The sequence below is a fragment of the Acinonyx jubatus genome, chromosome X (assembly GCF_027475565.1).
Source record: "Acinonyx jubatus isolate Ajub_Pintada_27869175 chromosome X, VMU_Ajub_asm_v1.0, whole genome shotgun sequence".
In the NCBI taxonomy this organism is placed as follows: Eukaryota; Metazoa; Chordata; class Mammalia; order Carnivora; family Felidae; genus Acinonyx; species Acinonyx jubatus.
This window is the reverse complement of record NC_069389.1, coordinates 1,651,191-1,723,279: the sequence shown is the minus strand read 5'-3', so window position 1 is coordinate 1,723,279 and position 72,089 is coordinate 1,651,191. Positions and strand designations below refer to the sequence as shown.

At 46.2% G+C, this 72,089-nt stretch overlaps 1 protein-coding gene across 1 annotated transcript; it reads right to left on the bottom strand.

Annotated features, from left to right (window-relative positions):
* Positions 1-41,291: 41,291 nt before the first annotated feature.
* On the bottom strand, positions 41,292-64,788 carry ARSF (arylsulfatase F). Its single transcript, XM_015080198.3, has 11 exons — positions 64,149-64,788; positions 63,205-63,268; positions 62,066-62,215; positions 60,542-60,663; positions 59,162-59,284; positions 55,990-56,413; positions 51,780-51,916; positions 47,934-48,068; positions 46,013-46,175; positions 42,333-42,454; positions 41,292-41,960 (listed from the first exon to the last, which is right to left on the bottom strand). The coding sequence occupies exons 2-11, from the start codon at positions 63,213-63,215 to the stop codon at positions 41,593-41,595; spliced, it is 1,755 nt and encodes a 584-aa protein (XP_014935684.1). The 5' UTR covers positions 63,216-63,268; positions 64,149-64,788; the 3' UTR covers positions 41,292-41,592.
* Between the last annotated feature and the right edge of the window lie 7,301 nt (positions 64,789-72,089).

Here is a 72,089-nt window from a genome sequence, read left to right as displayed (position 1 = left end):
CTCAGGGCACATGCTGTATGCTTTACGGGAAAAGGCTTATGGTCTCTGAGCACTGTGTGTGTGTGTGTGTGTGTGTGTGTGTGTGTGTGTAATTAAACTATTATGTACTCTGGCTACTGGATTTCATCGTTCATGCTTCAGATCCTCTGTCCCCCTCTCTCTCTGCGTCTCCCCTGCTCAAGCTCCTTCTCAAAATAAATAAATTAAATAAATAAATAAATAAAATGTGTGCTTATATGTACAACATTTTATGTACATATATGCATATGTGTGTATACATGGCTGGTTAAAATCATATCCATGTCTAGACATGTCTATATGCATTATATTGTATGCATATAGAATTTGATGCATGCACAATTATACATGTATATACGTATGTACATCCATATACTATATAGTTGTTTAAAAATTATATATACATAAAAATATGTCTACACATATGTAATATATTTTGATACAATCAGCAAGTTGTGGTTAATATAATATTCTAGATGTATTAAATTATACATGCACATATATGTTCATACATATATTCACTTTTAAACCAGCTGTGCTGCCCAGGGCAAGGCTATGGTAAGGCAAGTGGGCTCAATATTTCAGACACAAAATTTCAAGGGGCAACAAAAAATTCAACTCAATGCAATATTATAATAAAACACATGCTAAAAAAAAATCCATGATGAATAAACTACCGTGATTTTTCGCAAAGACACATTCCCTTTCTCTGAAAGAGGCTGTTTTCATGCCCACTCTTAAGGCTCAATAAACACTGAGGACAGCCGGGAAACTGACGTACCTTTCCCCTGTACTGCCTCAGGGTCGTCATTGGGAGGAAAAAAACCATGATTTGTCACCAGGAAACCATAATGGGATGAACACAGTGACATCTTAATTTAGCTTCAGTTGGGACAACTGCACAGAAACCAGGGAGAGATGACATTGAAATGACCACAAGGCAGGGCACCCAGGTGGCTCAGTCGGTGAAGCGTCCGACTTTGGTTCAGGCCATGATCTCATGGTTTGTGGTTTGAAGCCCCGCGTCAGGCTCTGCGCGGACAGCTCAGAGCCTGGAGCCTGCTTCCGATTCTGTGTCTCTCCTGTTCAGGCTCTGTCTCTGACTCTCTCTCCCTCTCAAAAATAAATATTAAAAAATGTTTTTCTAAAAAAAGATAAAAGAAATAACCACAAGGCTGTTCATGCACTGGACTGATACCAACAATGCTGTGTCTGAGGCTGACGTGTTGCACAAAGTCAGTTTCTAGGGTGCAATCTGTGGCAGCTGGTTGAGTCATGCCAACCCAGGAAGGGGTGATGTTTGGAGAGCAGAGTTTGCAGAGATAGGATCAGACAGCAGGAGCATGCATGTCTCATCAGGAGCACTGCAAAGAAGAACTCTCTCCAGGAGCTTCATAAATGAATACAGAGAAACAACCAACGGCCGCCATGTTGCCAAGAGAGCTTCCGGGAACACCAGAGGACTTACAAACCATGGGAAAAGCAGAACCGGGCAGACTGCCATTTGTGAGTCCTCAAAATTTAAGAAGATGGGGAAAACTGGACTGCTGTGGCAAGCACTATGTTAGGATTTTGCCATTTGGGTCCTCTGTTTAGAAACTTCAGACAGACCGCCACGTGCCCGTGGGGTGTATACAAATGTATAGTCTCCACGCTGTCATTTACTTGGGAGTGCGTGACGTGGTTGTGCATGGCCTGTGACAGGAACCCATCACAGAGACCCTTCATGTGCAGCAGAAGGATATGACCACAATGAGATGCCTGCAGTGACCCCTAAAGATGGCCTCATGACAAGACCCCATACTTTGTCCATTGACCGTTTTCATGGAAACTAGGGAAGGAGGAAGGACAGAAGGAAGGCACCCCAGGCAGAAGAGAGAGGATCCTGCTGTCAGGTGGCCTAAATACGGAGGGCTGACCCCATATTTTCTATACCCAATTGGGACGGCTCTTCCTCACGGAGCTATAGAAGGGCAATTGTGCTGTGAGCCTAAGTCCACAATGTGGCTGACACCGTCCAAAGCAAACTCTACCGCCTTTACAGAAACAACAATTTCTTGCTTACTGCGAAGTACCTTGGCAATAACTCTGAGTTTGAAGAATTAATTCCCCAAAAGAATCCTAAAAAAGAGCACAGCACAGTATCTGTCCTCCAATACCCTTTCCAGTAAATTCTTCCAGCCTACTGGGCTTTTCAGTTGGCAAATAGCAACCACATGGAAATTTCTCTGCCAAAGAGAACTCTCTTTGAGAATATGTATTTACTTATTTGTGGGTTTTTTATTTAATAAACTATGAGAAAGCCAACTTTTCCCCCTAACCGCAACCTAATGCACTCTAAATAGCCGTGTTAGATTATGGACACCATTTGTAAAGGTACCTCATTAACCTCTTCCCTTTAAAAAAAAATGAACTGAAAGCCAATATTTACAGAAATCTGATGCATCTCTTTGAGTTTGTTCAAAAGCTTTAGCTCCCAATGATACCCAGGAGCAATTCTTAAGCAATTCTTCAAAATGTATAGTGGCTCGTCTTTGGGTGTGATGTGATTTTGCTTGTAAGGCTGAGTCACTGACTGCATTGTTGGGCTGAATACGGAAAAGACGGGTTACACCCATGAAGACAAGGGTTCTGTTTCATGACGATGTGGCCTAGGAGGAGCTGATCTTCAGGAAGACAGATGTCTCAGGCTCCCAGGACAACAAGAAGGCACCCAGGTGAGGAAATCAGAGATGTGTCCTTTACCATCCGAGTGTATAAACAGTAGAATTTCTTGGGCATCTGTTCGCAGCCAAGGGACAATCCTGCAGCTTTGAAGCCACATCCTTGCTTATTTTCAGAAAGTGAACAGACTCTTTTGTTTAAAAAGTATTGGTGGGGAGAAAAAACATTTCTGGCCAGTTTGGTTACTTTGTTCTGAAACGCTCCCCCGAGCCATCAGCCACCAATAAATAAAGTCCCCACAAACAATTGATCCAATGGAAGACTCATTCTGAGTTCAGAGCTCTCGGGGGAGAAACATGTGTCGTGTGCATGTGAGTGGCTATGTGGAAATGGAGGTTTCTTTGCATCTGCTGGATCAGGGAGATTAAAAATGAAGGGGTAGGCACCCATAGCTACCTTATAACCCAAACTCTCTTTGTTAACGCACAAAGGGGAGGAATTTCGAATCATGGGCTCTTATCATCTGGAAACAAAACAAAATGGCATCAGGTTTGGACATCTGGTTTCAATTGACCTGAATATAAGTTTTTGTGCTGACTTTTTTTTTTTTTTGATCCACTGCAAGACCAAGGCCCCTGTAAAAATAACCACCAGGAAGTGGTTATGGCTCGTTCCCCCAAATATGTATTTAAAATCTTTATTTAGAATCGATGTGAACCCCAAAATAAGCATGAGGTCTGTAGTGTGGATCTGAGGGAGTCTACTCAAATAGCCACTAATAATTATCTAAATGCAGAAGGGAAAAATCAATGAATGCATTGACCAACTGTTGCCAGTGACTGGCATCTTATGTTGAGTCTTTTGTCTTCCCTGTTTTCCTTTCTTTCATTGGGCAGCAAGTGTGAAAAGGGTAACCACGAAGATACTTCTAACAGTTCCGTGGAAGCCATGTTTGCTGAGAACCAACTGTTTCCTGCTTGGCACTTCCCAGATCACAGCATGAGCCCCCTTTGTAGCAGAGTGGGGGCCACAATGCTAATTCTGACCCATCTGTTGTGAGCCAAGAGGACAAAGGCCACAAGTGCTGGTGTGAGACAGCCATGAGCTTCTTTTCCTCTCTGGTGAGGTGGCTGCCAAAGACGAAGAAGGAGATGCCGTATCAGGTGGGGCTGGAAGGGACTCCAGTGAGTAGAACCCCTGGAGATGCTCCAGGGGCACAGGGTGACATGGAGGAAATGATTCTTTGCTGGCTTCGATGTTGACATCGGGGGGACTTGGCCACCTAACCCTTCTAGGTGGACATAGCTGGTCAGGAGACAGGTGTCTCCATCATGACCTGTGAAGATATTGGCGCTCAAAGAACTAAAATGACTTTTCCTAGGTCATGAACCTAGCATTGGTAGAGACAGAAACTGAACCCTGTTTTCTGATACAACCTTTACATGACTGTGTAGTTCTGTCTTCCGTGACAAGGAGCTGTCATTAGGGCAGCGTCAGACCGAGGTAAGGGTTTTGTTTGCGCTCTCCAATGTGCCTGTCCTGCCCACGGGGCTAAGCAGCAATTGAACATAAATGCAAATCACCCTGGCAGTAGAAACACATTGGCTCAAGTTCAGACAGAAGAAATGGCGGTCACCTCACCCTTGTTGAAAAGCAGAGTCTCCACCAGGGAGGTGCGAAGGGCAGCATGTGATTGGCGTGGAGGCAAGAGTTCCTGGAGATAAGGCTGGGAGTGGGATGGAGTGAGTGTAGTGGGTAGAGAGAGAGCCTAGAAGCACACCGCCATATCAATCCATGCCAGAAGAATTCAATCTTGAGCGAGTTGTCGTAGGAAAATACAAAGGCTTTGGGTACCAACCGTGTTTGCTCTGCTTCAGACAAAGCCGTCATGCTCTTACTTGCCTTTGGCAGGGCGTGTTGAGTGAGATGAGTAGAACATTCGTTCCAGACTGCCGTTCCATGTGGAAGGCGCTTGAGGGTGAGCAAGGACTGTAAATGTACATCATGGCATCAGCCAAAGGCCTCTCTCCTCTGTCTCCATGCAGACTACTTTTCCTTAATCGATTGGATGCACAAGAAGACATACCTCAACAATGGCTAGCGGGATGCAGAAAAGTTCATATGTCCAAATGAGGAACAATTTTAAGTGTTTAATTTAGGATATCATTCAATACATTATCCATCTATCTATCAGTCAATTGATCAGCTGATCTATTGATCTATCTCTCCATTCATCCATCCATCCATCATCTATCCATTCATCCATCCATCCATCCATCCATCCACCCACCCACCTATCATCTCTCTACATACCTATCTGCTTATCTATCTATCCATCATCCACCCATCATCTATGTATCTTCTCTTTATCATCTATCTATCTCTCTATGATGTATCTATCAATCCATTTTTCATCTGAGACAACCTTCTCTGTGTACCTTTTTGAAACAGCTAAATTTTGAAAGCTGAGATGCGCATCATTGTATAGAATCACCCAAAGATTATGGATATCTAAATATATATATTTAGATAAATAATATAAAAATATATATTTACATAAATAAATACATATTATTTACCTAAATATATATTTACATATCTAAATATATAAAGATCATATATATAAAGATTATATAGACAGACGGATAGATAGATAGATGATAGATATGATGGATGGATAGATAGATCAATAGATCGATAGATCGATAGATAGATGACAGATAGATAGATATGATGGATGGATAGATAGATTGATAGGTAGATAGGTAGATATTGCTTATACATTGTTTGGCATTCAATGGACTCCAACTATATTGCCGATTTTTTCCACTTAGAGAGTTTATTCCCCAAAGTGAGAGAGGCAAAAATAGATTATCACTCCTTCACCAAGTTATTTAACCATTTGCTTCCCCAAACTTCCTCTTTATAACCAGTTTTGAAAGTCTGTATGATTGTATACTTTCCAAAACCCACCTCCCTCAACTACATCAAACTGCCATCTTGAAATTTTGGAGCAAATTCTCTATGGTTGAAACAAAAGATTAAGTGCTTAAAAAGAATCCATATGTCTTTATATTTAAAGTTCATCTGTAAACACCATGCTCCTCAGACAACAGAGAACCAGGGCAGAACATATCTATGCTCAATTACAAAAAAATAATATTAACCACAGTAAGTGCAGGGTTTTTATGAGTCTGCTAGAGTTTGGCAACACGTTTCACACATGCAATGGTCATCCTTGCCCCTGAGATATAAGTATTCTTACACCTGGTCCCCCGTGAGGAATCCGCTCCCAACAGGTAAACCACACTCAGTGCAAAGCTGTGTTGCAAACCCGTGTCTGAAAGTTCTGAACCGACAGCTTCATAGATTTGAATCCAGGCTCAGGCTATCTTGGAGAGGAGCTCCTTAATTGCGCTGCAAATAAGAAGTCAGATCCAGAGTTCAGTCCTGAAACGCCAGAACCCAGGCTCTGTAAAAGGGTTCAGCATGCCACATTCAGAACCTCGTCATTCCTACGGGACGCTTAATCGTTTCATCAATCCCAGCGGGACACTGGCCGTCCAGCCCCCGCCTTCATTGTCCCCCACAAGACGTTAGGCGTACGAGCTCATGATTTTTAGTAAGGTTACCGAGCTCTGCGATCCCATCGTTAACCAATCTTACGACATTTCCATCGTGCCCATAAATGCCTAAGAGTTATTCACAGTTAACCCCATGCCCCCTGCTCCGGTCCCAGGCAATGTGTATCTCTATGGGCGTGCCTTTTCTGAGCATTTCACATAAATGGCATCTACGATGTGTGGCCTGTGGCTTCTCGCGGCGCATGAGGGTTTGGAGATCACGAATCGCACATCGTGTGTCAATAGTTGTATTGCTTCCTTCCTTCCTTCCTTCCTTTCTTTCTTTTTTTTTTGTAAGATGTTTTTAGGGCACTTTTAGGTTCACGGCGACACCAAGGGGTGGTGTAGAGATTCCCACACACCCCCTGCCTGTCCCTGCTCATGCACAGCCTCCCCCATGACCGGCATCCCCCCCCCCCCGGAGGGTGCTTTGGTACAAGTGATGAATGTGGACAGACCAGCCAGAGCCCAGAGTTTAATTTACGTGGGGCTTTATTCTCGGTGGTGCACATCCTACTGGTTTGGGCAAAGGTACAGTGACCTTTAAGCACCATTACGGTCCCATACGCAATAGATTCACAGCCCGAAAGACCCCGTGTGCCCCTCCTGTCCAGCCCTGCCTCCTCCCCAACCCCAGGCCACCACCGATCTTTCTACTGTCTGCATAGTTTTGCCTTTTCCAGAATGTCCTACAGCTGGAATCACAGAGATGAAACCTCTTCAGACCAGCTTCTACCCCTTAAGGAATCTGCATTGAAGTTTCCTCCACATCTTCTCGTGGTCTGGTAGCCGTGTCTTAATTGAATATTTCATTCTCTGAATCAGTCTCTTTGCACGTCAGGAACCACGTTTATGCCCGTGGCCTCTTTACTCCAGGACCATCTTTCCAGCCGCCCTCTGGCCGCTTGCAGTCAAAGCATCACAACAGATCTGGTGTCGCAAAAACCCTGGGCACGTCCTGGTTTCTTCCTCCTTCCTCCTTCAGGGCATCTGGTGCACAGCATGGAAGGGGCCTGCCCTCTCACCAAAGCCCCTGCAGCAGGTGTAAATCCCGTGCCCCCTGCCTCTGCGGGTCCCCACTCTCTGTGCTCCCCTCAGCATGGCCTTCTCTACAGATCAGTCCTCGTCAAGTGCCTGCAACTCCCCCCGGGCATGCACAAAGCAGCTGTCATCACCCGACCCGCCCCGCGTGAGATCGGCCGCATGCTGGGCCCCCTGGGCCCCGTGAGCTATGAGATTCCTGGCTCTCAGGGGGCCAGGCCCACATGTGGGATTTTAAGGCCGTGCACAGGAAACTCCGACTCTAAACATTCTTCATGGATCCTGCAGGCCAGGAGGGGAAGGCTTGCTTCCACAGGCAATGAGGGCGGAGATTTAGGTCTCCAGGGGCCACCTCTGGTTTGCCTCTCTCTACGGGGCCAGCAAGGGGCTCCTTGTGCTGGTAAAGGTGCAGTCACATCAAGCCCACACTCCTTGTGAGCTGCCCTGCAAGAATGGGCATGCACGGTCCGCTCTCTGTGAGTCCCCTTCCCCACCGGCTGCAGGGCCTCACAAGGCAGCCATCCACCGGCCCGACCTGCATACAGGAACTATCATAGTAATTGTCCCCTTCTCCGGTGGGCGAGATAAGACAGACAGAAAGCCCTTAAGGATACCCACTCGGCTAAGAACGCTCCCCTTCTCTGTAAAGGAGCCAAAATGCTAAGCAGATGTGTATTTATGGGGATTTCCTCCAATGGTAACTTCCGTCCATGTTCTGTGTCCAAACGTTCAGCCGAAGGAACAAGATGGAACGATAGGCTGCATTTCGTCACAGGCGGGATCTCTACAGTTCTTGATAAACCCTACTGACCATCTGGAGAGTTCCCCCAGGGATTTCCTCTGGTCCCATTCTACTCAAGCTCTGGTCTCTGCTGCATGATGGCCACTATATCTTCTTCTCCTGCCTGGACTCTTACCCCGAAGCCGTGTTCCATGTACTCATGGAGACAACTTTATGACCATTTCCAGTGACTCCACCACCAAAGAGCCTCACTGGGTCCCCCAAATTTCCTGCACCATCCCGCCTGTGCTTCCTGACCATTCGCCAAGACCCCACCTCCGCTCTGCAAACCCCAAGTCCTTCCTGCCGAAATGGGAAAACTGTCTTGCCCGCACGCTCAGTCCTGGCCTGCGTCTGTCTAGTTCACATGGCATGATTCCATTGCAGGCAATACAACTCTTGTTTCTATAAAGAGAGAGAGAAGTGAATGTAATGTCTTCACCCAACTTGGAGGGCAGAAGTTCTACCCAACCATGGAGGGCAGAAGTTCCCGCCTCACTGCACCTCACAAGGCATCGGGAATGGGATCTCCAGCATCGTCATGGCAGGGTTGACTTCTGACGGGTCCCCAAAGGCCAAGGACCTCCAGAAAGGAATCAGTGGGCCACGTGCTGTTTGACCCGAGGATGGAAAGGAAACACGTCTAGAACATGGCAGTCCATCTGGGCCATGTAGACACAGGGAGCATTACAGGTGGATAGGGAGACACCCCAAGGGTGTGTTTTGGATGCTCCAAGCTTGCAGGAGCTGGGGATACAGGACACCCAGGACAAGCCACACCTACTCTGTACTCAAGCTTTTGCAAAGAGCCCATCCCGCCAGGAAATTTTGAGCATCTTAACCAGCAAAGTGTTCTGCTCAAGGACACACATTGACCCCCAGAGCACAGACTTGAAGGCAGGTATGAGCACGTCCAGGAAGAGAGAACGTGTCATCCAAAGGGTCTAGTGAAAGGGACCAAAGAGGAAGAGACTCGTCAAGGACGGGTTGGTGGTTCCCCCATAACCCTGACCAAAGCAGGGTGCACCCTGCCCAGCTGAGGTCAAGCCCACGCCTCCCAGGGCGTGCACCCCATGCTTATAGAGATGGGCTCTGTTCCTGTTACGTCCTGCTTCAGGAAACACTCTTGCCTTGAACTCTGACCGTAGGCGTTGTCGCCAAGACCTGGGAATGCTTCCATTCACAAGTCATTATTGAGGCAAGATGGGTAAATGCAGATGTGGATATTTCCTATCCCAGCCTGGAATTTTCTTTTTCAAGGAAAGAATGGAATTATGGAATCCCTTGGAATATTTCTCATTCCTTTTGTTCGTTAATGGAGATCAGGTCACGCCAGCGATGGAGGCATCACCGTGACTTATTTCTTTACGGCCGGGAGGCTCGGTTCTGGGGAGGACCGTCTTGAAGTGACCCGTGTCTGAAGCTCCTGGCCCTTCACGTGTGAGTCACTGTGGGTCATGAGCCATTTAACGTGCCGTGCCTGAGCCTGGGGCTTGAAAGGTCACCCAACTTCCCGAACTGGATTTCGGAGTTCCATTAGACCGTGACCCAAGGTGACTTCTGTCACTCGAGGACAGCACAGATGAGGGATTCCGCTGGGTCAAACCTCCCTCCAGCTTCTACGGCTTCCTTAAAAGGTGGTGACTACCCAGTTACCCAACATTTCCCAAAAGTGAATCACACTTCCTGGCGTTGGAGCAAAGATTCACCTCGAACCACCCATGCGCGCACAGCATCGCCTTCCCGACGTTTTATCGGAGGCAAAGAATACGGGGGGGGGGGGGGGGGGAGGGGTCAATCTGCCTGCACTACGCACACGCAAACGAGAAAAGGTTTGGGAACAATATCTTGGTCTTGGTGTCACATACGATGCTGCACCATCATATACTCGAACTATCGTAAGTGAAGCTATCGTACGTCAGGTGCTTTCTGAAAGACTCCCAGGGGACCCTCCCCCATGAATTTACCGGCTCCTGGACCCCCTCCTCGGCTTCCTCCTCCACTTGACTCAGAGCTGAAGAATTCACCCTCCATCAGGGATGAAGCATCAAACCTCCCGGCCTCACCCCCCACCCCTGGGCCTCCTCGTCTAACCCTGCTGCTTCCCTTCCCTTGCGTCTGGCCTTGATTCCACTGCTGCAGCCATGGGAGGCAGCCTCCCTCCCAAGTGCACGGGATGGTTTGCGGGAGGCGGGGAGGTGGCAGGGTCACATCATAGGCACACAGTAATTCCTGTCCCGCAAATGCAGTCCACACAACTCTCCTCCAACACAGGCACAGGGCAGATCCGCTCCAGGCTGTGGGGCAGATGGTTCCATGGTTGGAAAGGGAATCACACCAAGGACCTAATGAAACTTGAAACGGTCTAAAAATGAAATGTGTTCAGTAAAGGCATGGAAGGAAGGAAGGGAGGAAGGAAGGGGGGAGGGAGGGAAGGAAGGAAGAAGGAAAGTAAGAATGAGGGAAGTAAGGAAGTAAGGAAAGAAGGAAGGAAGGAAGGAAGAAGGAAGGAGGAAGGGAGGGAGGGAGGGAGGAAGGAAGGAAAGAGGGAGGGAAGGATGGAGGGAGGGAAAGAAGGAGGGGAGGAAGGAAGAAGGAAAGAAGGAATGAGGGAAGGAAGGAGGAAGGAAGGAAGGAAGGAAGGAAGGAAGGAAGGAAGGAAGAAGGAAGGAGGAAGGAAGGGAGGGAGGGAGGGAAGGAACGAGGGAAGGAAGGAATAAGGAAAGAAGGAATGAGGGAAGGAAGGAAGAAGGAAGGAGGAAGGAAGGAAGGGAGGGAGGGAGGGAAGGAAGGAGGGAAGGAAGGAATAAGGAAAGAAGGAATGAGGGAAGGAAGGAGGAAGGAAGGAAGGAAGGAAGGAAGGAAGGAAGGAAGGAAGGAAGAAGGAAGGAGGAAGGAAGGGAGGGAGGGAGGGAAGGAAGGAGGGAAGGAAGGAATAAGGAAAGAAGGAATGAGGGAAGGAAGGAAGAAGGAAGGAGGAAGGAAGGAAGGGAGAGAGGGAGGGAAGGAAGGAGGGAAGGAAGGAATAAGGAAAGAAGGAATGAGGGAAGGAAGGAAGAAGGCAAGAAGGAACAAGGGAAGGAAGGAAGAAGGAAAGAAGGAAGGAAGGAAGGAAGCAAGGAAGGAGGGAAGGAAGGAACGAGGGAAGGAAGGATAGAAGGAGGGAGGGAGGGAAGGACGGAAGGAAGGAATGGAGGCAGGGAAGGAAGGAAGGAAGGAAGGAAGGAAGGAAGGAAGGAAGGACAGAAGGAGGGAGGGGGAAGGGAGGGAGGAAGGAAGGAAGGAAGAAGGAAGGAAGGAAGGAAGGGAGGGAGAGAAGGAAGGAAGAAAGGAAGGGACAGAGGCAGGGAGGAAGGAAGGAAGGACAGAAGGAGGGAGGGGGGAAGGGAGGGAGGAAGAAGGAAGGAAAAAGGCAGGAGGAAGGAAGGAAGGAAGGGAGGGAGCAAGGAAGGAGGGAAGGAAGGAACAAGGGAAGGAAGGACAGAAGGAGGGAGGGAGGGAAGGAAGAAAGGAATGGAGGGAAGGAAGGAAGGAAGGAAGGAAGGAAGGAAGGAAGGACAGAAGGAGGGTGGGGGAAGGGAGGGAGGAAGAAGGAAGGAAGGAGGAAGGAAGGAAGGGAGGGAGGGAGGGAAGGAAGGAAGGGAGGGAGGGAAGGAAGAAGGGAGGAGAGACACCGTAAGGGTGGGGGAGACGTTCCTAAGCACAGTTACAGAAGAAATTGCAGCCAGCTGACCGCTGGCTGCCTAGCTCTCGGCCCCAAGAGCGAACGTGGCGAGGGAACTCGCAGACTGGCCACCTTCCCAGGGTCTGAGCGACAAGGACAAGCAGGGTTCCTCGACGAGTGTTTCCTACTGTGTCTTCCCTGATGCTGACACCTGCAGCGTTGGAAAGCCCAACACCGAGGGGCACGAACGTGTGCACGCGAAGCCTTGAACTCCGCTAAGAGATCCCAGCCGGCATGGTCGTGCACATGTGTAAACACCTACTTTTTTGTCTGTTTGCTTGTTTGTTTCCACGCATGGAACTTTCCAGAACTCCCGTATGGCCCAGGTCCGCCTACCTGCTGCAGGACGAGATCGCTACAGTCAATAAAGCCTGGAAAATATCTCCTGAATAGGTTCCCCACCAACTTTTTCCTCGGGTTTTCCATGGTGAAGCCATCAAGGTCCCCGTGATGGCATTTCGGGGCACATGTGCGTGCACACCGACTTGTATTCAGGGACAGACGTGCAAACGTGCAAAGGATCGCCTGGACACGTCAGCACATAAACAGGGCTTTATTGTACACACGGGCTTTTTTCCTTTTGCTTTAGTTTTTCACTTAAGGAACCAAGCGGCCAATAACTTTTTTAAGACTGTAGAACAAAATAGGGGCGTCTGGGTGGCTCAGTCGGTCAAGCATCCAACTTCGGCTCAGGTCATGATCTCGAAGTCTGTAAGTTTGAGCCCCGCATCAGGCTCTGTGCTGATGGCTCAGGGTCTGGAGCCTGTTTCGGATTCTGTGTCTCCCTCTCTCTCTGACCCTCCCCTGCTCATGCTCCGTCTCACTCTGTCTCTCAAAAATAAATAAATGTAAAGGAAAAAAAAATTTTTAAAAAGACTGTAGAACAAAATAAATAAAATAAAACAAAATGAAGTAAAATAAAATTAAATGAAGTTAAATTAAATTAAATTTAAATTAAATTAAATTAAATAGGGATGCCTGGCTGGCTCAGTAAGTTGAGCATCTGACTTCAGCTCAGGTCATGATCTCAAGGTTTATGGGTTCAAGCCCCATGTGAGTCTCTGTGCTGTCAGCTCAGGGCCTGGAGCCTGCTTCAGATTCTGTGTCTCCCTCTCTGTCTGCCCGTCCCCTGCTCACGCTCTGTCTCTCAAGAATAAACATTGGAAAAAAAAATTAAAATAAATAACATAAAATAAAATAAAGTAATAAAATAAAAAAATGAAGTCAAATTAAATTAAAATTTAATAAAGTAAATAAATACAATAAAGTAAATAAAATAATGAAATAAAATGAAGTCAAATAAAATAAAATAAAATGAAGTAATACTAAATTTAATTTAACGTAAACAAGATAAAATAAAATACAATAAAATAATAAAATAAAGTGAAGTTAAATTAAAACAACCGAAGTTAAATAAAGTAAAATGAATATTAAATTACATTAAATTTAATTTAATTTAAACAAGATAAAATAAAATAGAGTAAAATAATAAAATAAAGTTAAAAAATAAAATAATAAAATAAACTAAAATAAGTAAAATAAAATAAAACAAAGGAATTCTTAATTAAATTAAATTAAATTTAAATTACACAAGATAAAATAAAATACAGTACCATAATAAAATAAAGTGAAGTTTAATTAAAATAAGATAAAATAATAAAATAAAATGAAGTAACGTAAAATGAAGTAATACTGAATTTAATTTAATTTAAACAAGATAAAATAAAATACAAATAAAATAATAAATAAAGCAAGGTTAAAATAAAATAACATAACAAAAAAAGCGAGGTTAAAATAAAGTAATAAAATAAAGGGAGGTTAAAATAACATAAAATAATAAAATAAAGCGAGGTTAAAATAAAGTAATAAAATAAAGGGAGGTTAAAATAACATAAAATAATAAAATAAAGCGAGGTTAAAATAAAACAATAAAATAAAGTGAGGTTAAAATAAAATAATAAAATAAAGGGAGGTTAAAATAAAATAATAATAAAAGAAAAGAAAAGAAAAGAAAAGAAAAGAAAAGAAGATACAATAATAACATAGTGGTAAAATCCATACGGCACCACTTTCCGTGTGCGGGCCAGTGGTAAGAAGTTTATTCACACTGCTGTGCCGTCCGTTTCCAGAAACATTTCATCTTGCAAAACTGAAACTCTGTGCCCACTACACCCCAAAGTCCCAACTCGCCCTCCCTCCACCTCCAAGCGACCTTAATTTTTTTTTTAAACAGCAAGGCGTTACTCTGTAACATAAAGGAACCAAGCTGTGCTAAGGTTCCCCCACTACGGAGCGCCCCCCACTGTCTGCAATTCTTCCGCCTCCCGCATTATTGTGGAAACTATCCCTGGCATCCGGCCTGGGATGACAATTGATTTAATGACTGTTTTGAGCTGGGAGCCACTCAGCAGACACCGGGGCAGAAGGAGGCGTCGGGGGCCAAGCGGGGCCTTAGCTGAGCGCCAGCAGAAAGTCCTGCAAAGCGATCACGGCCGTGAGGCCCTCTCGTGGGCAGAGTCTGATGGGCACGGAGCGGGCACACAGCCGGCGCCCAGAGGCACCTGCCAGAGGGCGCACCTATTCCACTGGCTTCTCCCACGACCCTTGGCCGACCTCGGAAGCCACAACCCCGTCCTCCGCCCTGTGCATCTCGGTGCACCTGCCCTGCTCTGTGCAGACGCGTCACACCCACGTGGGAACCACGACTTTTTTGAGATGAGATCCGCGCTCTCCCTGTGGGTGCAGGACGCACCCTGTGCCGGATCCCCTGTGTCTGTTTCCCTCTTCCTCCTCTAGGCTCAAGGAGGCCAGCGCTGGTGAAAGTCCGTCTTTGCAACTTTTCTGCAAATCTAAAACTGCTTCAAAATAAATTGCGTGCTCGGGGCGCCTGGGGGGGCTCAGTCGGTGAAGCCTCTGACTTCGGCTAAGGTCATGATCTCACAGTCTGTGGGTTCCAGCCCCACGTCGGGCTCTGTGCGGACAGCTCGGAGCCTGGAGCCTGCTTCGGATTCTCTGTCTCCCTCTCTCTCTGCCCCTCCCCTGTTTGCTCGCTGTCTCTCAAAAATAAGTAAAGATTTGAAAATTTTTTACAATAAATTGTATTTAAAAAACCACATATAATTAATTAAATTTACGAAGATCTGGTAGCTTTAGGGATAAAGCGGACTCAGTGGGGTGTGGAAAGGGATGCGGACTGTCGCAGAAACTTTAGGGGGCCTGGGGGCAGCCACCTGTGTTTTATCTCTGCGTGGACATTGAGTCCCCAGGGTTCAGGACCAGAAACAAACCCCCGTGTTGCAGGGATAAAATCAGCCAGAGCGCTGACTAAGGTTATAAATCCTGCATTTGCTCTTGCTTTTACACTAAGAGGTAATGATGTTCGAGAGCCGGGAGACATGATGAGGAGGGTGCCGTGGTCAGGTTGAAATCTGAAGGTCAGCTGGACTAAAGGGGTCAATGAGGTGACTTCTAGTGGTATTCTTGCTATGAATCAAAGAACAATGTCGGGGTACATGAGGGATGGTCAGTAATTGCCAACAAGCTTTTGGGAAGTAAATGTCTCAATTTCAACATCCCCAGCATTTAAACATTGACTGGTGTTCAGATCAAATACTTCCTCTACCCTCTTAGATGTGGTTCCCGGGAGGTGTGAATTAAACTCTTAGAGGACAGTTTGAAGGCAGGGGGTAAAAAGCATAGAATTTTATTAATATTTTACGGGCACCAACATTTGCAGAAAAGAAGTAAAAACTCAAGTAAGTGGCTACATTCAGGGGCATCTATACCATTTTAAGGAAAGGGGGTTAGGCTTTGAGAGGTGGCAAATTGTGGGAAAGTGACTAGGATTGATGGGGGAAATTAATGGAAGACGGGGGGAGGGTTGATAAGGTTTTTTCTTTTTTTTACAAGTTTTTTTGCTAAGTTTTCTTTAGGTAGACTCTTGCCACGTGCAGTGATAACAGTCACCTTCCCAAGGGACAACTTATGCCCTGCTTTTTGGGCAGATAGGGCAAGGCCCAGAACTCCTCAGCTGCCTTCAGTTCAGAACAATTTTCTCTGACAAGGCAGGTTGTGAAAATCCATCCGGATGTGATGAAGGAGCCCTTTCCATGAACGGAGGTCTGTTTGCATGTTTATTATCCCTGCTCAAGCTTGCCCGTTGCCCTGTTCCGCTGCCTTGGTCTGACCCACTCACCCTTTCCTCAAGCTAAAGTGTGACAGGTTGCCTGTAGAAAATTGGATGTGAAGTTCACGTTTATGTCGGGTTTGTTCTTAGTGTGCTTGCTAGATAAGAGTCTCAGAAAAACATTAAAAACAGGAAGAACTTAAGAATGGGACAAGAGGATCAGAAAACGCACCGTGTTGTATTTTTCCTGGGTAGAAACGTGGCCAACACCTTCCGTGTCCCCGCAAACGCACGCCTTGAACAGAAGCTGCTTTTTCAAAAATCCTTTACCTCATTACATTCTTTGCACAAATCCCATCACGCGGCTCGTTCGTCCTAGAGGAAAAGAGTAGAGAAATGTCCTTCCCAGAAGGGAATTTCTGGGTCAGCCATAGTTGGTGCAGATTTGACTCATTTTCATGCCACCCTGGCAGCTTTATATTAAACCTTCCTTGCCATCCTGCAGATGGCCGTGCGTTCACAGATAGCGACTCCCTTACACAGAGCACCACCGCCTCCCTTCTCATTGTCCTGTGTTCACAGAGAGGAAATGTCAGACCTGAAAAAAGAAAAGTTAGCCTTATTTCATTTCATTTTATTTTATTTGGCTTTATTTTATTTGGTTTTATTATTTTATTATTTTATTTTATTTCATTTTATTTGGTAAGTTTTTTGAAAAAAGAAAAGATGATTTATTTTATTTTGTTTATTTTTGTTTGCTTTCTGGAGAAAAGAAAAAGCTGTTTTTTATTTTATTATTTTATTTTATTTATTTTTGGCAACTTCTTTGAAAGAAAGAAGAAGCCGTTTATTTGATTTGGTTTTATTATTTTATTATTTTATTTTATTTGGTAAGGTTTTTGAAAAAAGAAAAAGTGATTTAATTTATTTTGTTTACTTTTGTTTACTTTTTTGAGAAAAGAAGAAGCTGTTTATTTTATTTTATTATTTTATTTTACTTGTTTTTGGTAAGCTTTTTGAAAAAAGAAAAATTAGTTTATTTGACTTTGTTTCTTGTTGATAACTTCTTTGAAAAAAGAAATGAAAAAAAAGAAGAAATGGTTTATTTTATTTATTTCTGGTGACTTTTTTGAAAAAAAGAGAAAGCTGTTTATTTTCTAATTTATTTTATTCTATCATTTTATAATTTTATTTATTTTTGTTAACTATTTGCAGAAAAGAAAAAGCAGATAATTTTATTTTGTTTTCTTGGTAACTTTTTTGAAAAAAGAAAAAGTCATTCATTTTATTTCATTTTTGTTTTTATGTCGTTTTATTTTGTTTCTATTTCAGTTTAATTTACTTTTACTGTATTTTATTTCCTTTCATTTCATTTTACACTTTTCGGTAGCTCGGTGGGGAGGGGCCCTAACATACTAGAGAAAGAACACGATACCCTAATAGAAATGCCCACCACAGCCAGCGTGCAGGTGAGATATTCTGCCTAAACATATTGCTTTTATAATATTTTTTCCGTGTGTCCCTTACCCGTCCTGGAAATTCACTTCTCATTCACAAATCCAACACTCTACAAATCAAGTCAGCAAATTATGCTCCCCTCCCCCACCCCTTCTGCTGCCTTTCTTTGCACAGCCCTTGGAGAACAGTTTTTCTATTTTTTAATAGTTGGGAGTGGGGGGGGGAAAATCAAAAGGAAAACCGTATCGTGCACCTATCACGATTACAGGAAACTCCGATTTCTGTGCCTATAAGGTTTTATTGGAACACGCGCATTCATTGGGCACTGTCTGTATACAGGTCAGCAGACCTCCAAACAGAAGATGAGCTTTTGTCCAAAGGGAAATTGAAAACACACAGAGTCTGGATCCAATAACCCGCATGTCAATAATTTTAGTGGAATAGTTATTATTAGCTCAACAGTATAATCAGTTAAAACAGCACCAGAAAAAAAAAACACGGCTTTTCTGAATTATGCGATCCGTATGGCCGCATGGCTGTGTGATATCACACACACATGCTATCTGTCTACACCCCTATATGTCCACGAGCATTTATATGTGCAGGTACACGCGCATGTGTGTATATGCAATTGTATAAACGTACAAATATACACACAAAAGCGTGTGCATCCGTGGATATGGTACATACCTCCACAAAAAAAAAAAAAAAAAAAAAGGAGTCAAATACCCAAAGTTTATGACTTCCTTCAAATGGGAAGGGACCCAATTGCTCAACAACCATAAAATGAATTAATATTCCACGGTAATGGAGAGAAACACGCTAGAAACACAGGCTCCAGGAAGGACAGATTTCACAGGCATTACAGTGCCCGCCAGGAGCCCGACACAGAGAAGCCTGTGCCTCATGGCCGTTTGCAAAGCCCCCAGCCACCAGCCCGGCTGCCCATGGCCACATGGGACCCTCAGAGACTGGGTCCTGGGTCCCCTCTGTGTTATTTCCTGACGTGGATGCTGGTAATTTAAAAAAAAAATTTTTTAATGTTTACTTTTGAGAGAGAGAGAACGGGGTGGGGACTGGAGGGGCAGAGAGAGAGGGAGACTCAGAATCCGAAGCGGGCTCCAGGCTCCGAGCTGTCAGCACAGAGCCCGACGTGGGGCTCGAACTCACGACCCGTGAGATCATGACCTGAGCCAAAGTCTGACCCTTAACCAACTGAGCCACCCAGGAGCCCCTCGATTTTCCGAAAGCACATTTGTCTGACCCTGTGCACGTCCCCAGTCAATCCTAAATGTGTGATGCTTATCAATTTACGTTCTTAATAAACAACAGGGCCCCTACGCATGGAGCTCATCTCCTTATTTGGCTTTGCATCGTCTACACGGCTTTTCTAACACCTTTACTCGCGTGCAGATATCCTGCTGCCCAAAGCCATCAGGAGCTCAGAGCGCATTAAAAGGAGGGAGAACATAGGGGCGCCTGGGTGGCTCAGTCCATTAAGCCTCTGACTCTTGATTTTTTAAAAAGGCAGAAGGAACGCCTTCTGTTTGGATACTTGAATTTGTTTTTGTTTTTGTTGTTTTTTCTTTTTTTTTGGATACTTGTATTTTTGCTAGGAAGTGTAGCTGATCTTGGAAGTGAAACTTCAGTTTCCTTATTCTCTGCACCTAGCAAATGTGTATTCTATGATGAAATATAGGTTTTTAAAAAAATTTTTAATGCTTATTTATTTTTGAGAGATGGGGAGAGAGAGAGGGAGACACAGAATCCGAAGCAGGCTCCAGGCTCCGAGCACAGAGCCCGATGCAGGGCTTAAACCCTCGAATCGCAAGATCATAACCTGAGCTGAAGTCGGATGCTTAAGTGACTGAGCCACCCAGGCGCCCCAAGATGAACTTTTAAATGCAACTCATTTCGGTCCCGCGTGTGCAAATAACTGGCTTCCTTCTCCCCGGCTGTAGGATGTCGGCTGTAGAATTAAGGTTGATGCTTTCCTCCCTGGTGCCGGAATGCAGCCCCCAAATTCAGTGCCTTCCTGCACTTTCTCCCCCATCCCGGGGTGATCACCTACATTCCTAGGGAAGACGGCTGTCTGGGGGACAGGTTGGCTCAGGTTTGTTGCTACAGAGAAATCCTTCCAGAGCGACATTTTACTCGTCACAAAAAGACCAAAAGACGTGACCCTCCCTCTGGCTCTCATTCCCCGTCATAAAAGCAGAGCCACTGTGAATAATAAAACAGGCCAGTATTTGTGGAAAAAGGGAACAGAGGGGTTCACCCCGTATCCAGCGTCCTGGTGCCCAAGCACCTGAGAGTTGACGGATTCCCCTCTGTGACTCCAGTTCGGGATGGGGGCCTCAGGCTTTTTCTCTTGCAAAAAGGGGGTGATAAGAGGGGACCCCCCCTCCCGCCTTGCTGGTGTCGTGTGGCCTATGTGAGCTGAAACGTGGATACGGTTTGTCTGGGCAGACTCCCCAGCAGGCGGGAAGAAGTTAACTAATGTTACTTCACCTTCCCAGTAGGGTTCTTTGCAAAGGGGTGTGCACGGGGATTAACACGCGGTCACCTTCCCTTCCCAGTAATAACTCATCAGTTTTAGACAGAGTTTGTTTTGTAAAGGGCTCAGCACCAGGATTAATGCCATGTAACCTTCCACTGGAAGTAACAATTTATCATTTTTACATAGATTTTTTTGTAAAGGGGTCAGCACAAGGATTAATGCAACCTAACTTTTCATTGGAAGTGATTTTTCATTCTTTTTAGGTAGGGAGATAGAGAAACAGATATATTGCACTGGTCTTCATTGCTTGTATACACATTGAATACATCCTGTGGGGTTTAATTCTATGTAGAGCTATTTAGTGTTTATAACTAATAATATAGATACGATAGTTTTCCACGTAACTTTATATGTACGTACATACATAAATGCACACACATAGATGGTCTATTAGTTATACTGAATGTTTATAACTAATATACATAGTATAGTGACACATATAAGTTTATATATGTACATATACTAAGCCCACACATATACACCCTATCAGTTATATTAAATATTTATAACTCTATATATATATATACATAGTATAACCACACATGTAAGTTTATGCATGTACATATATATATATAAACACCCATGTACATCCTATTAGTTATATTTCATGTTTATAACTTTATATACATAGTATAGTTACACATGTAAGTTTATGCATGTACATACATAAACACACTGATATACAGCCTGTTAGTTATATTTACTGTTTATGACTATATATATACATAGAATAGTTACACATATAAGCTTATGCATGTACATATATATATAAACACACGCCTGTGTGTGTTATATATATATATATATTTAATATATTTATATTTATATATATAAATACAAGCCTGTTAGTTGTATTTAATGTTTACAACTATATATATGTGTATATATATATGTATAGTCAAACATATAAGTTTATGCATGTACATATATATAAACACACTGATATAAGCCCTATTATATTTACTGTTTATGACTATATACATAGTATAGTTACACATACAAGTTATGTATGTATATGTAAACACACACATATACATCCTATTACTTATATTTACTGTTTATGACTATATATATACATAGTATAGTGACACATATAAGTTTATATATGTACATATATATATGTAAGCACACACATATACAGCCTGTTAGTTGTATTTAATGTTTACAACTATATATATGTATATATATATATGTATAGTCACACATATAAGTTTATGCATGTACACATATATAAAAATACACTGATATACACCCTATTAGTTATATTTAGTTTATGACTATATACATAGTATAGTTACACATATAAATTATGTATGTATATATAAACACACACATATGCACCCTGTTAGTTGTACTTAATGTTTATAACTAATACGCAAACTATATACAGTTACACATATACATTTATATACATATACATAAACACACACACATATAACAGAGAGATGTATTATAAGAAATTGACTGATGCATGATGGAGGCTCACACGACCCAAGATCTGTAGGCTAATTTGGCAAACTGGGGCCCCAACCTACCCGATGGTGTGAGTTCTCACCCAAACGCCAGCTGGCTCGAGACCCGGGAAGAGCCCGCGTTCCAGACACTCCAAAAGCAGGAGAGTGCACCTGTCCTGCTTCGACAGCACTCAGCAGGTGAAATTCTCTCTTCTGCCCCACACGTCTGCCTTTTTGATGTAGTCGGGCCTTCAACTGATGGCACAGGGCCCACCCACACTGGGGAAGGCCATGTGCTCTACTCCGTGCATGCATTCAGTGCTCATCTATTCCTGAAACACCCTCACGGACACACACAGGATCATGTTTCCCCACACGTCTGGCACCCCCACGGCCCAGCCAAGCTCGCACGTGCAGTTAACTGTGACTCTCCATCAATGTGCTCTTTTCAGCAAAGCGGTGATGGCTCCAAGGACGGACCTTCCCTTCCCCCACTCCGTTCCAGCCCTCAAGCTCCATGCATATGCGGATTAATTGTACCTGGACTTGGACCACTGAGGTGCCCAGCTGTTTGGTCAAACGCTGGGCGAGGTGTTGCTGGGAAGGTGCTTTGCCAAAGGGATGAGCACCCACCATCAGCTCATTTTAACAAAGTACATTTTTTCCATACGAGGTGGGTGGGCCTGGTCCAATCAGTCGAAGGCATGGCACAAAGGAACAAAAACCAAAGTGGACTCTCCCGACAAAAGGGGGCGGTGGTGCCAGACCTTCCAGCCCGCTGCCCTGTGGAATTGGGACTCCAGATAGCCAGGTCGATGCCGGCCCGTGTCTCCAGCCCGCTGGCTTGCCCCACAGATTTCGTCCTCACCGGCCCCTACAATGCTTCGAGCCCACTCCTTAAAATACACCTGCACATGCACACGCATCCTGTTGGCTCTCTCTGGAGAACCCTGAGGAACACCACGGTAAAAGGGGCAACCCAGTCATCACCCCGATTCCCGGAGCATGTCCCCTCCAAGGAACAGGGGCCGTCTGCAGGAAAATGCATCTCAAAACAACTTCCAAGGAAATGCCCCAAAGCAGGAGGCATGCATTTGGAATTGTGGGATCCGCGCTGGGTGCCCAGCTCTCCCTGGGGGTGTCTTTCACTGCAGGGGGGGCAGGGGCTTTCGAGCCTGTGAGTGCATCCCCGGGATGTTGGGACGTCCTTGACCACACCCACAGGCGGTGACACGTCTGGGGCAAAGGCCCCTGGGTGGCATCAGGGTGTCAGTAACACGGGGGTCGATTACTACCCCGGGTAGGACAGCACCTGAGCTGGCCCCAGTGCCCCAGGGGAGGTGGGCTCTACCGTACACATGATGTATATGGGTTTATTGTGTTCTCCATGGTGAAACAATCATACCGAAGGATTGTCTGCTTCACCCACACCCCCCAAAACGAGGTAACTTTTTTGGTAATTATCTGGTTAACTCAGTCAGTGAAATTTGCCAAAGTGATCCATCATCCCTAAAAGTTTTGTTTCTTGTTCTTTTGCTCTTTGATAGCACCCTTGAGATTTCTAACAATTAAATGTGACAGCCTTTCTTTGCAATAGCATCAGCACGTTTTGCAATCTCTGCTGAGCGTGGCTTTTTCCTAATCTCAGTTGAATTTCCTTGTAAGTCATTTATCTTCCTGATTCACTTTTGAAGGACCCACGTCTCCCTGTGGGATGTCACGTCAGTGGATGTTTAGAGCTCCAACTCCTTCTGGCTTTGATGTTGACACCGTAAGCATCTTTCACAAATTCCTGTGTCCATATTTTCGCCCCATTTATTGAAAAACCGATTCTGGGGAAACCGCACATTACCTCACGATGTGTCAAAATTTCTTGTCCTGCAAAGAAACGCTGGGGAGTCACAGCATGGCTGAGCTCGCTGTGTCTGGCCTTTATCTGGCGCGGACAAGAACTGGGTGAGTTTCTAATTCTTCAGACCCGATTATGTGACTGACGAGCATTCGACAGGACAGAGCACATGGAACCATAATTTCCCCCATCTTATCAAGACTGCTTTGTCCTACTTACTCCTTTCATGCTCATGGATCTTCCTTGCTTACAAATTCTATACATGGTGTTAGGAAACTCCACAAAAGGTGCGGAAAGGAGACCTCTTTAACCTGTATGCACATCGCGTTCCGTGATTTTCTTGTCACCTCATTACTTGTAAAAAAGGTACAGTTGCTATGGGATGTGGTTGACCCAAAGGAGCCCAGCCAGCGAGGAGGGCATCGATCCAGTCTTGGAACTCTGTTTTTATTCTGTCTATCTTATTCTGAAATCTCTCTGGTTCCCCCTCCCCCCCAAAAAGCATTTGACTGGCAAGCCTCAGGATGACTCAGTAAGTCGTGAATCCTCCCTGAAATAAGCCACCTTGGATTCAAACCTAATTATATTCTGAATCAATATTCTCTTCGAGGACCAGTACATGATTGATGGTTGACGAAGGCACGTACACGCACACGAGTGCACCAGTGAATTCAGCCCCGTGAGCCCTGCCGTAATATTCCCACCCCTCTCCACCCCTCTCCATTCCTATTTTCCTTTCCCCCTTTCCCTGGGTCTGAGCTCTAGCTGGATCGGGTCGAACAATTTGCACGTGCTGGCCAGCGCTAAACGAATTTCCTAATTCCATTTATGTCTGATGCTCCTTAAAATGCACCTCCCTCTCTCTCTCCGTCTCTCTCTCTCTCTCTCTCTCTCTCTCTGTCATGCTCACAATGCACGTCTTTGTTCTGTCCATCCTGAGCAAAATGCCAGTTCACAATGAACTATAGCAAGCTTCCAAAAACACCCAGGCTTTCAAGCCTATAGAAGGGGTAAAAAACCCACACCACCGGGACACATGGTTTTCATCTAAAGGACTAAAATAATTCAAAAGAGGTCAGCATTTTTAAAATTAATTAGTGCTCTGCCTCTTGGTGAAAAACCAAAGAATCGTCTGTTGTACAGCAAAATGAGGTCATGGATTTCTTTTTTTTTTTTCTTTCTATGCAAGCAGATGGTTTGCATTAAAAATGATACGGGCTAAGGGAATTTCAGCCTTTGGGGAGATTCCTGCACGCAGTTTCTTGAGATGCCCCTCTAGTCTCAAGGGGCGTGTAGACGATAACCCCACAGGACCGGGCACGCGGGCAGTGAGTTTCTGTCTTTCCTGCATCATCCTGGGTGACAATATGCCTGAAGTCACTGAGAGCCAGCTTCCACCCCCGCATAGACTCAGACAAACCCCAGGGGAACCTGCATGCTGGTGGGTTTGAACACACAGCCACTCCCTGGAGCCAGAACACTCATTACAGACCCAGCTGATTTTCTGGATACAGTAGACAGGCGGACTCCACAGGTAACGGAAACGGCAAGATAACAGAATAGAAGGAAATCTCCCTGAGCTCGGACGCTTAAGTGGCCGCCATTCCCAACAAATGCTCCCAGATCCTCCCTGCGGAGAGACGGAATACAGAACCGGCCGTGGCCAGACCAGCTGTGCAAACAGAAGTCTGACCCGGGAGCTGAAGCGAGCTGGCCTCAAAACCCCTGACAGCAATGGCCCCAAATGTCCGGGACCTGATCACCACCCGCCAAGATCCCTCACTCTTGCTCCTGGTTTTCTTCCCACCTTAGGACCCGCCCAACAAGGCTTGGGTCAGGCTCCCCCTGACCGATCCCATAGGACGCCCTGCTTCTGGTCAGCCGCCACCAGCTCCTTCCCGGAGCCCCCAGCCCCCAGCCACGTGCACACCTGCCCTTTCCCATTTTTGTCCGCAAGGCAGGTGGGCCCCACCTGTGCCTGCCTCGGAGCCTCCACTGACACATCTGTGCTCAGCGGCCGACTCCTTCCCAAGCTCTGAATAAACCGCTCGCTCAGGTGGTCTCCGGCATTCCCCAGCATCACGTCCACATCCTGCATTAAGTGTCCCCTGCTCCCTATTTGCCGTCCCCGAGCTGCTCTGCGACTCACTCCCCTCCCCTCTCCCCTCCAGCTCACGGCCACCTGCCCCCATCCTGCACACCCCAGGCAGGTGCTCACCCTGAGGAAGCCTGCTGGGACCCCTGTGCTCCCACCACCCCTACGCCACGTAGCCACTCGTGGTGCGACATTTGAAGGAGCCACTGATTGTCTGCAGGCCTTCAGTGTCCTCCGCTCGGGTAAAGAGGGGCGTGTTGCTGAGATCCGTTGAATCTTGTCTCCTGGCTGAAAGCACGGCAGCCTGACTCATCCCCCGGGAGGCTGGAGCCAACCTGTCTATTCATCTCTTTCCTGTAAGACAGAGAGAAGCAAACTCACTTGGCTCGTACATCGAATATGTTTATTCTCATTGACTTGCCCAATCTCCCCTTGATAGGCATTTACATCGCTTTGTTTTTGTAAACGTTTATTTATTTATTAGTTTGAGAGAGAGAGAGAGAGAGAGAGAGAGAGAGAGAGAGAGAGACTGAACAGAGGAGGGGCAGATAGAGAGAGAAAGAGGGGCCCTCAGCACAGAGCCCAGCGCGGGGCTCGAACCCACGAACCGCGAGATCATGACCTGAGCGGAAGTCAGATGCTTAACCGACTGAGCCACCCAGGCGCCCCTATATCGATTTATTTGGATTCACTGCACAACATCACAATAAATACTATGATGCCTGCAATGTACCCTCTGCCCTTGCTTGTATTCCTGGATGGTTTCCTTCGCCCAAGGGTCTGCACATGAGAAACTTACTTTCCGCGGTAGACCAGAGATCCCAGATGTTGCTACTATGAATCCCCCAAACTGCCTTCTTTTTCACGGGCGTTGGGAAAAGCGGGTCTGGACGGACCCCTGCCAGATTCTTGGAGGCAATGGATCTCAGCCTCAGCCCCACAGATGGTGCCAGCTTTCCGGGGCGAGCCTTCCGTTCGCAGACACACGGCTGTGGATCCGACGAGCGAGACGTTTCCCGACCCCAGCTCTCCGCTCTTATCAAAGCCTGAGCTTCCCGATGCTTTGGGCTTGACGTGCAACTAAGTGAGTCAAGGCTGGCTGTACAATACTCGTGCACCTGTAAAAAACCTCTTTCAAGAACCAGCAGCCTCATATGGGATGAGTGAAGATATCCCTGATTTCCGCAAACTTGTCAAAGATGTGATCGTGTGTTTTCACAGAAGGTGCACACGTCAGGCTTCCCACTGGTTTCTTTGTCTGTCTGTGTCAATGTGTGCGTGCTTGCATAGAGTTTTTAAAAATTAATCTCGGGGCACCTGGGTGGCTCAGTCGGTGAAGCGACCGACTTCGGCTCAGGTCCTGATCCCACGGTTCGTGGCTTCGAGTCCCGCGTCGGGCTCTGTGCTGACAGCTCAGAGCCTGGAACCTGCTTTGGATTCTGTGTCTCCCTCTCTCTCTCTCTCTGACACTCCCCAACTCGCACTCTGTACTCTCCTTCTCTCTCAAAAATAAATAAACAGTGATTTCTGACATAGCCTTTGCAGGCCACATGAGGACCACAGCCACTGGTCGTGGACGTTAACAGAGATACCAACGCCATTGAGTATAGATAGACTGTATGAAATATGGTTTTTTTTAGTTTGTTTATTTATTAAGAGACAGAGAGAGAGTGAGCAGGGGAGGGGCAGAGAGAGGGAGAGACAATCCCAAGCAGACTCAACACAATCAGTGCAGAGACCAACATGGGGCTCGAACTCACCAACCATGAGATCATGACCTGAGCTGAAATCACGAGTCAGATGCTTAACCGAGGGATGAGCAGCGAGGGATGACCTCACAGCTATTAGGGAGGGACCACGGACAAGGCAATGACACCACGTGTTGGCGAGAATGTGCCCGTAACACAGCCTGAGCGACAAAGTCCGTTCTTCTGAGAATCCTTGACTGCCCCATGCCGTCCTCACGTTGGGGACGTAGCATCCCGTGCTAGAGAGTGACAGTGCTGATTCAATCTAGTCAGGGAAGTCATACGCCCCCGACAGAGCGGAGAAAAATACACCCACATCTGGAAAGATCACTCTCCGATGCCTGGCCTCCCGGCTCAGATCCACCTTTATTAGGACCCCTTTCCCCTTACCCTGTCCGTGCACCTTAAATCCCAGGGCCCAGCATTTCCACAATTCTCCCCAATTTGTAACTCTGTGACTCAAGAGACTGAGTCTTGTAGAGACTTGAAGAGTGTCCCCCTCTCCCAAAATGCACATCCATCTGGAACTTCAGAATGTGACTTTATTTGAAAATAGGACCATTGCCATTGCAGGTTAGGATGATGTCATGTCCTGATGGCAGTGACAGGTGTCCTTTGAAGAAGAAGAGACACAGATCTAAAAAAAAAAACAAGCTCATGTCAAGACAGAGGCAGAGATTGGGGTGATGGTTCTACAAGCCAACAGTAGGGGAGGGAAAGTCATTTTCCTCTACCCTGCTAATTCTGTAACGGAGGGCTGCGAATTAAACGGACGATAAATTCACAAGAAAATAACTAGCTTTAATTACGTACATTTGTAACCATGGGAGCTCACAAAGAAAGCTGTATCTCAAGGAGGCAGCCGGATGATTAGAGTTTGTGTAGCGGCTTAGAGTAAACAGAGGAAGAGGGGTTTGTGCTTCCCATAGGAGGAGGTAAGTTTGGAGAAAGGGAAAGGTAAATTGTGTTGTAAATGGCATTGTCTTCTTATGTGCATAGAAAAGTCTCTCGGATAGTAAGAAATGTCTCCAGGAGTCACTGTCTTTCTGGTAAGAGGTGTTTCTGCAAATGTGGACTTCTTTTAGGAAAAGGGGAAATTCACACACTCTGTTTTTAGGCAGTCAGGGAAAAGTAAAGAACTTTTCCTGCGTCTGCTGGCTTGCAAACACCTGTAGCTCAAAATCGTCCATATCACCAAAAATCTATAGTTCAGGATAGCACACTGTGGTCCCCTTTGGAGGGAACGTCGAAGGTTAGCAGAAGCCCCCATGGTGGGGGTGGAGGGAGATGTAGGGGACAGACCTGGGAGAGGACACACCTGTTGTTGTAAGTCCCCGAAAGTGTGGTCATTTGTGAGGGCCACCCCAGGAAAGTCCTACCTGTGCCACCCTGGGATTATCCGATTCACAAGCTGTGCACCCTGACAACTGGACCTTCCCCTGCTTGGTCCCCATGGCGGCCTCCACATCAGCAGCCTAAGGGACCTGATGCATCACCAGGCAGATGCCGGGCATCCTAGAAACAAACAAAACGGAACAAAACAAATGCCTTGACCCACCCACACCTCCCCCAAAAGGGGGAGAAATCGCATTTCTTATTTAAATTTGTAAATTTTAATTTTTTAACTGTTTATTTATTTTTGAGAGAGAGAGAGAGAGAGAGAGAGAGAGACAGAGTACGAGCAGGGGAGGGGCAGAGAGAGAGGGAGACACAGAATTCGAAACAGGCTCCAGGCTCAGCCGTCAGCACAGAGCCCGACGTGAGGCTCGAACTCGTGAACCATGAGATCACGACCTGAGCCGAAGTCAGACACTCAACCAACGGAGCCACCAAGGTGCCCTGAGAAATTGCATTTCTAATGTGAAGCAAAGTAAATGAGCCAGCACAGACAAACAACAACAACAACAACAGACAAACAAAAAAACAAAACTCACAATTTTACATTCTGCTGGGTTTACTGGGTCAGCGGTGAGGGCGGATACATGAGAGGTAGCAGCAAAAAGCAACAGTGTTCAGAAGCATAAAAAACACTAGTGAAAAGTCCTCTCCTCCCCGCCTCATCCACGACGTCAAATGAAAACTCAGGGAAATACCGCTTGGCCCTTTTTCGATTGCCATTCCGAACGACCATTTCTGAAATCCTGGGCAAAATCAGCGTATGCATTCGTTGGGGTTTCTGCACCTTGAAAGAGGAGGTCCTGATACCCCGTTACCGTCCCTGGACCCCCCTGTCTTTCTCCAGATGGCTAGATCCTGTGTACAGAATGCTTGATTCCCCTGCATTCTGCACCGAGCATGAAACACCCACCGAAATTTCTTTTTCTCATTCTGCAAGGTATAGACCATTGTTTTTTAGGAAGACAGCACTGTGTACAATGACAATTTTAAATAAATTTCAATCTGCGTGGAGTCCACCTGATTGCAAAAATAATCCCCGTTGCGTTTTCTTACCAGGCGTACAACTGTTTTATATCATATATGTTCTCCTTACATATATCATATGCATGTATATGATATATGCATATATCCATTATATCCACACATGTATCTGAGATGCTTACTTACATACATTTCATGCGGTGCTGACCTAGTTATGCATTTTCAGGCCAAACACCTTCATCCAGGCCTGGGAGCTGGGTACGTCCAGTGGTGCCTGTGGACCACACCCAACGTCAACGACCTTCCCAATTCCAGTCGTCTCTGACCCAACAACATGCCCCAGGAAACACCGGCCTGCCCCCCCTCCCCCACAGAGGACACCAGCCCTTCGCCAAACTGTAAAAATAGACAAAGTTGGGATTCACACCCTGAGGCCACAGGTTTTGAGTAACACGTGACGTTGTCGCAGTTATGGCTTCCATGCTCCCACTTTGGAGGATGTAAGAAAAGTAAATCCCAACTCTGCACCAGGCCCTGTGCTTTCGCGATAAACACGGATGCTCAGCTGGCGGGGGGAGGGGGGAGGCCAGCGTTTGCGATGGGGCGACAGGTGCACAGCGAGAGTGAAACGCAGTGGGTGGGGGAGGGGAGGTGTGTGCCCAGAGCCCCGCCCCCGCGTCCAGGCCGCAGCCCCGGGCACTGTCCCCTTCCCTGTGGGCCCCTGGCTGGTCTCTAATCACAGGGACACCAGGTCAGCAGGAAAAACAGGGGAGGGAAGTCCGTTCCGGAATGAACGTTGAGGGTCAGCATCTGTGTGGTTGTGTGTGCATCTATCTGTTCGCGGTGTGTGTGGCTGTGTCTGTGCACGGCATGGGCACCCTCCCTCCCGTCCCTCTCGCTCAGGCTCTTTCTTAACCCATTTTAATTCGAAAATCGCACATTTGGGGGCGCCCTGCCCTGAACCGGCAGCCTCTCAACCTGGACTGAGAAAACCAAACAGCCCAGCATCTTTGTTCTTTCCAGACTAGTGAGAAGAAAACTCGGCAGTAAACCCCAAAAGGGCCCTCCGTCACCCCTAGCTGAGAGGTTTACATGCTGGAGGACCGTGAACCCTCCAGAAGGGACAGGAAGGGACGGACAAGGCAGGCGTCCCCGGTCCCCTGAAATTACGCAAAGTCCTCTAAAGCGTGTCCGCTGGCCTCCATGCTGGGTCCCCCAGAAGGTTCTGCACTGTGTCAGCACCCATCCTTGCAAAGGGGAACCAGCAGGTCTAAACATCACAGGGACAAACAGGCTCGTCGTCTTTCCAGCCTCATTTTCAAAGGCTGGCTGTCCACAAAATGAAAATCCTCGGATCAACACATTCTTTGCCCTTGGAAAACTCCCCCTCGGAGCTCACCCCGCCCACACCATCCCCGAGTTGGGAGCAGAAGGCAGCCTGGCCCCGAGTCAGATGGAATCCAGGAGGGAAAATCCGCAAGCCGGGATCCAGGGTGCTGATCCCGCGGGACAGGAGTGGGCAGCCCCTCTCGCAGCCGGGTTCGGGGGTCCTGGAGGTCTGGGCACCTCCGTGCACGGGGACCGGGGCTCCTGGGTAGGAAAAGAGGATGCAAAACGCAGCTGTGTGGACACACGGGGCAGACGGCACACAGCCAGGCACAGCCCCCTTCCTCCTGCACCCTCCGCAGGGCTTCCACAGGGTGCAGAGAATACCGCCCGCTCTGCTGTGCACCTGGCCCCAAATGGGTGGGGGTCCCACCCCAGGCCAGGTGTAACCACCCTGCCGAGCTGCAGACACAAAGCGTCCGCAGGAGTAATTGGCAGAGAAGAGACAGAGACGGAGACAGGAGAGAAGGCGAGACAGGGAGGGAGGTCCCACCCTGGGGGAACCCACCGCTGGGGCAGCTACGTTTAAAAAGCCAACAGACCCCAGGCCCCGGAGAAAGACAATGAGAGACAAAATAAATCCCCCGATGCAGATAACTCAGCACATTTTCTCTCCTCCCCAGGAGAGCACATGGAAAGTCCGGGATGACTTTCCTCCGGTTCTGACTCATCGGGGAAATTCCTCCTGCAATGTGGCAGTGATAGGCGTGTCTGTCCTCCTTTAGGGCCCAGGAGAATTCTGGGGCTTCCTCCTCCCTCATGTGCCGGTAGACAGGACGGGAGGCATTGGGTGGGGGGGAGGGGTGATGCAGACGACCTGCTCGTGAACGGGAGTCCCCCTGATGAAGGCGGAGCTTGCGCTCAGCTGGACGCCGCGTTTTACGCTCCTTCGTTTTCATTTCCATACGTTTGCGCAAAGAGGACAAGGTCACCTTAGCAATGATGCGTGTTAGATACAAAGGTTAGCTGATGCTTGGAGCTCTCCACGTCACTTAACGGCGATAAAATATTTCCTCCCCCACCTCACCCTGCCTGAAAGAAATGCAACATCGCAACAAAGTCTCGAGTTCCCTCGGGCAAGCTAGCAAATGACAGTCTGAATCCGTATCCAAAAACTGTCAGTGAAAGCTCTACAAGTCAACGCGTGCTGTTTTCTGGGGTATTAATGAGGTCAAGAGGGCGGCCTTGCATGACAGACTTTTCTATGCCGTAGGACAGAGCAGGTCTCCAGAAAAAATGGGTCTCGGACATTTGCTCACGATTTCACACGTCTGTATAGTACTTCACTCAACTAAGTAACAAAATTGAATGATGAACCAGGAAGATACCTTCATATGCGTGGATATGACTTATCCGTCATCTATCTAGTGTCTATCAATCATATGTCTCATGTATCTATGTATCTATCTAGCCATCTATCTTATTTATCTATCATCTAGCCACCATATCCATCCATACGTATGTATGTATGTATGTAACATCCATCGATCAATCTATCTTCTATCAATGATACTTCTATGTATATATTTGTCTATGTATCCACCCATCATATCTATCCATCCTTCTATCTATCTATCTATCTATCTATCTATCTATCACCTATGTATCCACCCATCATATGTATGTATGTATCTATTTATTCATCCATCTATCCATCCACCCATCTAATCATCTATTATCTATCTACCTATTATCTATCCATGTATACATCTATCTGTCACCTATCATCTATCTATATACCTACCCATCATCTATCTATCCATCCACCCATCTATTCATCCAGCTACCTATGTATGTTTCATCTATGTATTAATCCATCTATTAATATATTAACCCATCTATTATCTATCTATCAATCATCTATATCTATCCACCCATCACCGACCTAGGCATTTCTACGGAGTCATCCCTTTCCCCCGTGACCATGCACACACATCATGATGTGAAACCAAGCAGCCACCACATTTCAACAGCATGTGCTGTGTAGGAGGGGTTTGCAAAGAGTCCACATTCCTTTGTCTTCAGGAAGTGATCAGAGCCCTTTGGTGGTGCGGCCGGCTAAGCTGTGATTCCATTTGGATTTAATAAATCATTCCATGTAACCCTGCAAAAACAACAACCAGCTCTAGATTTCATGCATGGTGACAAGATCTGGGATTCGCATTAACGAGAGAGGGGCAGCGATGAACTTAACATTTGTCTGGTACAAATAAGATTTGCCGTGGATTTTTGTGCGCGCGTGTGTATGACCCAATTATAGTTTCAACATCGATTTTTAAAATTACTCTCTCTGCTTTTGCTAAGGGTCACTGACGCCTTATGGTTTATGGTATATCCATCTGTTCAGAATTTTTCCAACATTTTAACAATTTCCGTTAATATTTCAACTCCACGAGTGATGTTTAGAAAGCTAAAGCGTTTGGACTCCGGGTTGATCCTGCTGTTTCAAAAGCACGAGTTGGGTTTATACTATCTGAAGTGGAAGATTTTTTTTTTCAGGGGAGTGGAATTTCCACATGGCTTTGATCATTTTTTTTTTAATATTTATCTATGTTTTAGACAGAGAGAGAGAGTAGGTGGGGCAGGGACAGAGGGAGACGCAGGATGTGAAGCAGACTCCAGGCTCTGAGCTGTCCGCATAGAGCCCGACGCGGGGCTCGAACTCACGGACCGTTGAGACCATGACCTGAGCCGAAGTCGGACGCTGAACCGACTGAGCCACCCAGGCGCCCCTCAACTGCGTATTCCCGGGGCGATCCTGGCTGGCATTGGATGGCGTCTGTTACATTCTTCCAGGGCACCCGAAGCCTGTGCGAAGCATGGGCCCCCATGCTCGCACACGGCACCGCTCGGGTTAACGTAACACCTAAGACAAGGCGCTCCGAAGAACTTTCCCCTGCTAGCGGATACGCGTCCTCTACTGCCGATGTCAATCAATTTTCTCCAATTCTTAGAATTCTTTCCTCTACAAAACAAATAAGTCAATAAAAGCGCTTTCCTTGATCTCCACACCAGCAAGCTTTGGTTTTAATGAAACGAAATCTTGAGAATTACCGTGCCTGCATTCTGCTGGCTGTTTCCAAACCAGCTACTTTTTCCACTGACGTCGACGTGTACGTGGAAACCTTGCTCCTTTGGAAATTATATTTCTTTTGCTGCTTCTGCAGCATAAAAGGTGTCTGGTGAGCTGGGAGGAGGCTTTAACAACTTTTGACTTTTCCTCAAATGCATCCAAGACTCAAAGCAAACCGGTAACTGTCGATTCCCCGCTGTGTATTATAAAGGTTCATTAAAGCAAATGTAGAGAATTTTTTAAATTTTGCCGAAATCCCAAGGGGCAGGTCAGGAATAACACTTGGCGATGGCTTCCTTTTCAGCCTCCAGAAACACACAGAAACCCAGGATAATCCACTGGCCGCTGGGCAGTTACCTAATACGGAAACTCTTGTGGGTTAAATGGTGACTCCCAAAATATATGTCCAAGTCTTAACCCCAGAACCTTCCAAAGTGACCATATTTGGACAAAAAAAGATAGTGTCATTGGAAGAGACAGAAGAGGAGAGACACAGACACAGACGAGAAGCCACGTGAAGACAGAGGCAGAGACGGGAGGGACGCGGCCACAGGCCCAGGGACGCCTGGAGCCCCAGAAGCTGGAAGAGGCAGGAAGGACCTTTCCCCAGAGTCTCAGGAGGGAGCACAGCCCTGCCCCGCCTGGATCTCAGACCCTCGTGTCTACAGCTGGTGGAGGAGGGATTCCTGTGGTTTTTCAGAGTTCTGGGGAAGGGTCTATAGGATCCTCTGGGGGCAGATCTAACAAGTGACCTGGTCTGTGGTCACTTGTTAGATCTGCCCCCAGAGGATCCTATAGACCCTTCCCCAGAACTCTTGGCCTCTAACTTTTTGGCCACGTCCCTTCCCCTTTTTTATGCAGCAATCACTCCTGGATAAAGAAAGCCTGGACACCTTTGCAAGTGTGGCTGTGTGAACCCGTGTGTCTTCATCTGCATCACAATACTGCCTCTCAAAGGTGTGTGGGTGTCGGGCTGAGTCTTGGTTTCCTGGCATAAGAAAATTGTTCCCCATGACTGTTCCTGTCTCTGCCACATCCTGCCTTTCTTGCCATCTCCGGCTCCGGGGAAAAACCGTAAGGTTGCGCACAGACAGGAACGGAGAGGCTACACCTGCCAGAGACGCTTTGTCTGCAGAATTGAACAGGCAGGTTGGAACGTCTTCCTCTATCGGAAACAAGGGACAATAGATGCACAGGGAAAAGGGAGTTCAGAGGGAGTCAGGACGATTTGTTCCGTGCAAGAGTCCTTCCCAAGCCGGCACGGTTTTGTAAACTTACAGATTCAAATCACTGTCCTCATGATAATGGAAAGACTGGCCTTCAATCTGGGGCGGGGGGTGGGGGGCAAGTGTGATTTTGAATGACATGGTAAGACATTACATGAAGACTGGAGGTCAAAAAATCAACAGGTAACTTTTGGGGGCTCCTGGGTGGCCCAGTCGGTTGAGTGTCCTGTTCTGGTTTTTTTTTTTTTTTTATGTTTATTTTTGAGAGAGAGACAGAGAGAGAAAGAGAGAGGGCACAAACAACGGAGGGGCAGAGACAGACACACACAGAATCCCAAGCAGGCTCCAGGCTCCGAGCTGTCAGCACAGAGCCCGACATGGGGCTCGAACCCACAAACTATGATATCATGACCTGAGCCAAAGTCGGACACTTAACCGACTGAGCCACCCGGGCGCCCCGAGTGTCCCTTTCTTGATTTCGGCTCAGGTCACGATCTCACAGTTTGTGATTTTGAGTCCCACGTCAGGGCTCTGCACTGACAGTGTGGAGCCTGCTTAGGATTCTCTCTGTCCTATCTCTCTGTTCCTAACACACTCAAACTCTCTCTCTCTCTCTCTCTCTCTCAAAATAAATACATAAACTTAAAAAAATTATAAAAAATCAACAGAGAACTTTTATAACCCCCTCAGTTCCTGGTAGACTTCTATTCAATTTCTGGTCAAGCATGGATGCTTACTTTGAAGAAATAGCCCAGTTGGGAAATGGTAGAGTGGGCAGGAAAGGTAATGAGGCGGGGAACACCAGCGTGCACAAAGAATTCAACCCCGTGAGTGGTTTTCTGTACCTGAAAAGTGAGGTCCAGACATGTGACGGGGTCATGGCTTTCACGTGCGGGCCCCTAAAACACAGCACTGGGGCCATCACGACCTCTCTGCAAAGACGTTCAAGGCTGCAGTGAGGGGAATCTGTTATATTATAAGCACAGAACAGACTATGGAGGAGCGTGGGTGATTTCTTCCGTCACAGGAGATCAGCGCCTGATCCGCAGAGAACTTCCCACCAGACATTTCCATACAGTTGCCTCAAGTCAGGAAAACAGTTACAGACAGAACCAGAACTGTAGGATGCCATCCCGCAGAACCCTGTTAGCCGAGCATCATGGGAACCAACACCAGTCCTTTTCTCCGTATTTGGAAAATATGGCCCGAATGATACAGACCGCTAGTCTGTGTTGCTGCGAACCCACGTGCCCCAAGACCAGTTCCCTCTTTGTCCCTACAGTAGATTGTAAGATGGAGACAGGGACTGTGTCTACATCCCTGACAGACACCCCCACCTGTATTGTTCCCTCATGATGTGCTTGCCGAATAATGTAAGGAGCATTCACAATTCTGCCTGAAAGCAGATTCTAACTCATGAGAGAAAATAAATACATCAAAAGCAATGTGGGTGGTTCTCGATTTTCCTTGGCTGTGAAATATCTCCTCGTAGGTAATAATTTACTGGCACAGACAACATGACATTTAACTCTTCCACTCCTAAAAGGAGTATCTGTTGGCATTCTTGGGGCATCAGACGAGAAAGAAAGAACAAATTGGTTGAAATCATGGCTCTTTGAAGGCAAGAACCCATTCGAAGCATCAGGGGATGTACATTGATGAGATCAAGGAAACCACCCGCATGGCTGGAGCCGGTGTCCCCAAACGCCCACTTGTCGTCTCCAGACCAATGGTACCCTCTCACCCAGTCCTCACCATCTCCTGCCTCCTTGGTATTTCCACTTGGATACTTGTCAGCCATATCTCAAATTCGGGCTTTCCACTTGTGGGATCCACCCCTTCCAACTGCCATCTTTGCAAATGGCACCCGTGTCCCTGCAACGGCTGACACGAAACAGCAAGAAGCCATCTGTCGTGAACATTTTTTCCTCTTCCTTTGCACCCCTTCCCCACAACCAATTAGCAGCACGTCCAATTACTTCTACTGGCGATGCGTGTCCAGAATCCAGGCGTCCTTTGCCATTTCTAATGCCCGTGTTGTGGGGCAGGCCATCACCGCCCACACAACCTGGGGCAACCACCCTCTCTTCTCCTGTCCCTGTGTCCTGTGCTGTTTTAGCCACCCAGCTTTGATCGCCACCCCTAGTCCTATGTTTTTCCTCCACGCCTGGGTCCTTTCAAAGCCAGGTCCTCCCCATCCTTCAACGTCAACCTAAAGATAGCTCTTATCTTAAACATGCAGAGAGTAGGGACAGGTTTACACTCATCCAATACTACCTAAAATTTCAGAGATGCCTTTGATAAGCGCTGAAGCTTGTCCCAGAAGAGACTCTCAGGGAAATCACCAGCAATCAGGGCCAGCTTCCTGATGCCTGACCCATATTGTCACACGCTAGTCTCTCCCCCAAGGAATGGCCCGCCTGGCTGAATGCCCTGCCCTCCCCGTCCCCACATCCTTAAGGATTTCCAAAGAAGGAGCCCAGGGTTTTAATTCTGCAGTGTGCCCCTCAACTGACATGGCACATCCTGACCCCAAAGGAGGAGGCCCCCCAGGCTGATTGTGGTTATGGCATTATTACTCAGACTGAGAACCTACAGAGGTAGGTTTAGATGCACAAACCCTGTCTTTGCAAATATGCCAATTATACGTGTTTGTTGCAACTGGGTTTTGGGAACGGTCCCTCAGGGTGACAGGGCGTCTGGATCGCTGAGTAAAATTCTGCTAAAAGGAAACAAACATTTCTTTACAGTTAAGAAAGGACACAGGGGAGAGACACATGAGGGGATATTTGCATTTTCTTGGTGGAAGCTTTGCTTGCCTTTTGTCTAACTGCAGTGGGAAAGGGGGGAACCTGGGTGGCTCAGTCGGTGAAGCATCCAACTCTGGATCCCAGCTCAGGGTCTTGAGTCATGAGTTCAAACCCCAGGTTGGGCTCCACATTGGGGGTGTGATGGCTGGACAACTGTCCCTCACACCAAATCCTTGTCCCCGAGGAATCCAGATGTCCCACAGACGTTGTCCTTCCGGGATACTTGGGCTGAGTCTACCTCCCACCATGTTCTGGACACTCACTCTGGCCAGAGGCTGGGGTGGAGCCCCAGACACCACATAATGCTAGCCCTACAGGTCTTCACTGTCTATCAATCCTTCCAGGTTGGGATTTCCTCCTGAAACCCCAGGGCATCCAGAGTCACATTCCACGAGAGATTTTGAGTCTAAAATGCCGTTGGAGGTAGGTCCACCGTTTCCTTAGACACGCTATGTGCAAGACTGGAAGAGTAGATGGTGAGGGCAACAAAACATCAGAATCACTTGCATGCATATCCCACCTCAAATTATCATTTTCGCCCCATCCCTGGAACAGGAGGGTCTCAAGACAAGAGAAACGATGCATCTTTGGTCCACATTTGTCTGGATTCTTCCAGGTGTCTGATGAATGCATCACCATACTCAGGATGGATGAACAAAAACACATCACAAATAGTAGTTGTAATCAACGTGTGATTGCTTAGAAAATTCCAGATGGTGAAGTATGCATGCTGAGTATTGTCTCTAGGTCTGACTGTGTTTCTTTAATTTTTTGCTTTCTGCTATTCTTACCAGAAAATGTGTGGTCATAACCACACACACCACCCCCCATCTTACCTTGTAACATAATTACCTCTTAACATGAACAAAGCAGGTGGGGTGAATTTCTTGACCCAATCAGAGGGGAAACATTGAAAACGGGGTCCATGCCTTGCAAATTCCTTTTTCTGGAATGGAGTTGAAACTTATGCTTTTTGTTTTTTTTAAATGAAAGATGTGTATACATTTAAAAAGTTGTTTCTTAGGAATTTTGAGTCAGGGATGCACACAGCTATATTAGTGTGCCCCCTTGTGGTTAAATTAATCTAATGATTAAAAGCATCTAACACTCAAGAAAGCTTAAATTATTATTGAGGATGGGGGAAAAAAGAATTTTTTTATGTATAAAATAATTTTTATAGCATTTTAGGTTCCCGGAAATATTGAAAAGAAGGTGTAGCTTCCACAATACCAAGTTAGGAAAAAACACTTTTAAGTCAGTATATATGTGGAGACAATTTTATGATTTATAACTCTATCTGGGACAATGGTTAACCAATGGCCCTTTTGACAAGTGGCCAAGACATGCACCATTTTGATCTATGACACGCCTTACATTCTAACCCACATATTTTTAGGTATCTTCAAAACAGTTCATCAAAAAGGAACTATTTACCTAGCATTCTGTGTGGGACCGGGTGCTAAGTCCTTTATAGGAATTATCTCCAGGAATCTCCACGCAAGTCCTGTGATGTGAGTGTGGTTGTTACCTGCATCTTTTAATTAACATTCTTTTTTTCTGAAGTTTATTTATTAATTTTATTTTTTTTTAACGTTCATTTATTTTTGAGACAGAGAGAGACAGAGCATGAACAGGGGAGGGGCAGAGAGAGAGGGAGACACAGACTCGGAAACAGGCTCCAGGCTCTGAGCTGTCAGCACAGAGCCCGACGTGGGGCTCGAACTCACGGACCGCGAGATCATGACCTGAGCCGAAGTCGGACGCTCAACCAACTGAGCCACTCAGGCGCCCCGGTTTATTAATTTTCGAGAGAGAAAAAGACAGACAGTGAGTGGGGCAGGGGAAGAGAGAGAGGGAGTCACAGAATCCAAAGCAGGCTGCAGACTCCGAGCTGTCACCAGCACAGAGCCCAATGCCGGGCTCAAACCCACAAGCCATGAGATCATGACCTGAGCCAAAGTCGGACACTTAACCCAACTGAGCCACCCAGGCATCCTTATTATTGACATTTTATACACAGAGACACTGAAGCCGTAAGTGGGCCAAAGACACATGGCTGGGGACAAGGTCAGCTGCTATTGAATTCCGTACACCATTTGTCTCGACTCTACAGATGTCAAGAAATCCAAGGAATCCAATGCAGGATGGGAAGGTGTCCTTGACTATACATGGCTTGCTTTTTCCTGCAGCCTTCACTTCAGTGTGTGACTTGGGGACGTAGAAGGAACAGAGCTGGGACCTAAGAGCACTCCTGAATCATGTGTCACCAACCTGCAGTCTGGAGTGGGTCACCCTGGTCAGTGTGGGACGTGGCCTTTCTTGGTCATTCCCTTTAACCACCCCCCACTCTGTCTCCTTCACCCATAAAATAAGGGGGCTTGGTGAGAAGGTCTCAGAAGATCCTTCTCAGGCTAAAGTGCTCCGATTCTCCTCTGTGACATCCTAAATTCAAAATGAATCTTCTCGTAAGATGTGTCATAAAATCAGGATGCGTTGGAAGTGTTAGGACAAGCGGTGTTAGAGAGATGATGCAGCCTGTGTAACTAATCCTTTCGTGAACTAATAAAGTCCAAGAAGGCTGCCTGAGATCACTCAGGAGACAAACAATACCTGACATTAACACGGTTATTTGTGTTTGATAGTTGTGTATGGGGTCTTGGGGTGTGTTCTCCTGAGCATGTGACTCAACAATTTCCAAGCCCCGGTTGGTTATTTATTGGTTTATTATTGGTTATGTGAACGTCATAACCCCTGGTACCTGTGAATGTTCCCTTCTTTGGAAATAGGATCTATGCAGATGTTAAGATGACGTCTTACGAATCCAATGACAGGTGTCCTTTTAAAGAGAGGGGGGCTTGGGGACAGGCACACAGAAAGGGAAGGAGACCGCAGGAACACGTTGACGGGAACCAGAGCGATGTGTCTATAAGCTGAAGGACCTTGAGGATTGTGGCCACCACCAGAAGCTGGGACAGATCCAAGCAGTGAAGGATTCCACCCATAGCTTCAGAGGGAGCACAGCCGTGCAGATGTCTTGATTGTGGTGATCTATCAAGGCAGCCCAAGCAAACTCGTGCAAGGACTCCTACCCAAATCATGGAGGGGAAGTTAGACTCCATCAAATCTCTGGCACATCCTCAGGGGGAAATCCACGCACCTGTCCCTCCCAAGCCTTGGATGGACTACTCCCCATTCAGTTTCTGTGGATGAAGATAAATCCGTTGGCTCAGCAGCCTACGGGTACTTTAGACTAGTTCCTTTCAACGCATTATTATTTAATCCATATTATTTCTCAACTACCCAATTATTTCAATGACTCAAGACAAATTCAATCATAATTTCAATGAGTATTCTTTAATGGCTGATTTTTTTTTTGTTTCCCCATCAATGGTGCACACAGGACCTAGATACACATTTATCCCCAAGAACAGAGAAGAAGTTGACAGATAGCATCACCACCAATGGGCATTTAGTAATTTGGAACAGAAGACGAACCCATGGGCTCTCCAATTCCTTCCTTGAAATTTTGCAGGTGCCACGATCAGTTGACTTTGTCTGCCTGTGCTCCATCTTTTCCTCATGCCCCCACGGCAGATGTGTTCCCTTCTGTGTCGCACAGACAAAATGGGAACACCCCACAGCAAGGCTTTAGCCATATGTTGCCCTGATTCAATTCGGAAATCTGGTGCCGGACAGGAATGATGCTTTTCTTGTGTTCCTTCACAGCGTTGGCCACCGTCTGGATCACCACATTGTAAGAGGGCTCCGTGTCTGGCGTCAGAGGTGTGGACTCAGAGGGGTCCCTTGTGAGGTCAAAGAGCAGAGGAGGGTCATGGTAGGTGACCAGTTTTCCCGAACATCGGCAATATTGGGTCTCATAGCAGCCCTGAGCTCCTGGCGGCTGGAACACAGGTGTCACGTAATGAACCTTCCACACTGCCTCACCTGGACGAGAAAAGACACGTCAGCGACATCCAACCCATGTGCCAACCCATCTTGTGTTCTACCTTCTCAGGCATTTTCCCTGTTCTTCCTCCTTGCCCACAGGTTAAGGCTAAATGTCATTCCCTCCTTAGAACAACACTAAGAAATCAGACTCCCCTGGTATCATTTTATATATCCTTGGAATCTGTCACACGTTTCGCATCTCAAAACATATTATTTCTTATAGATGACCCCCATTCTTAGAATGATTTCAAAGAAGGTGTTTTCAGTGGCCACCCTAGAATAAATGGACTTGTCTCAACAAAGTGTTGAGAATGGACTTGAGTGGCTATAATCTTGGCGTCCATAGCAAGCAGGGGCTCATGTACTCACTGTCCTTTGGATGCCAGCGTGCTGCGTGGAGAAAGGCACCACAGTAGTGGAACAAGAACTCGTGCTCTGAGCGCTCGACATCTCCCTGAAGCAAAGGCATGAGGTCCTGGCCATCGATCACCCTGCAAACACACGCAAAGGGCATCAGGCAAGGGGAGGCTGACCACTGGGCTGTTTGAAGGATGACATTCATGGGACGCCTGGATGCCTCCATCAGTTAAGCATCTGACTCTTGATGTCGACTCCGGTCATGATCTCGCGGTTCATGAGTTCGAGATCAGGTTCTGCAATAGCCTGTTTGGGATTCTGTCTCTCTCTTTCTCTCTCTCTCTCTCTGACTCTCTCCTGCCCTTTCTCTCTTTCTCTAGCTCTCTGCCCCTCCCCTGCTGTCTCTCTCTCTCTCAAAAATAAACATTCAAAGAAGCAAACAAACAAAATACAACCAAATCACAATTTCATGTGCAATTGCCTTTCTACTTTTACAGGAAATCTTATAGGACCTCTAAAAAATCTTATACTTTTTCTCTTATATTAGAAAAAAGGATCTTCTACCTCATGTTAGAAAACAGTGATAATAAAACCTACCTTGTCATAAGAAATGCAATAATAAGTGTCAGATAATCCTAAAAATGATCATGAAAGAATGAACACTCTCTTTATTCTCAGATACAATGGTTGCCTGTGTTGATAATCCCTTAAGAGTTACTGTGCGCTAATTCAGTTTAACAAGGTCACAAGTATAGAATTTTATCTCTATATCTTAGCAACGAACACCTAGGAAATCCATTTTTTTAAACTAGCATTCACTACAGCATCACAAAACACGGTTTCCAATGTTAAAATTTTGTGTCCCAAAGCCACAAAACATCTGGTAAGAGAACTGAATGTCCAAGAGATGTACAATGTCCATAGACTGGAAGATGCAGAATTGTTAAGATGTCAGTTTTCAACAAGCTGATCTATAGATTTAATGCAAACTCAACCAAAATCCCTAAAGGGTCCTTTGCACAAAGTGAGCAACATGTTCTAAAATTTATGTGGGAGAACGAGCAAATAATTGTTAAAAAGAAGGAACGAGTTTGAGGATTCCTACTAAATCATTCCAAAATTTAGTACAAAGAAAGACTAATCAAGCCAGTGTAGTAAGGTCATAAGGGTGAGCATATGAATCAGTGGAACAGGAGACAATCCAAGAAACAGACCAATACATATGTCGGTCAGTTGATTCTCAACAAATGTCCAAGGTTATCTAGTCAAGGAAGAACTGTCTTTCCATAAATGTCACTAGAACGATTAAATATGTAAATGCAGGAAAAATAAATCTCAACCCATACCTCACACTATATAAAAAATCATCTCAATATGGACCATAAGCCTAAATGTAAAACCTGAAACTGAAAAAAAAAAAAAAAAAAAACAAACACAAGAAGAAATCATAGCAGGAAGTCTTTGTGACCTTTGAATAGAAAAATGCGATTTAGATATATTACAAAAATTACAATCTGTAAAAGAACAAAAGAGGTGCCTGCATGGCCAGTTGGTTAAGCACCCAACTCTTGGTTTCAGCTCAGGTCATGATCTCACAATTGGGGGGATCAAGCCCAGCTTCGAGCATGGAGCCTGCTTGGGATTCTCTCTCTCTTCTCTGCCCTTCCCCTGCTTGAGTGCATGAAATATCTCTCAAAAAGAAAAAAAAACAAATAAACATTTACAAAAAATTTTTTAAAAGTTTAAAAAATTTAAAAAAAGTAAATTGACCCTTATCAAAATTGAAAACTGCTTTTAAAATAACAAGCTAAGAGAATGAACAGAAGCCACAGAACGGAAGATAGGACTGGCAAAATGCAGATCTGATGAAAAACTTGTGTTCCGAATATATAAAGAACTCTTACAATTCAACAAGAAGAAAATAAAATGCCCAGTTTAACAAAACAAAAATGGACAAATGATTGGAACAGACACTTGGCAAAGAATGGACACGGATGGACCAATAAGCACATGGAGATGTGTCCAACACCATTAGTCCTTAGGGAAACACAAATTAATAGCATGATCAGATTCAACTGCATAGTTATTATATAAGATGGAAAAGACTGGCCATAGCAAGTGTGGCCAAGAATGTGGAGCCACTGGAAATCATACATATTGCTGGTGGGAATGCCAAATGGGGCTGCCATCTTGAAAGTCCATCTGAGAGTTTCTCATAAACATTTATTGATACTATGACCCAGATTTCCTGCTCTTGGTCATTTACTCCAAAGAACTAAAAATTGATGTCTACCCAAAGGCCTCTGTGCAAACATCCAATGCAACTTTCATCATAAAAGCCAAGTTTCTTTCTCCAAAGCTCACATGCCTCTCATGGAGCCTCTCAGCTCAGTTTTCCACTGAAGAGTAAAAAAAGTACTGGGAATAAAGATAAGATGTTTTTAGAACTAATTCTGCAAAAAATAAAAAGCAAATCAATTCTAGGAAGGAAATCCTAATCAGAGATCAGAGGACAATATTTTTTGGGGTTGTAATTCTGCAGAACACTTTGAGTTCAATATATAGATTATACCAATGTCCCAAAGTCAGTGCACCCCACTGATGTCTTAGAAAATTATTTTTATGACTGTGATCAGCTCAATTAAATAAAAAGGTACAGGGGCACCTGGGTGGCTCAGTCAGTTACATGTCCGACTCTTGATCTCAGCTCAGGAGCTCTTGATCTCATGGTTTTTGAGTTCAAAACCCCGTGTTGGACTCCTCACTGGTCATGAAGCCTACTTTAAAAAAAACACTGCTTCTTCACTAATATTACTATGGTTTAAAAAAAAATGGATCATTTAGGGGAGCCTGGATGGCTCAGTTGGTTAAGCACCCAACTTCGGCTCAGGTCATGATCTCGTGGTTCGTGAGTTCAAGCCCCACATAAGGCTCTGTGCTGACAGCTCAGAGCCCCTGAAGCCTGCTTTGAATTCTGTGTCTCCCTCTCTCTCTCTCTCTCTCTCTCTCTCTAAATATAATGGATCATTTAGCTCAAATCAATCAATATATTTCTTAGGAGACCAGAATTGTATTCTGTTCCTATTTTATATAAATTCTCAATAAGTCCTATTATTCCCCAAAATGAAGGTTAAAAAAAAAAATAAGTTGGTCTTTCTTTGCTGCTGTTTCTAATTTGCTTTGGGATTTATTTTACTTTCCTTCAGAACTAGGTGAATATGGAAACATTACAATCAGTCTTTGGGCCCTTGATGAAGACGTGTCAGTGGGTTGGAGCCACTAGAATAGACTATCCCAAAGGCGCCTGCAAGGTTGCCTCGGTCCGTTGTCTCCAGGGAGTGTTAGGATTCAGTAGGAAGGGTCTCCTCCTGGTGGGATTGAAAATCACGATAGGCATTCGAGTATCCGTGCAACGTCTTACCTTCACATCAGCCTCCGGATCTTGAGCAGCAGAATCCAGGGGACTGTTGTGTCTCTTGCGTGGAGGAGTGTTTTACCACGTGCTCATCCCCAAACCTCCCCAGTGAAAACCGCACAGTGTCTGAGACCGGTGTCTTGTGCACCCATGACGTTCAAGAGGCACAGCCACGCACGAACCCGAATCTTTTAGGTACGTGTTGAGACAGAGTATGCTGCCTGTGTCCCGAACGCTCTGAGAACCACAATGGCGTGAACAGACGGTATGACATCACCTGTCCTGAGGGACCGTGCTTCCCGACACGGCCACCAGCGTGGGGAAAACGTCCATCATGCTCGTCGGTTCCTCGATCACTTTCCCAGCTGGTAACCTTCCCGGCCAGCGGACCAGTCCCGGGACGCGGATTCCACCTTCCCAGCCGGCCATGCCTTTCCCACCTACAGGGTGAGGCGACAGACGTCCAGGTAAAACAGTCGTGGGGGCAAAAGTGTTTAGAAATGTATTTGAAATGTACTTCTACTATTTAAAATATACTTAAATGTATTCAGATGTGTTTAAAATGTACTCAAATGAATTCAAAAATCAATAGCACGGACGATGTGCTCGGAGCCAGCACTGTGCAGAACTCTGAACGGGTCACCGGTACGTGTCCATGCAATTCCTTTTCCTTGGGCTGCTGATAGGTGTTCAGCTGAATAACTGATCACATTCAATATGGCTTATTAGCACTGGCTATTGCCTTCGCCTGTACGGCTGTTACCCCACGTATACACCTGCCTCGGCCCCAGCCTCCTTCACACCTTTACTCCAGAGGTACTCTCGCTGTCATTTCTGCAGGCACACTTCTGATCAAATGACAGCCCCATCCTAGAATTTTTTCAGGCTTTTTTTTTTGTTTGTAGATTTACCAACATGTCCTAGAATTTACTCATTCTTTTCTTTTTCCTGGTATGCCACCCTTCACGACAACGTAAATTCCCTGAAGGCAGGAATTCATTGCTGTTGGTCACTGCTGAATCCAGAATGCATGAACACACATTGAATGGAATAGTATGGATTTAGGTGTGCAAATTTATTACGCAACCCAGGGCATTCTACAGAATGCGCGTAGGCGTCAGCAATGACCCGCAACAACAGGCATAAACCAGGATTCCCTTGAGCACACCAGGAAGAATGGCCATCCTACGGTGTTCATGGATTCTTATTATTTCATTAAATTACTCAATCACAGCATGTTCAGAAATGGAGATTTTTAAAAAAATACCCTGATAGGCAAACATAGAGTTTCAAGAATTTGAAATTGAAATCGAAATCCCAATGTCCTCATGGGATTTATTTGATTTCCTAAGCGTGTACTTCACTTGTGCACTGATGCCCCACAGCCAGACTGAGACAGGGACGACCCTATCCACACAAAAACATTATTTCCTACTGAATCTGTATTATTACCGTTCATACAATTATAGATTCAGTTGTTCTGCATTCGATAGGAAAGCATGAATATCATTGATATTTTCCTCTAGAAAACACTTTGAACTGCCTTTCAATACCCATGCTAACACGTACTGAACATTTTCCAGACAATTTTCTCTTCACACCAGGGTACGTATTATACAGACCAGGACAACATGGCCTAATGGAACGTGTTTTCATGCACTAAATGTTGCATCAGGACAAGGAGTCGTTACCTGTGCATTTAATGACACAACCAGAGACATGCTTGCTTTTGTGGGTGCTAAGCCATATCCTTACAAGACAGCACCGAATCTTCCTTAATAACCCAGGAGCCTCTGCTTTTTGTCCTCCATACCCTGGCTACCAGATTTTTCCATGTCGAGTCTTCTTTCGACAGCCTTATAAATGTAATCAATGAGTAGATAGATATTCAGTTCATTGGCAGAGTTGTGCAAAGGCACATGGTTATGGTAATACTTTATAACCTCACAGGGTTTCCAGGCAGGCAGATTTCTAGATGTCCCTTCAGCAGAGTACCAACCCTGGGGACTAATTTCTCCAGAAATCGTGGCAAACTTAAGGTCAATTTCCTTGGTTAGCACGTTATTTTACCCAGAGCCAAACAAAATGAACTTGTTCACTTTTTCATGCATCAGTCGGTTCAGTTCACAGATTTCCATTATCATGAGCACGAGAGAGCTTACTTACAACCAGACCCGGCTCACCATCCCCCTCCTCACCTTTGTAGATTCCGTTCCAACCCCCGAGCTGGGCGTGGCCCACCCGTGCCTCCAAATGTCCGCCGTGGTCTGATGTAAAGTAGACGAGCGTGTGGTTCCTCACACCAAAATCATCAATGGCATCAAGAAGCTTGCCTGAAATAGTAAAAAAGAAAGAAAGAAGGAAGGAGGGAAGGAAGGAAGGAAAGAAGGAAGGAAGGAAGGAAGGAAGGAAGGAAAGAAAAGAAGAAAGAAAGAAAGAAAGAAAGAGAAAGAAAGAAAGAAAGAAAAGAAAGAAAGAAGAAAAGAAAAGAAAAGAAAAGAAAAGAAAAGAAAAGAAAAGAAAAGAAAAGAAAAGAAAAGAAAAGAAAAGGGACACGTGTAATGAACGTCATGATGAGCTTTGGGCTATAATGTTAGTCTGTGTTGCTTCTGCGGGAGTCATTGCAAAAATGTTTCTCATTCACGACGCGCCCCGCTTACAGTGGGTGATAGTGTGAGCTCCAGAACAGTGTGTGGTTGTGAACTTCTTCTCAAGTCCTCCTCCACATCTCATGTTGGTTGGACGATTATGTTACATTACTAATAAAAATTGATTTATTTTTTATTATCATTACTATTACCCGCTGCTATATTATTGCTTAATCGTATTTATTTTTTGAAGACTTTGTGATGCAGATGCCAACATTTATATTGGTGACCCCTAAGTCATGTTTTGCTTTTGCTGATTTTTCTTTTGGGGGCGTCATTGTTTCTATTCTTGATTTCCATGGACTCCTTTATTCAGGAATGAAACATTACATTGATGCTAATTGTTCCTCTGTTTGCCAGGAGCCTGAGGCATGCTACTTTTGGGTACATTTTTGGCATTTCGTAAGGCCCAGCGCTCTTTGTCTGTGTCGTGACTTCCCTGTGTTTTACTAGCTCTGTGCTCATGTGCTATTGTGATCTGTGTGTGTGTGTGTCTGTGTGTGTGTGCACACATGTGCACGTGTCTGGGCCTTCACGCGGCACACACATCCTCTGTGGGTCTCTGTGTCCCCACCTCTTATCTTCTTGCAAGGTCACCTGTCCCTTCTTGCAAGCACCCACTCTTATGACCTCACCATACCTTGATTCCATCTGCAAAGCCTCTATTTCCAAACACTGTCGCATGTAACAGATTCCAGCACTTACAACGTGGACCTTTTTTTGGGTGGGGGGGAGCTCAATGCAACCCCCAACACCAATTTTGCCTGACGTATCCCATCCCTGCCACTGTGCATTAGTGACCTCCCTCCTACATTCTCCTCCTCATTGGACCGTCTTCGCGGCTTCCTGTTTCGGCATCCCTGATCTGAAAGTCAAATCTTCTGCACGTCATTTAGTGTTTTAAGGTTTATTTTCGATAGTGCTTTCTTTGCGACCATAAAACTGAGACTTGACACTTTCCTTCAACTGGAGTCCTGTCAGATGTCCCTCAGGCACTTGGTAAGGAGGGCTCGCCACGTAAGAGTAATTAAGACTTTCATTAGACTCGACTTGGGCCTCGATATTAATTTTGGAATCACTAATATTTTATAAGAGTCACTGTGCCCACCCAGAACCTGGTATATTTCCATTCGTGAAAGTCTTCTTGTATGAGTCAGGTGTCTTCAATGTGGTCACCTACTTTCTGAACATATTTCTATATATTGATAATGGGTATTGGAGCTACTATGAATAGTAGCCTATCACCCACTGTATCTTGAAACGGGTTATTTTTAACATAAAGAGAAAGTATTACTTTTGGTGTGCATTTTTAACAGAGAAACACTGTCACGTATTTATGTATGTACATGTATATGAGAGTATATACATATATATATAAGCATAATAAACTAAATATACTATTACACTAATTCTATACTAGGAGTATACTATATAATGATCTCAATATCTTTTTTTAATGTTTATTTGTTTTTGAGACAGAGAGAGACAGAGTGTGAGCAGGGGAGGGGCAGAGCACAGAATCCAAAGCAGGTTCCAGGCTCTGAGCTGTCAGCACAGAGCCCAACAAGGGGCTCGAAGTCATGAAACGTTAAGACCACGACCTGAGCTGAAGTCGGACGTTAACCGACTGAGCCACCCAGGCGCCCCTCAATATCTTATACATTATCTTAATGCCTATATTATTATATATTATTGCTATAGTACTTATTAATTTAGCATGCTATTAATAATATAATATACTGATGATCCATGCATTTGTTGTATTATATAGTACAGCATATACAATTACTAATGATCTATGTACATGTTATATCATTACATTTTATGTTATATATTATATATGTGAAGTATATATTTAAGTTGATGCTGGACATCATGTATTTTCATGGTTACTCCCTAATTCATAATTTTTTTTGTTATATTTTTGAGAAAGTGAGCACAAGTGGGGCAGGGGCAGAGAGAGGGAGACAGAGGATCCCAGATGGGCTCTGTGCAGACAGCAGAGAACTCACGAACCATGAGATCATGACCAGAGCCGAAACCAAGAGTCGGACTCATAACTGACTGAACCACCCAGACGCATTTACGCTTTAAATGAGCATGTTGTGACTTGTCCTGAGATGTGTGTGTGCGTATGACTTTCTCAGACAATTGTGTCCTCTCCTGGGCTCCTGCTGCCCTGCCCAGGGGACCTGCCCAACACACCCAACCCATAACCCACTCCCAGCCATCACCGCTGCTCTGCACGCAGGGCCAGCCAAGCCTCTCCTCCTGCTCTCCTGTCCCATCTGTCCGCCTCACCCTGGACTCTCGCCGTCCCCTCCCGTTCTCCATGAACCTGCTCTGAGCTACTGAATTCTCTGGGACTCATTTTGGATGCCTTACTAACTAGGTACCAACCAGAGGATTTCCCCTGGGTCGAGCATTTGCATTGAAAGCCTCTAGGCAGGTTTGAGGAACCAGGAAGCCAGATGGGGTGGGGGTGGGGAGTTTCTGGAGCTTTCCAAACACCTGTGAAGTGGCAGGTGGTGTAGGGCAGGAAGTTATATGGAGGGAGACGAGGAAACATGGCTAGGTTCTTCTAATGCATCCTGTAAGCCCTCAGACTCCTACAGGCGGAAACCAAGAAAACCTAACAAAGAAAACATTGTAACACGGAGATCAGAGATTTTGGGGATTTGGGGTTTTGATATAGTTTCCAGGATGGGTATGTTGGAGAAAAATAAACATTTTTTTATCCTATTTCTGAAATGACATGTGGAAACGTGATTATGTATCCTGAAGACTCAGGTTTCCCTGGACAGACAGCATATACACGGCCCGTGAGTACCCACGCTTAGATATTTCGAACACTTTGTATTCATTTACAATATTAAAGCAAATCGAATTTGTTTTTGTTCTTTTTTTTGTTTCTACTGACCCCATCCTCAGTTGGAGTTAGTTTCAGACACACACACACACACACACACACACGCGCGCATACGTATGCCTGCATAAACACAGACCTGTGTGACTGTATTTCGTTCAATACTATTTCTATTTCTAATAATGTTTCAATCATTTCTGTATTTTGAAGACTGTGAATTGACAAGCTTGATTTCCAAGGCGTCTCTCTCTGTTCCCCGAAATCCATTTTGTGCTGCCCACTGGGGAGGCCAGCCTCGCCTGCGTTTCTGTGTTTCCCCGGAGGAAACCCTGAACCTGATGTGCCAACTAATACACGTGTGACAGAAACACCGGGACTCGCACTGATGGGGAAGCACTGAGCGTGCTTTTGTGGGAAGTTTGTCGAGGGCTGGCACCTGTGGCATCGTTGAGGCTGGCCGGGGGGCCGCATGGCTGTCCTTGACTATCAAAGCCCAGGCTTCCCGTGTCCTTACGTCCTGTGCCACTTACCCACCATGAAGTCCATCTCCTGAACGTTGTCCCCATACAAGCCGTGCTTGCTGGTGCCGATGAATTCGGTGGTCGTGGGAAGCGGCACGTGGACGTGCAGAAAGGAGAACACAAGAAGGAACGGTCCCTCACGGTGCCTGAGGACACATCAGTGACGCGGCTCGCGAGTTTGCAAAGTCCGGGAAAGGGAACCACAGTTAGCGAGACCGTCCCTCCTCTGCCTGCCCTAAGAGAGGGGATGCATGCACCAGGCGGCATTGTGGCTGCGCTGGGCTCCAGCATCCCCCAGCGTCCGGACCGCCCCCGGGGACACGTGCGGGACGGCTGCAGTCCTCAGTGACCCCGCCTGACACAGCCCCACGCTTTCCCAGGGCTGACGAAATCTGCAGGCCAGAGTCACAGCCAACAGACGCAAGGGATGCCAACTGTTTCACAACCCACGAGCAAGCACGGACAGAGACATCTTGGCAAGCTGTCCCCACACCTTTGGCCCTTCCTGTGAGGACAGAGAAGACAAGGCTGACCTACTTCGAGCCCTGACGATCCTCCAGGAAGGCAGGTCCTCAGCTAAACAGGGCAGCGCAAGACTCAAATGTGAGTCTTTGGGAAATTTCTCCTCTGACGACATGTCATGAGGGGAAATAATGAAATCATCATCATCATCATCATCATAAAGTTGCACCGTGGTGAGCTGGGCAGAATGGCTGGCGTCCCTCCAAAAGTGATGCCCATCTGGAAGCTCAGAATGTCATGGCATTGCCAATGGAGTCTTTGGGGATGTAATTAGTGGAGATGAGGTCATCCCGGGGTAGGGTGGGACCAGAATGCAAGAACAGGTGTCCTTCAAAGAAACGGATGGTTCACAGATATGGCACGCACACAGGGGAAGGAGGCTTTGGGAAATCAGAGGCAGAGGTCGGGGTCATGTAGGGACACGCCAAGGAACACCCAGCACCGACAGCAGCCACCAGAAGCTAGAGGACGCCAGGAACGATGCTCCCCTCACAACATTCGCAGGGAGCACAGCCCAGCTGACACCTTCCTTTGGGACTTTTCCAGTGTCCACAGCTCACAGAGAGTACGTTTCTGCTGTTTCAAGCCCTTCCATTTCTGGGACTTTGTCCTTGGAGCCCAAGGAAGCTGCTATATGTGCTAGTGAAGAATGAGATTATACAGATGCCGCCTTGCATGGCCAAAGGGAATCTGTAGATGCAATCAGGTTCAGGATCCTGAGACAGTGGGTGGATAATCCTGGATTATCTGGGTGTGGACCCAATGCAATTACAAGGTTCCTTGCGAGAGGGAGGCAATAAGGACAAAATCAGACAAACATGATGTGGGTAGGAGGTAACAGAAGCAGAGATGCAGGGAGAGAGCTATAAGCCAAGGAAAGTCTGCAGTCTCTCCAACCTGGAACAAAGAACACTCTTCCCTAAAGCCTCCCAGAATGAGTTCGTCCACCCAAAGCCTTGATTTCAGTGCCATAAGATGAGTTTGGGGTTCCTGACCTCCAGAACCATCGAATAACAAATCTGTGACGCTCTGAGCCACCCCCACTTGCGGAAATGTGTTCCAGCAGCCAGAGGAAACTCACACACTGAGAATCCAGATAAAAGTGATCTCTAGCAATCTCGAATCTATGCCACCTGTTCACGGCCGCATCGCTAGTCAACAGAATGGCTTCCGAAACTTCGGGTCCCCATTCCCCTTCGACATGGTGCCATGATAGATCGTATAGACCTTCTGAAACTCAGCACAGGTTTTGGTGATGGAAGTCCATTTCCACACCCCAGCATTTGTTCCTGATGTACTAATGTAAATGGTAAGCAACAGCATGAGTGGAACAGAATCGCTCATCTTGAGCTCTCAGTGTGACGGACCCACCTTGCAACCTGCCAGTGTGTCCCTCTGTGCATCTATGCCTCTGCACATGTGGCAGTTACCAGGGAATGAGGCGTTTGCCCTGATGAAACCAGCCATCGCATTGCATCTACAAGGCAAAGACGGTTTGATCTCTCTCTCTCTCTCTGAGAGTATAAATTTGTTTTGTGTCCTTGTGGCCTATGGGGTAAGGACAAAGCTAGCCACACATGGCCCAAGATCCTTCATATCACCAATCAACTCTACAGGGCAGTCAAACACACCAGCTTACAGATCCCTACCCTGTGATGACCTCATCTTCACAAATCACATCTCCAAAGACCCGATTCCAAAGTAACATCAGATCTGGGCTTCCAGATGGATGTGAAGTTTCTAGGGAATTCCATTTCACACTAGCCTAATCCAACTCACCATGGCACAACTGCTTTTTTAATTCATTTTTTTCCCTTTCTTTGCGTTTCCATATCTCATCGCAGCCGAAGTTTCTCAGAGTGGCATTTGTGTTCTGTGTGTCCCTGCTTAGCCGAGGACCTATCTTCCTTCTGCTTCAGCTTCATTTGGGAATGCCTGGCCCCTTGTTCGTCTTGTTCTTGCTTACCTTTCAGGATTTAGTTAACATGTTTTCTCAAGTATGGTTCCCTGACATCTTGGAAGGTTTCTACAGTTTGGACTGATAGCACCCTGAACTAATGCCCATTACCCTATTTCTTATCATGGGCTTGTACATCTAATGTCATCACTAAATGTGTACTTGTCCTTGAAGCCCAGACCCCAGGATGGTGATCAGTAAAGACAAAAGGTGAGCAAAAAAATGTGTTCACAGCCTTTTTCTAAAAGAAGATCCATCAGCTAGATGTTTCTAAATGTGGCTCCCTTGCAAACTTTCCAGTGATTATGTTCGGGATGCATAGGACTTTCTAACGATCACCACTGCCCTAAGCTGAATGAAATCCCTATGTATTCCATGCTCAGCGATAAGCCCTCTGATTTTAACCTCTCAAAAAGTTTTTTTTTCCCTAACAGGAAAAAAAAAATGCAATGGCCAACTTACTGTTTCCTGGCAAATACATCTGTTTCCTGGCAAATACATTTCCCATTGTACATTAATATACAAACAATATGCATTGCAAATTAATCAGCCAGTTTTGTAAGTCTCAGTCTAGTGTGAGTCTACCTGCTTGGTCTGACCAAATCTGAATTTCGAGGCCAACAGAGATATTGTGATTTTAATAAGAGGAACTCAAATGAGATACCACCTCCTCAGGCACTTCCTGAAGAGTCCATGTGAACTCCAAAACACGCACTATTGTATTGTCTAGCCCTAACTAGCAATATTCCATTTCTTAAGTCAACATTGTTCAAACCATCACCTTTTATGTTTAAAAAACACTCATTCTCTTATGGTTTTTAAAAGACTCCTGTCTTATCCAAATGGCCAACAGGCACATGAAAAGATGCTCAATGTCAATCCTCATCAGGGAAATACAAATCAAAACCACACTGAGATATCACCTCATGCCAGTCACAGGGGCTAAAATGAGGAAATCAGGAGACTATAGATGCTGGTGAGGATGTGGAGAAACGGGAACCCTCTTGCACTGTTGGTGGGAATGCAAACTGGTGCAGCCACTCTGGAAAACTGTGCAGGTTCCTCAAAAAATTAACAATAGATCTACCCTACGACCCAGCAATAGCACTGCTAGGAATTTATCCAAGGGATACAGGAGGGCTGATGCATAGGGGCACTTGTACCCCAATGTTTATAGCAGCACTCTCAACAATAGCCAAATGATGGAAAGAGCCTAAATGTCCATCAACTGATGAATGGATAAAGAAATTGTGGTTTATATACACAATGGAATACTATGTGCCAATGAGAAATGAAATATCGCCTTTTGTAGCAATGTGGATACAACTGGAGAGTGTTGTGCTAAGTGAAATAAGTCAGTCAGAGAAAGACAGATACCATATGTTTTCACTCTTATGTGGATCCTGAGAAAATTAACAGAAGACCATGGGGGAGGGGAAGGAGAAAAAAAAAGTTAGAGAGGGAGGGGGCCAAACCATAAGAGACTGAGAACAAACTGAGGGTTGATGGGGGGGTGGGGGAGAGGGAAAGTGGGTGATGGGCATTGAGGAGTGCACCTGTTGGGATAAGCACTGGGTGTTGTAAGGAAACCAATTTGACAATAAATTTCATGTTAAAAAAAAAAAAATATATATATATATATATGTATGTATATATATGTTTTAAAAAGACTCCTGTCTTTAAAATACTCATTGTTAAATCCATTAAAATACATGGATTTTGAAAGAAAATGACCTTTACCTTTCCATAAATGAAGTCGCCTCCCTCACCATGATGGAGCCAGCGCGCTCTGCCTTCATCGGCTGTTCAGTGATCTCGTGCTCGCGCATGAGGAGGCAATCCCAGTACAGAGGGGATTTGTAACTGGAGAACCAAAAGTAGCCCAGCAGAAAGATAAAAAGAATCATGGAGAAGATGAAGGACCAGGGAAGACAGATCAAGCGACTCAGCTTCCCCAAGGCAGCCGTGAGTGCAGCAACGGCGACCAGCTGAATGCAGAGCCAGACTTTGCCCCCGATGGCTAATTCCGTGTCACGCGAGGGATCCGGCCAGCAAGGTTCAAACAGAGTGAATGGCATGCCATAGAAGTAATCAAACCCATAATTATATGGGTGATGGCAGTGGTCATGTCGGGAATCACAGTTTAAGCCTTCATGCCATTTGCCTGAAATGACAAACAGACAAATAATGCATAATATGCACACACGCCACCAACACTGTGTGACTTCTTTACTGCACAAAAATCTGTGTCAAGACCTGGTTGTGAGAGACCAAATAGGAAAGAAAATTAAAGGGAGGAAAACACACTTGTGAGTCTGCGGCAAGGATGTGAACTGGGCAGTTTCTCGTTCACAGGAAGAAAAAAAGTCATAGCCACAAAGATGAAGACACGAGAGAGTCAGTGTAGACTATAGATGATGGATAGACAGGTGAGTAGGTAAGTAGAAAATAGATATTAGATGATGAGATACATATGATATAAGATGGATAGATGGATACATGAGTGGCAGATGAATGGATGGATGTATGGGTGGATGGATGGATGGACGGACGATGGATAGATAGATAGATATGATGGATGGATAGATAGATAGATAGATAGATAGATAGATAGATAGATATGAAGGATGGATGGATGGATAGATGGATGGATGGTTGGATGAATGGATGCATGGATGGACAATGGATAGATTAGATAGAAAGATAGATAGATAGATAGATAGATAGATAGATAGATAGATAGATATGATGGATAGATAGATAGATAGATGATAGATAGATATGATGGATAGATAGATAGATAGATGATAGATAGATATGATGGATAGATAGATATTATGGATGGATAGATATGATGGATGGATAGATGGATGGATGGATGGATGGATAGATGGATGCATGGTTGGATGATGGATAGATTAGATAGATAGATAGATAGATAGATGTAAATTATAGCCATGAAGATAAATGATAGAGGTAAGATAAATGATACATGATGAATAGATGGTGGGTGGGTGGAGACAGTACATAGATAATGATAAATACAAATAAAATCATGGCAAACAGATGGGTAATGTATATATGCATACATAGGTGGATAGATAGATATATGATAGATGAGTGGATGTGTGGGTGGACGGATGGATGGACACATAGGTAACAGATAGATACAGAGAATAGATAGATGGATAGATAGATAGGATGATAGATAGATAGATAGATAGATAGATGACAGATAGTTAGTAGATATAGATAAATGATGGAGAATGGACCAGGCATGCATGAATAGATGGTTGGATAGATGGCTGGCTGGAAATGCCAGAGTCTCCCACTAAACTTCACTGAACTTTATTTGATAAAACTTGCCACACGTTTTGAATGGTAACAGAAAGATCCATGTTTGTCCTGTTAACATGAGGACTGTAACAGAATCTGATCACGTGTATCCACTAAACCGTTAATGGTTCCCCCCATGGAGTTAGGGCCACATGAAGGATGCACAGATTCACATCTCAGAGCACCTGAGGGACTAAGCACATGAGAACCAGGACTACTGGCCCAGGCTTTTCTGTCCTGCGCCTCCATGAAGACTGTTTTCTCTGATCAGTGTCAAATTGGTTACAAAAGTCAATTTAAAATGGCATGTTAGGGGCGCCTGGGTGGCTCAGTCAGTTAAGCGTCTGACTTCGGATCAGGTCATGATCTCACAGTTTGTGAGTTCGAGTCCCACATCGGGCTCTGTGCTGACACCTCAGAGCCTGGAGCCTGCTTCCGATTCTGTGTCTCCTCCTTTCTCTGCCCCTCCCCTGCTCATGCTCTGTCTCTTTCTGTCTCTCAATAATAAATAAGAAGACAAGACAAGACAAGGCAAGACAAGACAAGAAAATAGCATATTATTCTGGAGATACCCAGGTGGTTCAGTCAGTTAAGCATCCAACTCTTGGCTTAAGTCATGATCTTACCGTCACTGAGAGCACAGAGTCTACTTGGGATTCTCTCTCTGCCTCTTTCTCTGCCCCTCTCCCCTGCTCTCTCGCTCTCTCACTCTCTCTCTCTTAAAATAAATAAATAAATAAACAAACAAACAAACAAACAAACAAACAAACTTTAAACTAGGATGTTATTCTCAAGCCAATTGAAACCCAGGCTCTCAAATAAAGACAGTAGGTGTAGCTGCACTTGATTGGGGTGACAGACACAGGGTGTTGACATTTCTCAAAAGTCAGTTTTTAGATATTTTTTTTCTATTTGGGTGATGGTTATAGGGCATAGAGTTTTTACGGACTCATTAGGTGACACTCTATAAGAAGTTAATGATGCGTAAAGCTATTTGTGTGTTCTTGAGAGAGCTTGTCACATTTCACAAGTGATGTGTGGTGAATGGGATGACGTATTCCAGAGTCTGCAGAGAATAATGTAGAAATCACAGTATCGTACAGAGTTCTATGCAAAGACGAAGAACACAGGATTATACAGAAGCACGTGGGGTGGCCATCTGGCAAGGACTGGGGGTCTGGTGGGAAGCTGTCTTCCGTCATGCCTGAATTGTCTGAAAAGAGTGAACGGGCGTCGTTTAGGAAGAAGTGTGTGTGTTGGTCAGGGGGCATTAGGGCAGATGGTCCCAGGTGAACAAAGCATGATGAAGAATTCTGGAGGACACAGGGAACACGTTTCCTTGGGAAAGACCGTATGATAGATTAAGCAGGGTTAATTTTGGAAAGTAAAGAGAAAGCTCACAGGTAGCCCACAGAGTGGTGGATATAGAGTCGACATCACACGGAGGGCCTTCTCTGCCACAGCCAAGATGCATGCTCCTTTGGAAACAAAAGGTTTCCAAGAAAACCACATCGAGCATAGAACGATGCAGATTATTCCTTTGTGTAAACGAGGCATGCCCGTGGTTGCTTCTTACCTATCAATGCCGTACTATACCCTTGCCTCTTCAGTAAGGCTGCAAATGTTGTCTCATTGCGAGGGAGTCCAGCAGGAGCTCCGAGCGTGGAGATCACACGGCTCACTCTGTTAGAAACCATTCCTAGACGGGATGGGAAAAGAAAAGCAAAAAGCAGAAGGCACGCACAGTGAGTAGGTCCCCGTGAGATGGAGAGGAGAGGGAGTCACGGGGAGTTCAGGAGCTGGAAGACGCAGACATGACGAGAGAGGATCAACAAAACCATCTCGTGGGCGAGGAAAATCACGTCCCGCGGACAGAACTCACACCGGGCCCCATGGTGCACCCCTTTACCCGCTTGCACGCACACGCACGACACTACCAGATACGCACAAGCACACCACTCAAATAACACTCTACACGTAGCCTCTTGCAAATTTACAACAGGACAGGGTGTCATTTCAGTAGACACGTGTGACTGAACCACTAACACAGGCCTACTCTTGGCAGGGGGATCATTGTGTCGGTAAAAGAGCCAAAAAATGAAATCACGAAAACCTGAAATCCTACAATCTGTATGTGTGTGTGTGTGTGTGTGTGTGTGTGTGTGTGTGTGTTTCTGATAATAAGTTTTAGTATTTGTAGAAAAGATGGATAAGCCAAATGTCTGTGAAAAACCTGACACTGGGGCATCCGGGACAAGTGGACATCTAGGTTTTGAACTTCTCCGAATTTACATAAAGTGAGCAGCAAAGAAGAAAAAAGAGAGTCAAATCACATAGACGTTTACTACAAGGAGAAAAAAAGAATAAAGAGTTTAATGTTCACTGGACCTGATGCGCCCTAGCACCCGCTAAGCCAGATATCATCAACTTCAAAAGATCTGAAAATGAGTCAAACATGTGTCTGGGCAAGTACACAACAGAACTTTTCATAAGAGCCTAAAGCCAGAAACAATCCAATGGTTAGTCAATCAAGGGACAGATAAGCAAAAGCCTGTTGCATCCATACAATGGTTGAAATGGGTGCTGAACGTTTGAGACATTGTGCTAGGACATCCTCGTGACAGCCCGGATTAGCGTAGGCGTGTTCTGTACGTTAAGTCCTTCTGAGACAGCTTCTCGTTCTTGCCCTGGGATGGAAAGTCCTGCCTACGCCCGATTGCAGGCCACGGAGGAGAAACATTCAACTCTAGGTGAATAGACATAACTCAGCTACGCAAGGTGGGCTTGGGTTGACTAGGAGAGCAGTGCTTTCCACACAGACGTCCGCAGCTGTGTGTGCATGGACGTGTGTCTGCCCTTTTTGGGGCAAACTTTTCGAAATGACCTAGTCACCTACTCACTTCCTCATGGCTTAACATGTTCACAGAGAGTAGCAGAGGTGCGTCCATCTACACACCTGATCGGATAGGGTATCTTCCCGTGAGGAAGGCGGCCCGGCTTGGGGTGCACATTGACGCTGCGGAGATGTGGTGTTTCAGTTGTACGCCTTCCCTTGCTAAGCGGTCGATGTTAGGAGTCCTGGAAAGAGAGACAGAGGGGAATTGCAGAGGGGACAAGAGGGGACAGAGAGAGAGAGAGAAAGAGAGAGATAGAAACCAACAGCTCTGTTTGCTGTGATTCCCTGAGCTCAGAATCAGAGAAAAAGTAACTGCACACTGCGCCTAATTTCCTGGTTTCTGCCCGCATCGTGGAGAAAATACAGCTGAGGTTTTAGGCAGTGGCTGTGTGTTGCACAGTCGATATAATTTGGTTCTGCAATGTGGTATCTACTGCATATATTCAATGAGTACATTTAATGGCACTGCCTTTTAAGATATATGTAAAATTGGGGCGCCCGGGTGGCTCAGTCAGTTGAGCATCTGACTTCAGCTCAGGTCATGATCTCACAGGTTCATGGGTTCAAGCCCTGCATCGGAGCCTCTGCTGACAGCTCAGAGCCTGGAGCTGGCTTTGGATTCTGTGTCTCTCTCTGCCCCTCCCCCCCTTCTCCCCCCCCCTCAAAAATGAATAAACATTAAAATTTCTTTAAAATAAAATATATGTAAAAAAGCGTCTGTGTTTATGGGCTGATGAATTAAGGCTAATGACTTACAGACCTTAGTTATGCCTAGCTACTAATAGACCCAACGACAAGTTCAATGCACAGGTTCTATAGACAGACGTCTTTGCTCCAGACAAAGTTTGCAACCTCTGCCTCATGATTCCCTAGAAAGGTGTGTGGAGGTTGCAGAAAATCAGACAGACTGTACAGAAGAGAGACAGCCCCCTGGCTGGAAGCCAATAAAATGTAATGAGACCTGGCTTTCTTCGTAAGAGAGAAGATGGGACAACATGGAATTGTTGAATTCCACGTATAGACTTCACACGTCTTGCCTTGATGCACTCCTAAGCCTACGTGTTTTGTTTTGTTGCCTACCACAAAGCTCTGAGTCTATTTCATGTACATTTTTTCCCTTCAGAATGCCCATTCTTACAATACAAGCACCTCACCGTAAAAGGTCTGTTGGCTTCCAGAATTAGGAAGGGTGCAATGTCCAGTCCCGCCGAGAAAAAGTATGCGTCAAAATCGTCGCTCATCATAAAAGTGCATATCGCAGAGGGCTCATGACATGGTAGGTAACTACTCTAAATGCCTTGCATATGTGAGCCCACACCTGTACACTGCTCACCTGCACGCTTGACCGATAAGAAAGATAAGAAAGACACACAGAAGTCAGGTGACTTGTGCCAGATTTCAGAACCAGTAAGTGCAGAATCAAGATTCAAGTCCAGATGGTCCTGATTTTAATGTTATTGGCTTCTTTTAAAGGCAAATTCCATCCCATAAGTTTGGTTTTCCACATGATGTAGTCATAAAACGTTATCAACCTCCCAAGCCTAGACAACAAGTGAAACAGCACAGCTCAACTCGAAGCCATACCTCATCGTGTCATTGCCAAAGCAGCCCAAGTCACCGATCCCAAGATCGTCCACTATCATCAGGACAATATTCGGCTTGTCCTCATGCACCTCCTGGGCCCCACGTGGGCTTAGGAGTAAACACGTCCAAGACAGGGCGATGGCGAGGATCCTGAGAAGGGACAAAGGATTTTACAAGGATGGCTTCAAGAGCTCCTTCCCATTACCGTGTCCCCATGAATGCAGCAGGGCTCACGGGAGACCAGGCAATCTCCCGAGGAACAGGCGAGCCTCGAGAATGTCTCCTCCCAAGCATTGACTGCCACTGTCGAACGGGGCCCACAACGCACCAAGAGAGGCTCCCCTGGGTTTCCTGCTCACACACACAAAATGCTCCTCCAGGACATGAAGTCTGAAATCATTTACTTGAAGACAAAGCATTTCTTACGTCAGGGGCAGTAAAACTCCTGAGATCACATCCCTGGAAGAAGGAGCCCGCCGACTTTCCTTTGCACTGGAATTCAAACGCGGGTGGGCACAGAGTTTTGCTGAAGGGACATTTGGTTGGAGGGAAGGAAAACACCAAGCCAAACAAAGAGAAACCAACCCCGGGGCAAAGGAGAAGGGAGAACATGGTTGAAGACCTGAATGGTGGAAAAGGAGCACCCTGGAATCTGAAGACTAGTTTAGTCTGCTTCACGATTTTGCTCAGTCCCCATTTTCCCGGAGAAATATATAATACCCTTCCCACCGGGTCCCTACTCAAGTAGCAGGTAATGAATATTGGGTGCTTGAACTATTAGTTGTATCATCTCCGTCTGGTTTTTATTCATGTCTGAAGACCCACCTCAAAGATTTCCTCTGGGAAGGAGGAGACAAATGGTCACTAACCTTCCTCTGCTCCCAGAACCTTTGTATGAACATTTGGAAACAACACTAGCCATATTGAGTTGCTTTTCTCGCATCCTGTTTTGACATCATTTCACCTATTTTGTCTTAGACTTACTGAATCCAGAACATCAGTGTAGACATCTATGGCCAACCCTACCCAGGAATGGCTGTCACCTATAAATAACAGAATCTATAAATCTGGGGAATTCACAGATGTCCCCAGAGTGTCCATTAGATTCAACACACTTGCACAACAGCGACTTCCCTCACCTGAGCTTCATGATACAGTGCTGAGTGGCTTCCTATTATTTTCTTTGGCCAGAGGAAAAATGTGCTGAAAAACATAAACGTGTTATTGCCACACTCATTACATGAGTCCCCATTATGAAACCCTCATGAGATTACAAAGCCATTATTTCTACTTCCAACATTTCAAACTGGTTTTCCAAATCTATCAAGATATGACCTTTCCATCGTTAATGACCTACTGCTCATAGTTTATTTTTAAGGAGCTCATCCTTAGGTGCCAAGTCCTGGGTCCACCTGCTTCTTTCTGCCTCTTGAGACAATTGGCTTAGTCTCTAAAGCTTTGCTAAAACACGTCTGGATGGCAGTAGAGTCTTGAGGAGCAGCTGAACACAAGGGCTTATGCTCAGAACGTCTAGGTGGGATGAATTTGGGTCCCCTGAAGAGAGGTAATTACTTCAGTGAAGCTACTACTTTGGTTTTGTGTCAGCGCAAATTCATACGACTCTACGGTAACCTATGGATAGCTAATCCTTGCATATAAAGAGGGTGGGAGCTATGATAAGCCCATGATACAACAGCGAAATATATTGCAGTGAAAGAAAACAGATACCCATCTCCCACATGCAAGCTATTACTCCAATTTGTACTTAAAATAATATGGAGAACATACTAAGAACCACCTCCTTTATCAATCTGTCTTGCCCCTAACGAGATGCCACCAGAGACCACAGAGAACGAGCCGTTGGCTAAGAAATGGAAAGGAAGCAGGGAGAACGGAGAGAAGGTGACTCAAACAAACACTGGTCTGGAATCAACCTTTCAATGCCTAAGCTGGTCCATTGGGTTCTAGAAAAGAGTCAGCCAAAGGGGTGTCCAAAATCCCACCTCTGCCCATGATGACAGAAACTAAGCGAAAAGTGAGAAGTGTCCCACACGTGCAGCCTCACAAAGCTTCCTTGACTCACCGGTCCACAGAGTGGTCTACCTGATGTCTGGGACAAAACAAGAAGGAGGTCTTGAAGAACACTTGGTTCTCCTCAGCAGCCGCCTGGAGTCTTTAGCTGAACGTCAGCCTCCTCTTACCACCTGTCTCTGTGATGGGGAGGCCGGTCCACACTCTGCCCACCCAGATGGTTCAGATTTGTGAGACACAAATGAGGCAACCTGATTTGCCTCCCTGATTTGCATCTCCTGATACAAGCCCAGGGAAGGGAGGGGGGGAATTACAGTCAGTGAAACACTTGCAACCTTCCTTGCAGTAACTGAGTGTTCTTATCTGTGACTAGCACCAAAATGATTCATCAAGACGAAAAAGGCCAGCCCTCCTCCAGAAGAGTCATTGTTTGATCCTGTCCGTTGGATTCTGATGACTTCAGGAACTCTGGCATTGCCTCGGGGCGATCTGTGAACCCAACTAACGGAGAGAAAATACGTCTCCCTGACCCCCCAAGCTTATTTCTGAATTCTGTTTGGCAACGTAAAGTTTGGGGAGTAATCTGGGGGCTCGTGGACGTACTATTTGTCAACATCGCCATTACGCACTAACTGAAGCAGAGTGAAACAGCCACTCTTCCACATGATGGACAGATCTGGGTGTAGAAGAACCAAGGCATTGTCATCCTACCCCTGAAGAAAATATCATGAACACCCAGTTAAACAAACCAGAGCAGTTTGCCTGGGGATTAGCTACCCAGATTGTCATCATAGAGCCCTGTTTGACCAGAACATAGTGTGTGTGTGTGTGTGTGTGTGTGTGTGTGTGTGTGTGTGTGTCTGTGTGTGTGTGTGTTTGAGATGGGATATTTTATTCAAGGTGCTACCGCATGACTCCATCACTCTAGATACCAGATCCTGGACCATCAGACCCAACATGCAGATTACCCCCAGGGCGCCTTGCATTGGAATTGTCTAAAAAGACCAAAAATCATGTGTTAAGAAGTTCTGAACCCATTCTTCAGAATGCGTACCACAGAGGGCATACCAATATACCATGTGGCACTTGGCTACTATCCTTGAAACACATACATGAATCTTTTCTTAATGTTTATTCAATTTTGAAAGATAAAGAGAGACAGAACGTGAGCAGTGGAGAGGCAGCTCCAGGCTCTGAGCTGTCAGCACAAAGCCTGATGTGGGGCTCGAACTCCTGGACCACAAGATCATGACCTGAGCGGAACTGAGATACTTAACTGACTGAGTCTCCCGAGTCCCTCTTGAGACATACATGAATCTTAAGATATAAGCCCTAACAGGACACTTGAACATGATGTCGAGTAGAGGCAACCACTCATGATCCTGTTGGGCGTAGTGTCGCTGCCCACGTCCCTTGATAATTTGGGGTGTCTCCCTAAAAAGGGGTCAGCATCATCATGCTTCAAGACGATCAGGTGGGGAAGTTTCCGCAAACCATCCCAAGTGACGCATAACCAGATCTAGACATGAAACATGCGTCAGCCAGATAACCGATGATTAATTAGTGAGGCGAGCAAAGTCCGTGAGAACACAAGAGTTCCGCTCCTCTCTGATGTGGACCATAGTCTGGGCCAAACCAAGCCAACAAGCACAAACCCTCCTCTGCCTTTCTGACATAACAACGTTGCCTATCAATATCCAGTTTCAGGGAAGCCTTAACACGCACATCATGTTTGCAATAAACAACACACTCAGAATAACCCTGTATGGAAAGTAGCGAGACTCCCCCCACCGATGTTGGAGACCTAGTGGTTGCACCTTTGAGCAAAACTACATTCGTGTGATGACATTTTAGCAGATGCCAGCGAAGCATTTGATATCTACGGTACACATCGGCATTATAAAGCTGAGTGGCATGCCTTGTTGCTCAACGGAGACTCTTGAATTCCAGAACAGGAGGGAAACGTAGAAGTGACAAGGTGGGATAAAAGATCACACAGGAACAGCTGAATGCATCCTCGGTTGAAATGAGGACCCAGATGAGAACATGGAAGGAATTCTACCCGGGATACTGAGGGGTTGGAGGGATCTGGGAAAGGTAAGTCTTGGACTGAAGGTGCCTTTCAGGCAGGTGAGAGGGTGCGGGGTTGCTCGGAGAAATGCACACAGGACAGGAGAAAATCATAAATTAGAAATCGTAAAAACGCTGGGAACTTAGCCATCGCCACCCAGCACTTGGATCCTGGCACACCCCAAAGGACACCTGCTCCGTGATTTACGCCCCAGATAAAGAAGCAGCTTGCTGTGTTTGGAAGAAACACGTTTAAAAAGCGGCCAACATCAATCATAAAGAAAATGTGACAATGCAGATACATTGGCTGGCTCCCTCAAAGCCACTGTAGGAAACCATTTGCCTCTCTAGTGGTCCTGGAGAAGTGTGTTTGATTCCTCCCCAAGGGCACAAGGGACCCCGCGGACAGGCTGAAGCACCGTGGGCCACGGCAGCGATATTTGTGAGGCTGAGTCCTGGCTTCGGGACCCGACAGCCAGCCGGGGCAAAGAAGTCTCCTCCCGGGAAACACTGCCCATGCCGATGCTGCCAAAATCTGCACCCAGGCTCGCAGACCAGGATAGACTTGGAGAACAACACGCCTGTGTTAGCACGGCACACAGAGGCGTGCGTCCCACAGCCACTACCTTGACGTCAGCCCCGTCCACGTGGGCTCTCGGGAGACACTAAACGGATTGCTCTATAACACACGGGGTGAAATCCCAAGCTCATAGGATTGCGGATTTAGCAAGTAGATGCCCAGCTCGCTGTGAATGTCAACGAAACGAGCCATGTTCATTTTCGTGCAACATGTCCCAGACACTGCATGGGTAAGCTCACACGGAGAAAAGGACGTGTTGCTTATCCGGAATCCATATCTAACTCGGGCATCTGGTGTCATGCCAAGCAACCCCATAGACAGTGAGCTACGGCTCTGAGAGCAGATCAGTTTGAAGGCTTCGCAGATCACCAGTATGAAACTGGTTAATGTAATACCTGACCTCAGCGGTCAAAGTCATCCTCAGACCACTTGACACAACTCATAAACATCCACCACTAAAAAAAAAAAAAATCCCTTCGGGCACCTGGATAGCTCAGTCGGTTAAGCATCCGACTCTTGGTCTCAGCGCAGATCTTGACCTCAGAGTCATGACTTCAAGGTCCGTGACCAGCGTGGAGCCTTCTTGAAAAAATGTCTCAGCAAACTGAGATGACAGGATTTCTTTTTCTTTTTTTTGAAAAGGGACCATGTGTGTGCGTATAAGGATGTATCTATGCGTCCGGATACCTGGGTGTGTGAGTGCATATGTGTGTGCATATGTGTTTGTGCATGGATGTGTTTTCGTGTGTCCCTTTGTGGTGCACATGAGCGTTGTGTCTCTGTGTGCCTCTGATAACACACTCTGGTGTTGGGAGTTCTGCCCAATGAACATAAGAACCACAAGAAGGAAAGGATGAGGTCTTATTGTTGTTTATAAAAAAAAAACAACACGTGGATGGCACAGTCAATGGTTTGGATGGTGAATTCCCTCACAGCTCCCGTCCCCTCCAATGGGACACGTGTACGTCCCACGGGGAGGAGGCTGTGAGGCAGGACAGTGGGAGGGTCCACACGCTCAGGAGGCGTCCAAACCCCTCGGGGGAACAGCGCAACAGGGTCCTCACTTTCCAAGAATCCAACCCCTCTCCATGCCTCTAACAAGGCAGACCCGATCCGGTCCAACACACCCCAAAGACACACAAACCGTTCCCCTTGCCCACACCCAGTAACCCCACCAAAAAAGAGATGCCCAAAGCTTAGATACAAGGAAAGTAACTTGACCCTGGAAAAGATTCCAAAACACAGACGTCCTTCTAAAAATTCAGAATACGCCAGGACACAGAATTTCTGCATAAAGCAGAGAAGCTGTGCTCAAGCCACTAATGGATGTCATCAGTAGACCTTTGGGACTGGAGAAAGGTGGGGGGGGGGGGCACTGTGCAGAAGCAGTAACGACACCTCGCGATGAGAAATCGTTCCTGCATTAAACCCGGCAATGGTTGTCATAACATGATGAAAACCCACGGGACGTGGGATGAAATTCATGAGAGGCCAGTGGGAACAGCCAAGTGTGTGGGTAGACAAAGGTTGCAAGACGGACAAGCTCTGTGATGAAAGCAACTCCAGAAAAACAAGAAGGAACACAGACATATGCACACGCGTGTGCGCGTGCGCACAAGATAATCCAAGGAAAGCCAGAAGACTGTCTCCATGAGTCCCAAAGACAGATTCAAACTACTGTTGCATCAGCATCCAACAAAATGATAAGAAGGGACACATCCTGGTCATTCGTCTGCTTGTTTTCAGCTTCAAGTGTAGAGAATAAACAAATCGAGGGGACATTTAGTTGAAATATGCTTTGGTCTTATTCGGGAGCAGTGGACCCACAAGTCTGGAAGCTCACAGATATAGACACAGGCAGTGTGCAACTTTCCTGGGGCTCCTGCAACAACTAACCACAAACTTGGTGGCTAAGAACAACACACATTCATTCTGTTCCTGTTCTGGAGACCAGAAGTCCGAGATCCAGGTGGGGCAGAGGGCTGGCTCCCCCGGGAGGCTCCAGGGGACAGGCCGTTCTGTGTGTGTGTCCCAGCTTCTGGGGCCTGCGGGCGATCCTGTGCGTCCCTTGGCATGTCCCACCTCTGCCTCCATGTCTACACGGCCTTCTTCCCACGTGTCTGTCTATGTCTGAATTTCTCCGTGTTTATAGGGGCACCAGGCATATGGGGGTCATGTCCCGGCTGGGTCCAGGATGACCTCACCTTAACAGAGCTGATGATGATACCTGCACCAACATTTGTTCCAAAGAAGGTCACATTCTTATCCGAGGTACTGGGCAATTAGGGCTTCAGCATGTGATTCAGGCACGAGGGACGCCATTCAACCCACAAGACGCCCTCAACCCTCAACCTCAACACACACATACACACACACACGCACACACACACACACATCCTGTTCACCTAGCTCCTCTCTGATGGCCACCCCGGGACGTCCCTCCTGTCTATCCACAGGCTGTGCTCCACTGTCCTGTCACCTCCAGAAGGTCTCTTCTCTCATTGGCTCATTGCACGCACCCTTGCCTGGCAAACCCTACTCTGGGCAGCCACTTCTGATGACCTGTTGTGCCCCATTCGAATGTCAGGTGCGTGACAGTCAGGAAAGGCTTGGCCACCTGCCTTCTGCAGTCATAGCACCCGGAGGACCTTCACCAAGCCCAGGTTCCCAGTTCACCACTTCAAGACGGAACTGTGAAGCCAGGTCCTGTTTTATGCCTTGACTCACTTGAGTCCCATTAAAATGTTGCAGTTCACGCGAGCAAACAAGGCTGTCCAGCAGGGATCATCACCAAACCTAACGTGGTCCTGAATGTTGTAGGGACAGGAGCTCGGGAAACGCTTTTGTAGGGCAGACGCAGCTAGGGGGTTATCTGATCCCCTCTACGGCATTTGGGGAAACATAGTTGGCTGGCTGATCATTGTTGGTTCTTCTCAAATTTCGTTTCCTCTGGTTCAGAAGCATTCGCAGGTTACGGTTTGCTCTGCACACTGTTATGCCATCAGACCCACCTTATTTCAAGGCAGTTTTTTTTAATGTTTATTTATTTTTGAAAGAGAGACAGAGCGAGCAGAGGAGGGGCAGAGAGAGAGGGAGCCACAGAATGCGAAGCGGGCTCCACAGCCCGAACCGCACACCACGCGTCTCTTTTCCCGTGCCACATGTTCGAACTTTGTTGTTGTTTTTTTTTTTTAGTTTCAGACCAGCCACCAGCCTGCTAAGACCAGGTATGCGGGCAAATCAGACCAGGACCTCAGAGCTTCCTAGTGCAAAACATCACTGCTCCCTGAAAGCCTGACCGGGGTTCTCTGTGGCCGCAGAGACACTCTGACATGTCCAGAGTCCTGTCCAGCTACTGTCAATAACCTTCCCATTTGCTGAAAGCCATGGGTGGGTTCAAGGCACGCTTGTCAGAGGCTCTGAGTCCCGAGGGGTTTCCGGAATTTTCTGGAAGAAGACTTTTGCATGTAAACCACGGGGCGGGGTGCGAGGTTAGGCATGCAATTTCTCGTTTTGGACTGCAGTGGGTTCCTCTGTAGTTCCTTTTCTTATGACAGGTGTCTGTCTCACCCGTCCCGGTTGCTCAGATATCCTGACAACACGGTCAGGATCGGGTCTCAACCTTTCTTCCGCCCGGCATGTTTCTGGAGCCCTGAATCAATACCGGGTTGAATCCTATCAAACCACTGTGCGTGTAGGTCATAAGCTGCCACGTTGTGACAATGTCATGTGGTTCAACCCAGCAGGCTCAGCCCCTGTCCCTGCGGACACCTAGGCGAGTCACAGACTCGGAGAAGGACGATCACTGCGACACGCTGGGCGGCTGGCATCGTGCTGACCCAGCCGTACCTGTGCAGGCAGATGCAAAGATCCCACAACTGTGAAGTGAGGGGGGCGGGGCGTGTCGTTTCTGGGAGAGCCAGCAGAGAATACATAGAAATCTCGAATTTTACCAGCTTCCCACTCCATTCTCCTTCCTGCGTCTTTCTTATTTTGTTTTTACGATGACAGAGAGGGGCAATACATGTGATGCACAAGACGGGTACCACAGGCTCAGCATGAATCACCACCCACCCCAAGGCTGCTGTAAGATTCAGACTTATGCCTGTCGAGAAACACTTAGCCAGACAGAAGATGGAAAGCGTTCGCAGAGACTAAAATGGCGTGAGAGGTGGCCAAAGGGCCATCGACTGCCGGCATGTGCTTCGCAGAGCACGAAAGGCAGGCAGGGACCGCCCTCAGTCGCCCAGGAAGGTTTCTCTTGTCTTAGTTGAGGAAGTCAGAATTCCTACAGCCAGGGCACAGGTACTCACATGCGTCAGGGTCAGGACGGGGGCAGGAGATAGTCTCACACGTAAGGCAGTTTGGGCAGTAAGGCAGTCCACGGCTCATTAGAGGCACCCAAATCCGTGGCTGAGGGCTCACGGTCGTTTCTGGAACCGCTGAATGTCCATTTTTGCTGCGGAAATGAACTTTCGCTGTCCTGCTGGTAAGGACGTACATTCTCGTGCTCATCCGCTGACAGCTCAGAAGTTCTCCTGAAAGAGCCACCCGAGGGGGCCTCACCCATGCACCCTCCCCTGGGATCTAAGTCACAGCTGATCTCCTGACACCACATAGCCCCACACCATTGCGGGGAGAGCAAGTTCTAGCAGCTGCCTCACCCTTGGGCAAGGATTTGCCGAGTTTCAGGCAAGCGCTTCTTAACTAGGGCAGCTCCCCTTCAAGCCTTTCTCACAGACGGTTGTCCTTTTGTGTTTTTCGCTTTAAATCAACAACTGATTTAGGGGCGCCTGGGTGGCTCCGTCGGTTAAGCATCTGACTTCGGCTCAGGTCATGATCTCAGCGTTCGTGAGTTCAACCCCTGCATCAGGCTCTGTGCTGACAGCTCGCAGCCTGGAGCCCGCTTTGGATTCTGTGTCTCTCTCTCTCTCTCTGCCTCTCCCCTGCTCCTGCTCTGTCTCTCAAAAAGGATCCCTGAAAATATTCTTGGAGTTCTTCCTATGCGTTAAAAAAAAAAATGATTCTAAATTATCTTTAGTATGAGGCGGGGGTAGGAAGGAAGCACAGGTATACAGAACACAAACACAGCTCTCATTCAGGACCTGGGTTCCCTGGCTTGGTCTGTTTCTAAGGATGTGTGCTTTTGTTTTTACTCCTTAGAGCGTTTCTCTACAGTAGGTTGTGATTCTGACCTGTTTTCTTTGAATGGCAAAGCTCCATAAATATGTGTCGACAAATGAGGAAAATTATACTGGAGTCTTGAGTGGGACATTTAGGGCTATATTTAACGAATATATACATATATTCTTTATATATACTATATTATACTATATTATCTTA

What these genes read in the sequence shown, in the direction of transcription:
- ARSF (XM_015080198.3), bottom strand. An exon ending in TTTGGCAATGACACGATGAG is followed by an intron (nt 60,664 to 62,065) that starts GTATGGCTTCGA and finishes CTCTCTTTCCAG; the next exon opens with GACTCCTAACATCGACCGCT. An exon ending in AGCACGGTCCCTCAGGACAG is followed by an intron (nt 42,455 to 46,012) that starts GTGATGTCATAC and finishes GTGTGTTTGCAG; the next exon opens with GGTGATCGATGGCCAGGACC.